A 71,687-nucleotide genomic window follows, 5' to 3' on the forward strand; every position below is an offset into this window, starting at 1 on the left:
TGCCTTTGCCTCAGGAAAGGTTAAGTCATTGGGCTTCAGACACTTAAATCCAATATAATTCAGATAGAGATTAAGCTGCTATAACACAGGCCCCAAAATGCAGTCATGCAAAAAGGATAGAAGCTTATTTCTATCTCACGAACCAATCTGGAGGTGGGCAACAGTGGTTTGAGATAAGTAAGCTGCTTGGCTCCACGTGGTTATTCAGGAACCCAGGTTTCTTTCTTGTCTGTTGTTCCTCCGTCTCCTAGGGTATAGTCTTCATCTGCATGGTTGCAGCTGGAACACCACCCCGTTTGTGTTCCAGCCTATGGAAAAGGTAAAGAATTTAGAAAAGCATGTGCTTCATATTTTATGGCCAAGGCTTGGAAATGACACACATCACTCACACTCACATTCCATTGTCTGGAATTGCATCATATGGATGCATCATATAGATACATCTAATTAGAAATGCGCTCTCTCTCTAGAGTAACGTGTGCTTATTTAAAAGTCAAGTATGTGGCCAGGCGCAGTGGCTCACGCCTGTAATCCCAGCACTTTGGGAGGCTGAGGCGGGTGGATCACAAGGTCAGGAGTTCAACACCAGCCTGACCAACATGGTGAAACCCCGTCTCTACTAAAAATAGAAAAAATACAAAAATTAGCCAGGCATGGTGGCGGGCACCTGTAATCCCAGCTACTCGGGAGGCTAAGGCAGGAGAATCACTTGAATCGCTTGAACCCGGGACGCAGAGGTTGCAGTGAGCTGAGATCGCACCACTGCACTCCAGCCTGGGTGACAAAGTGCGTCTCCGTCTCAAAAACAAACAAACAAACAAAACCTCAATTATTAGGAAGGAGGGGAGAAGATATTTTGAGGCATAACTAGCAGCTTACTACATTTTATTTTTTGGCTTTTGGCTTTAGTTTTCTCAGAGCTGGTGTCATTGAAGAGATTATGCCGCGTGCTTCTGGGGACAGAGAAGTGGGGACAAGCAGTAAGGCCAAGAAGAGAGAATCTAGGGAGAGAAGAGGGCTCCTGTACCAGTGGTCTATTGCTGCATAATAAAACATCTCAAAATTGTTAGTGTTAAATATTGACAACATAGGTGAGCAGGGTTGTGATTTTAAAAAATTAAAAAAGAAAAAATGTTGACCACATTTATTTTGCTCTCAGATCTACTATTCTTGTAACATTTGATGGAGACACCTTATCTCTGCCCTGCTCAGTATCAGCTCAAGCATCTCAAAGCCTGGGTGCTGAGATCATCTGAGGGCTCTCTCAGTGACCTCTTTGGTTATTGCGGGTTGTTGGCTGGGACTTTAGTTGGTCTTGTGGCTAAAACACCTACACACGGCCTTTCTGTATGGACGCGTGGCTTTCCCGTAGCCTGGGGCATGGGTTCTAAAAGCAAACCTCCTATGAGCAATTGATAAGCAGACATTTATTGCCTTTTATTTTTATTATATTTTATTTATTTTTTGAGATGGAGTCTTACTCTGTTGCCCAGGCTGGAGTGCAGTGGCACAATCTCAGCTTATTGCAACCTCCGCCTCCCAGGCTCAAGTGATTCTCTGCGTCAGCCTCCCCAGTTGCTGGGATCACAGGCGCACACCACCACACCCAGCTAATTTCGTATTTTTAGTAGAGGCAGGGTTTCACCATGTTAGCCAGGCTGTTCTCGAACTCCTGACCTCAAGAGATCTGCCTGCCTTAGCTTCCCAAAGTGTTGGAATTACAGCCATGAGCCATGGTGCCCAGCTTATTGCCTTTTATTTATTTTATTCTATTTCATTTTTTTTTTTTTTTTTTGAGACAGAGTCTCGCTCTGTCACCCAGGCTGGAGTGCAATGGCACGATCTCCGGCTCACTCGGGTTCAAGTGATTCTCCTGCTTCAGCCTCCCGAGTAGCTGAGACTACAGGCACCCACCTCGGCCTCCCAAAGTGTTGGGATTACAGGCATGAGCTACTGCACCCACCCAATTTTAAATCTTAAGTATTTATTTTACTTATCACCTATGTAAGAAAAAGTGTAACCACCTCACCAGAGATATCATTGCTTAGGATGAGGCTGAATTTATTTAGGTAAAAAATAGTGAGTCAATTTAAAGAAATACCTTAAGTAAATAAATCTGAGGCCAGGAGTGGTGGCTCATGCCTGTAATCCCAGCACTTTGGGAGGCCGAGGAGAGTGGATCACGAGGTCAGGATATCGAGACCACGGTGAAACCCCGTCTCTACTAAAAATAGAAAAAATTAGCCGGGCGCGGTGGTGGGCGCCTGTAGTCCCAGCTACCCGGGAGGCTGAGGCAGGAGAATGGCATGAACCCGGGAGGCGGATCTTGCAGTGAGCCGAGATCGCGCCACTGCACTCCAGCCTGGGTGACAGAGCGAGACTCCGTCTCAACAACAACAAAAAAAATTAAATTTAATTTAAAAAATAAATAAATAAATCTGAGTGAGGACTAGAGAAGGCTCTGTAGCAAGTTCAGCGTGCAGTGCAAGCTGCTCTTTCTTTTGGCCCTTATGATCCACAGACCCAACAATATCCGAGTGTCTGTGGCAATGGGGATGCTATATGGAGGCCCTGGGAAGCACCAGTAAGAGAATCACAGCACAGGCCTCTAGGGTTTGGGAACAGATGCACAGCCTATTTCACAGATAACTGTTCTTCTGGCTTGCTTCTGGTCCCTGGTAGAAACAGAACACCTAGTTATGGGTCGTGAAGCGGCCGCATGTGCACTGCATGTTGTCTTACTCACCCCGCCACGGGATTGGGCACGTGCAGCAGCAATCTCTAATCACGTGGAGATGGCATATGTACGCTGGGCTCGAGCAGGCTCAGAAGGCACAAGTGAGCTGTGCGAGCAGGTGGCGCAGACTCCTTCGACAGCGATTCTTGCCTTATTGCCTGTTTTCCTTCATTCCTAGGACCTCATAGAAAGTTCCTTGTGTCAGCCGGGCACCGTGGTTCATGCCTGTAATCCCAGCACTTTGGGAGGCCGAGGCGGGCGGATCACCTGAGGAGTTTGAGATCAGCCTGGGCAACATGATGAAACCCCGTCTCTACTAAAAATACAAAAATTAGCCCGTTGTGGCCTGTAATCCCATCTGCTCGGGAGGCTGAGGCATGAGAATCACTTGAACTCAGGAGGCTTAGGTTGCAGTGAGCCCGAGATCACGCCATTGTACTCCAGCCTGGGCGACAGAGCGAGACTCCGTCTCAAAAAAAAAAAAAAAAAGTTCCTGTGTCAGTTGACTGAGGAGGAAAAAAATCCAGACTTGGTTTACAGATGGCTCCTGCACAACAGAGAGTGGACAGCTGGAGCCCTCCAGCCCCGCTCCAGGGTGGCCCTGAAGGACAAGTGGTGAAAGAAAATCTTCCTTGGGGGCAGAACTTCAAGAGGCACATTTGTTTGTCTACTTTGCCTGGATGGAGAGACAGCCAGATGGAGGGATCTACATAGATTCACTGTCAAGAACATGGAAGGAGGATTGGTGACAAGCAGGTCTGGGGAAGAAGTATGTGCACAGATCTTCCAAACAGGCCCAGAATATAAAGATATTTGGGTCCCATGTGAATGCACACCAAAGGGTATCACTGCAAAGGAGGCTCTTGACTATCAGCGGAACAAAGCATGTTCTCTGGAGGTCGGGCTGTCTCTTTTTCCAGCTACCATTGCTTGCCCAATGGACCTATGTAACAAAGAGGCTGTGTGGCAAGATTGGAGGCTATGCGCGAGCTCAGCAACATGGACTTCCCCTCACCAAGGCTGAGTAAGTCATCTACTAACTGCCTAATCTGCCAACAGCAGAGACCAACACTGAGCCCACTGTGGCTCCTTGGGGGACCCAGCCAGCCATCTAATGGCAAATTGATTACACTGGACTTTTTCCATCATGGAAAGGACATTATACACATATTCTGGATTTGCTTTGCCTGTTCATCTTGTTTCTGCCAGCACCACCATGCATGGATTAACAGAATGCCTTCCTCACCATCCTAATACTCCACTCAGTACTGCTTCTGATCAAAAGATGAGCAGCAATGGCCTACTGCCCATGGAACAAACTGATTTTTTTGTTGTTTTTCTTTTTCTTTTCTTTTCTTTTTTTTTTGAGACGGAGTTTTGCTCTGTTGCCCAGGCTGGAGTGCGGTGGCGCAATCTCGGCTCACTGCAAGCTCCGCCTCCCGCATTCAGGCCATTCTCCTGCCTCAGCCTCCGGAGTAGCTGGGACTACAGGTGCCCGCCACCACGCCCGGCTAATTTTTTGTATTTTTAATAGAGACGGGGTTTCACCTTGTTAGCCAGGATGGTCTTGATCTCCTGACCTCGTGATCCGCCCGCCTCGGCCTCCCAAAGTGCTGGGATTACAGGCGTGAGCCACCGCGCCTAGCCTTCTTTTTCTTTTTTCTTTCTTTTCTTTTCTTTTTTTTTCTGAGATAGAGTTTCACTCTTTTTGCCCAGACTGGGGTGCAATGGTGCGATCTCGGCTCACTGCAACCTCTGCCTCCCCAGTTCAAGCAATTCTCCTGCCTCAGCCTGCCAAGTAGCTAAGATTACAGGCACCTGACACCACGCCTGGCTAATTTTTGTATTTTTAGTTGAGACGGGTTTTCACCATGGTGGCCAGGCTGGTCTTGAACTCCTGACCTCAGGTGATCCGCCCACCTTGGCCTCCAAAAGTGCTGGGATCACAGGGGTGAGCCACCGTGCCCAGCCCTTGTTTGTTTTTAAGGCAGGATCTCGCTCTGTCACCCAGGTTGGAGTGCAGTGGTGTGATCTCAGCTCACTGTAGCCTCAAACTCTTGAGCAGGTGATCCTCCCAGCTCAGCCACCCAAGTAGCTAGGACTACAGACACACACCACCACACCTGGCTAATTTTTATTTTATTTTATTATTTTGTTTTGTTTGAGACAGGGTCTCGCTTTGTCGCCCAGGCTGGAGTGCAGTGGTGAGATCTCGGCTCACTGCAACCTCCGCCTCCACGGTTCAAGTGATTCTCTTCCCTCAGCCTCCCAAGTAGCTGGGATTATAGGCGCCTGCCACCAAGCCCGGCTAATTTTTGTATTTTTAGTGAGATGGGTTTTCACCATGTTGGCCAGGCTGGTCTCGAACTCCTGACCTCAAGTGATCCACCTGCCTTGGCCTCCTGAAGTGCTAGGATTACAGGTGTGAACCACTGCGCCCAGCCATGCCCGGCTAATTTTTGAATTTTTAGTAGAGACGGGGTTTCACCATCTTGGCCAGGCTCGTCTTGAACCTCTGACCTCGTGATCCACCTGCCTAGGCCTCCCAAATTGCTGGGATTATAGGCGTGAGCCACTGTGCCCGGCCTCACTTTTTTCTTTTCTTTTTCTTTCTTTCTTTTTTGAGACGGAGTCTTGCTCTGTCACCCACGCTGGAGTGCAGTGGTGTGATCTCGGCTCACTGCAACCTCCGCCTCCCGGGTTCAAGTGATTTTCCTGCCTCAGCCTCCTGAGTAGCTGGGGGTTACAGGTGTGCGCCACCACGTCTGGCTAATTTTTGTATTTTTAGTAGAGATGGGTTTTCGCCCTGTTGGCCAGGCTGGTCTCGAGCTCCTGGCCTCAACTGAGCCGCCCGCCTTGACCTCCCAAAGTGCTGGATTACAGGCGTGAGCCAACACGCCCGGCCCCTGAGGTCACTTTCGCGGGGCAGAGGGGATGAAGCTGCGGAGAACAGGCTCGAGCGCTGCGGAGCCGGGAATTACTGAGTCCCGAGACGCGCGGGCAGGACTGGCACTGTTTTTTCCAGCTCGCGGGCTCTCAGTTCATAGTATGACATCCCCACCCGTCGGCCCGGAGGCTGCTGAGCACTAACCCGATTTGTTTTCCAAAATGCCACGCTTCACCCACTCGGCAGGATGTGCGGCACCTTCAGGGCCGCAGCTGCAGCTCGCGGGCTCCAGGCGTTCGCATGGCTGGACCAGGCGCTGGAGGCGGCCCTCACCCGTGGGACGGTGCCCCCCAGGCCCCGGGACGGAAAGGAGCTGCGGCGACGGCGGGAGAGGGCCCTACCCCCGGCGAGGCTGAGGCCTCAGGAGCGGACCTCACTGCAGGCAGCCCGGGAGGGAACGGCGGGGAAGTCCCGGGTCGTGGGGGTGACCCAGCCAGGGCTGGCGGAGAAGGGCCCGTAAGGTCGGCAAACCTGGGAAAGCGCGGGTGGCGGGAACCCCCTGGGCAGGCGGCCGCGTGGGGGCGGACCCGGTGGGCATGGCGGGCTCCGGGGGCGTGGCCTGGGACCTGGGGCCGCGTCACGTGACAATGACCGAGGCTAGAAGTGCTGTTGGGCGAACGCGAGGCGTCTGAAAGGATCAGTTTCGCGTTTTGGGGAAAGTTCTCTCTGGCACCTGGGGCTGGGGAGGGCGAGCCGGAGGAAGAGAACCCGGGTGAGGCGGCGATTTCAGAAATGCCTGAAAAGGGAGAAGCCCGCCCCGGAGCCACGACAGTGGGGACGCTGGAGAGATGCTGGGGACCGGCCTCCACGACCTGGGGGGGAGGGGGGAGGGGACGAGCGGCGGGCACCCTGAACCCTTAGTCCTCGAGGCCCTGACAGCTACCCTCCCTCATGCTGCCCCCGAGGAGGAGTTGGAAGGAGCAGCTGGCCCCACGCCCCGTTTCCCGAGACTGCGGGCAGCGCTCCTCAGGAGTGTGTCCGGGGCCGGCTACTTCCGCCACTAAGAGACGAGTCGCCCGGGCCGCAGGAAGGGCCTGGTGCGCGGCCATCTGCTGACCAGTCTGGAGCTAGCGTGGTGGCTTCGGCTGCGCTGACAGTGATGCCACCGAGGTCTCTTACACACCAACAAGCTTCACAGGCCCCTCACCCAGCTATGCCCGGGCATGGCATGCCTTGAGGGTATCCGAGGCTGTGACATCTTAGCAGAAATCCAAGCTAGCCCTCCCCACCCCCTCCACTCTACCTCCCCTTCACTTGGAATCAGAACTGTTCTATTTCAGCTCCAAATGTGATGATGATGACCAAATAAAATCCACCGTGAATTGAGCCCTCACTGTGTGTGCCCGGCTCTATGCTAAACATTTGTCATGCGTTCTCTCACATAATCCCCGGACCTCCTACCACTTTCGTTATTTTTGCTTTGCCAGCACTAATTGTAAAACTGAACTCTTATTATTACGATGTTTTAATTGACTCAAATTTAGAGGTGTTATACGAAATCACAGGTTTGATGTGTAATGTTTCTTTTACTAATTCATATACAACATATAGACCTTGCAAATGTTTGAAACTGGCCGGGCGTGGTGGCTCACGCCTGTAATCCCAGCACTTTGGGAGGATGAGGCGGGCGGATCACCTGAGATCAGGCGTTTGGGGCCAGCCTGGCCAGCATGGCGAAACCCTGTCTCTACTAAACATACAAAAATTAGCCAGGCGTGGTGACACGCACCTGTGGTCCCAGCCACTCGGGAGGCTGAGGCACGAGAATCACTTGAACCCGGGAGGCAGAGGTTGCAGTGAGCCAAGATTGTGCCACTGCACTCCAGCCTGGACAACAGAGCAACTCCGTCTCAAAAACTAAAAATACATACATACACATATTTAACAAATTGGATCGGCCTTTTTTTTTTTTTTTTTTTTTTTTTTTTTGAGACTGAGTTTCGCTCTTGTTGCCCAAGCTAGAGTGCAATGGCGCGATCTCGGCTCACCGCAATTTCCGCCTCCCGGGTTCAAGCGATTCTCCTGCCTCAGCCTCCCGAGTAGCTGAGACTACAGGCGCCCGCCACCACGCCCAGCTAATTTTTTGTATTTTTAGTAGACACGGGGTTTCACCGTGTTAGCCAGGATGGTCTCAATCTCTTGACCTTGTGATCCGCCCCCCTCGGCCTCCAAAGTGCTGAGATTACAGTGTGAGCCACTGCGCCCGGCCCTTTTTTTTTTTTTTGAGACAGGGTGTCACTCTGTCACCCAGGCTGGAGTGCAGTGACGCGGTCACAGCTCACTGCAGCCTCAACCTCCCCGGGTTCAGGCGATCCTCTCACCTCAGCCTCTTGAGCAGCTGGGACTACAGGCGCGCAGCAGCACACCTGGCTAATTTTTGTATTTTTTGTAGAGATGGGTTCTGCTATGCTGCCCCAAGTTGTTCTGGAACTCCTGGGCTCAAGCAATCCGCCTGCTTCGCCCTCCACAGTGCTGGGATTACAGGCATGAGCCACCATGCTCAGCCCTGCCTCAGTCTTTTTGATGGTTATGTGGTATTTCTTTTTAAAATTTTTTGTTTGGGTTTTGTTTTAGAGTATGTTGCCCAGGGAGGACTGAAACTCCTGGGCTCAAAAAATCCGTATTTTATTGTTTTCTTTGACTATGAATTATTTAGTTGTTTTATGTTCAGGCAGCTGGTCTGTTTCTAGTTGTATTTTTCTATTAATTTTATCTTAATTCCATTGTGATTGAAGAACATACTCTACGTAACTGCAGTTAAGAATATTTGTTAGGCTTTCTATCAGCTGTGCATGTGAACAACTTTGGTAAAAATTTTCCTTGTGAATTTGAAAAGAATGAATTCAGTTGTTGAGTTCAGAGCTCTATATATGTTAGCTGATGAAGTTTGTTAATTGTGTTGTTCAAATCTTCTATATCTTTACTTCTTGTTTTTTCTCTCAGCTGATATAAAATATATTTTAAAGTCTCCCACAATGATTGTGAATTTGTCTACTTCTCTTTTTAGTTTTCTCTGCTCTGTATATTTTCAACCTGTGCTGTTAGGTGCATACAGATTTAGGATTGTGATGTCTTCCTTTTTGATTGCTTCCTTTAGCATTATGAAATGGCCTCTTTACCTCTTGTTATGTTTCTTCCCTTAAAGTATACTTTTATGTTTGTTTGTTGTTTTTATTTTTGAGATGGGGCCTCACTCTATCGCTCAGGCTGGAGTGCAGTGGCCTGATCAGGGATCACTGCAGCCTCTACCTCCTGGGCTCAGGTGATCTGGAATCCCACCTGAGCCTCCCCAGTAGCTGGAACTACAGGCCCACACCACCACACCCAGCTAATTTTTTTTTTTTTTGAGGCGGAGTCTTGCTCTGTCGCCCAGGCTGGAGTGCAGTGGCACGATCTCGGCTTACTGCAAACTTCACCTCCCGGGTTCACGCCATTCTCCTGTCTCAGCCTCCTCAGTAGCTGGGGACTACAGGTGCCCACCACCATGCCTGGCTAATTTTTGTATTTTTAGTAGAGACGGGGTTTCATCTTGTTAGCCAGGATGGTCTCGATCTCCTGACCTCGTGATCCACCTGCCTCGGCCTCCCAAAGTGCTGGGATTACAGGCGTGAGTCACCACGCCTGGCCTTTTTTTTTTTTTTTTTTTTTTTTTTTTTTTTTTTTTGAGACGGCGTCTTGCTCTGTCACCCAGGCTGGAGTGCAATGGTGTGATCTCAGCTCACTGCAACCTTCACCTCCCAGGTTCAAGTGATTCTCCTGCCTCAGCTTCCCGAGTAGCTGGGATTACAGGCATGTGCCACCATGCCTGGCTAATTTTTTTTTTTTTTTTTGAGATGGAATCTCGCTCTGTCACAGAGGCTGGAGTGCAGTGGCAGGATCTCGGCTCACTGCAACCTCCGCCTCCCGGGTTCAAGTGATTTTTGTGCCTCAGCCTCCGGAATAGCTGGGACTACAGGCGCACACCACCATGCCTGGCTAATTTTTTGTATTTTTAGTAGAGACTGGGTTTCACCACATTGGCCAGGCTGGTCTTGAACTCCTGACCTCAGGTAATCCATCTGCCTCAGTCTCCCAAAGTGCTGGGATTACAGGCGTGAGCCACTGCTCCCAGCCCAGTGTCTTACACTTTGGATTTATCAGGTTGTTTCTTTATCCTTATTATATTCAGTTTAAACATTTTGGCTAAAAGTTTGGGTGATGTTGTGTCCTCAGTACGATGTCAGTTTGTCTCCTTTTTGATGACATGAAGTTTCATCGTTTGATTAAAGCCTAGTTTCTCTTGAATTCCCTCTAATCAGGTTTTGTTCCCTCTATTTCATCAAAACTGTTATTAGGATCACCAATGACCTCTACAAATTCAATGGTCAATTCTCAGACCTCACGCTCCCCTTGACTTAGTAGTATTTGACACCGTAGATCACTTCGTCCTCATTGGAGCACTTTCTTCTTTTGAATTCCAGATGATCACATATGTCTGGCTTTCTTCCTCTCTGCCTATTTCTTCTCAGTCTTCTTTGGAGCTGTCACTCAGTCTCTAAACTCTAAATGTTGAGTTCCTCAGTCCTTGGAGCTCCTCTCTAATTTATTTATTTTTTTCTTTTTTTTGAGACGGAGTCTTGCTGTTGCCCAGGCTGGAGTGCAGTGGCAGGATCTCGGCTCACTGCAAGCTCCGCCTCCCGGGTTCACGCCATTCTCCTGCCTCAGCCTCCCGAGTACCTGAGACTACAGGCGCCCGCCACGACGCCTGGCTAATTTTTTGTATTTTTAGTAGAGACGGGGTTTCATCTTGTTAGCCAGGATGGTCTCGATCTCCTGACCTCGTGATCCACCCGCCTCGGCCTCCCAAAGTGCTGGGATTACAGGCGTGAGCCACCGCGCCCGGCCTTCCTCTCTAATTTCTATCAGCACCTGCTTCCTTGGTGATCTCAGCTAGTTTTAAGACCATGCTGATGACTTCCAAATTTATATCTCCAGCCCAAACCTCTTTTCTAAACCCCAGGTTCATATCCAATAGTCTCCATGAAATCAATAAAAAGTCTAATTAAGCATCTCAATCTTAACACGTCCAAAACTGAGCTCCTTATATTTCCCAAACCTGTTCCCTCACAGTCTTCCCTAAGTGAAGCAATAGCAACTTCATGCGGTTGCTCAGGTCAAAACCCTGGCCCCATTAACCGCCCCCTCTCCCTTTTTTTTTCTCATGCCTACATCCATTAAGTCCTAGCCATCCTCCTATCATTGTAAAATATCCAGAATGCCACTTTGCACACTGCCACTGCCACCACCCAAGTCCAAGCCGCTATATCATGTCACACTTAGGTTACTGCAATAGCCTAATTGGTTTTCCTTTCTGCTCTACCCTTATTGCCTTCGGTCTATTCTCCAGACAGCAGCTGGAGTGATTTTGTTAAAACATTAGTCAGACCATTTTATCCTTCTGCTGAAAACTCTCCAGAGGTTTCCCGTCTCACTCAGTGTCCTTGCAGGACCTATAAAGCGCTACATGCTCTGACTCCCATTACATCTCCGGTTTCCCACCGTGCTTCTCTGCTCGTTTGCTCTGCTGTGGCATGCTCACCTCCCTGTTGTTCCGAGAACATACCAGGCTGGCTCCTCCAATGGGACCCCTAATAGGACCTGAAATACTCTTCTCTCACATCTGTGTGGCTTGCTGTCTCATTTTCTTCAAGACTTGACTCAAAAGATACCTCAGTGATGCCTCCCATGGCTACGCTAACTTCCAACATCTCCCCCACGAGGCCACAACACTTGTTATCCACATTCTTTTTTTCTTTTTAGCACTTACCACTATCTGATAAATTATGTACAGTTGGTCCCAAATTATGATGGTTCGACCTACAATTTTTCAACTTTACGATGATGCAAAAGTGACACACATTCAATAGAAACTGTCCTTGGAGTATCCACACAACCATTGTTTGTCACTTTGTTTAGTATTCATGAGCTCAACATTTTATTTAAAAAATAGGCCGGGCGCAGTGGCCCACACCTATAATCCCAGCACTTTGGGAGGCCGAGGCAGGTGAATCACAAGGTCAGGAGTTCAAGACCAGCCTGGTCAATATGGTGAAACCTCGTCTCTACTAAAAAACAACCCACAAAAATTAGCTGGGCGTGGTGGCATGCGCCTATAGTCCCAGCTACTCAGGAGGCTGAGGCAGGAGAATTGCTTGAACCCAGGAGGTGGTGGTTGCAGTGAGCCAAGATTGCGCCGCTGCACTCCAGCCTAGGTTACAGAGCAAGACTCCATCTCAAAAAAAAAAAAAAAAAAAAAAAACCCAAAAAACAAAAAGGCTGTTAGATGGTTTTGCCCAACTGTAGGCTAATATTAAGTATTCTGAGCACATTTTTTTTTTTTTTTGAGACAGGGTCTCACTCTGCCACCCAGGTTGGAGTGTAGTGGTAAGATCTCAGCTCACTGCAACCTCTGCTTGAACCCGGGTTCAAGCAATCCTCCTGCCTCAGCCTTCCAAGTGACTGGGATTACAGGCACGTGCCACCACGCCCAGCTAATTTTTGTTTTGTTTTGAGATGGAGTCTTGTTCCCGTTGCGCAAGCTGGAGTGCAGTGGTGCGATCTCGGCTCACTGCAACCTCCACCGCCCGGGTTCAAGCGATTCTCCTTCCTTAACCTCCCGAGTAGCTGGGATTACAGGCGTGTGCCATTATGCCCAGCTAATTTTTGTATTTTTAGTAGAGATGGGGTTTTGCTACGTTGGCCAGGCTGGTATCGAACTCCTGACCTCAGGCGATCCACCCACCTTGGCCTCCCAAAGTGCTGGGATTATAGGGGTGAGCCACCACATCCAGAATAATTTTTATATTTTTAATAGAAACAGGGTTTCACCATGTTGGCCGGGCTAGTCTTGAACTCCCGACCTCAAGTGATCTGCCCATCTCAGCCTCTCAATGTGCTGGGATTACAGGCGTGAGCCAACATGACTGGCCATTCTGAGAACATTTAAAGTAGGCTAGGCTAGGCTGTGATGTTGGGTATGTTAGGTGTATTAAATGCATTGTCGATTTAGGGTATTTTCAACTTACAGTCAGTTTACTGGAAAATGGCCCTATCCTAAGTCAAGGAGAGTCTGCATTTACTTCATCTTTATTGTGTTTTTTCCCACTACAATGTAGCTCCATAACAATAGGGAACTTTGTTCACTTCTGTGTCCCCACAACAGTGTCTGGTACATAGAAGGTACTCCATAAATAATGAATGAATGAATGAACGAGGCATAGGGGGACTGGGTGATTTGCCCGAGGTCACTCGGCTAGTACAGAGGCAGTTTAGCTACTGTTGTTTTTTGAAGACAAAGTCTCTCTTGCCCAGGCTGGAGTGCAAGTAGCACAATCATGGTTCACTGCAGTCTCAACCTCCTGGGCCCAACTGATCTTCCCACCTCAGCCTCCTGAATAGTTGGGACCACAGGTGGGTGCTACCATATCTGGTTATTTTAAATTTTTTTTGTAGAGACAGGGTCTCACTATGTTGCCCAGGCTGGTCTCAATCTTCTGGTCTCAAGTGACCCTCCTGCCTCAGCCTCTTACAGGCGTGAGTCACCACGCCCAGCTCAGAGCCTGAACTCTTAACTGTGGAACTACACTGCAAATAATTATTTCCTTAAAAAAATAATTTCCAGGCCAGGCGCCGTGGCTCGGGCCTGTAATCCCAGCACTTTGGGAGACTGAAGCGGGTGGATCACCTGAGGTCAGGAGTTAGAGACCAGCCTGGCCAACATGGTGAAACCCCATTTCTACTAAAAACACAAAATTAGCCAGATGTGGTGGCTCAATTTTTTTGAGACGGAGTTTGACTCTTGTTGCCCAGGCTGGAGTGCAGTGGCGTGATCTCGGCTCACTGCAACGGCGTGATCTCGGCTCACTGCAACCTCCATCTCCCGGGTTCAAGCAATTCTCCTGCCTCAGCCTCCCAAGTAGCTAGTGGTTTAAAAAAAAAAAAAGTATTCATAATGACTTTTGAGAATGCCTCTTAATTAGTTTCACCACTTATGTTGTTACTGATTTGCTATCATGATAAAATTGTAACCCACCTAGTCCTATTTCACTTTTTTCCATAAAATCCAGCTCCTGCAGGATCTATTTCACTTTGAGACTAATATTCACTAGCATAAGAATCATACCTAATTCAGTAGGGATGCTACTTGGAAAGTTAAGTTTGAAACCAGGTTTTGCCCTACAATTCTGCAAGGAACAGTATGTATGTTGGCTTGCCTTATCAGAATTTTAGATTCTAGTTCACTTACTATTGTGTCCTGCTTTTTTTTTTTTTTTTTTTTTTGAGACAGAGTCTCGCTCTGTGGCCCAGGCTGGAGTGCAGTGGTGAGATCTAGGCTCACTGCAACCTCTACTTCCTGGGTTCAAGTGACTCTCCCACCTCAGCCTCCTGAGTAGCTGGGATTACAGGCGCGCACCACCATGCCCAGCTAATTTTTGTATTTTTAGTCGAGACGGGGTTTCACCATGTTGCCTAAGCTGGTCTTGAACTCCTGACCTCGTGATCTTCCCACCTTGGCCTCCCGAAGTGCTGGGATTACAGGCGTGAGCCACCTCACCCAGCCAGGCCTTGTGTTTTTGTATCTACTTTCATTTAATCCTCAAAATAACAAATCAGTTACCATATATTAAGTTTACAGAAGCTTAACGTTGACATGGAGGTGAGCAGGACCACTCATTCATTCTAGCATTAATTCGACAGGTTTTTATTCAGATTTACTATATATCAGCATGGGGGCTATAATGGGAAATAGTGCGAACCCCCGTTCTTGTAGCATTCTAGTGGGAGCAGTCAAGAAAATAGTAGATAAATGGCCGGGCGCAGTGGCTCACGCCTGTAATCCCAGCACTCTGAGAGGCCAAGGTGGATCACCTGAGGTCAGGAGTTCAAGACCAGCCTGACCAATATGGTGAAACCCCGTCTCTACTAAAAATACAAAAATTAGCCGGGCGTGGTGGCATGTGCGTGTAGTCCCAGCTACTTGACAGGCTGAGACAGAATTGCTTGAACCCGGGAGGCAGAGGTTGTGGTCATCCGAGATTGTGCTATTGCACTCCAGCCTGGGCAACAGAGACTCCATCTCAAAAAAAAAAAAAAAAAAAAAAGACAAATCAACAAGATAATTTCAGATTTTGGTAAATACTAAGGAATGTGAAAAAGGGTGTGTGAGCAGAGGGTTTGGCTGGAACTTAAGTGGTGGAAAGATTGGTAAGGTCAGATCACATTAGGTTTCTCCTGAGTCAGTGAGTAGTTTAGATTTCATCCAGTGTGCAATGGGAAGCCGTTAGAGATCTTTAAGTGGGGAAATGACCTGAAACAATTTATGTTTTAAAAGTTTATCTGGAGGCTGTGCGGAGTCCAGAGGAGAGTAACAGTGGATGGATGCAGATAGATTTAATTATTTCAAGAGTCTAGGTGAGAAAATAGCAGCTTGGGCTGGGCGCGGTGGCTCAAGCCTGTGATCCCAGCACTTTGGGAGGCCAAGGTTGGGGGATCACCTAAGGTCAGGAGTTTGAGACCAGCCTGGCCAACATGGTGAAACCCCTTCTCTACTAAAAATACAAAAAAATTAGCTGGGCATGGTGATGGGCGCCTGTTAACCCCAGCTACTTGGGAGGCTTAGACAGAATTGCTTGAACTCGGGAGGCGGAGGTTTCAGTGAGGCGAGATCACATCATTGCACTCCAGCCTGGGCAACAAGAGCTAAACTCCGTCTCAAAAAAAAAAAAAAAAGAAAAGAAAAAAGAAAATAGCAAATAGCAGCTTGGATTAGGGCAGTAGAAGTGGGGAGTGAAAAGTTTTGGATGCCCCTTTGGAGGAAGAGCCTAAAGGAATAGGTAATGAGAGTGGAATTAAAGGGGGTAGGTTATGACTGAGCAGGTGATGAGCAGCATGGTTTTGACTGCATACAGGCTTTTCTTATGATTTCTAAAATATCACCCTCAATCCTAATTTTGTCTTCCCTCCCAACCCCCATTTATTTCTACTACTGCCAAGACTTCAACTTCTACAATCCCTGGCAAAATTAACTGCTCTATTCTATGTATCACTTAAGAGAATGGCCTTCGATTTAGCCTACCTGGGGACAAAGTCTACCTCCTTCATTTGTCATTTCTTTACCTGTAAAATAGAGCATACGATAGTACCCACTTCATAGTTGTTGAGAATTAAATTTTGAATTGGGGCATACTTTTGCATCCTCAGCATTTAGCAGGCCCTTTATTTATTTGCAAATTTGAATGTATTTCCTCTTAAAGATTCTGGACTGTCAAGAAAAGGCAAGAGTTTGGGCATTGTTCAAGCACCCACCTATTCATAATAGCTGAGATTCCCCCCATTTGCTTAAGAGGATGTTTTCAAATTCCTAAAGATTCTTCCATAGTATTCCCGATTTTCCTAAGACGTTTACCTGAATTTTTTTTTTAATCTTAAAATATAATTTTCTGGGGTTTTTCATCTGTTAACTTAGACTTTAGTGAACTTTTCTGGAATCTTAAAAGGTGTTTGTTGGCTATTTACTTTGCTATTGAAAAGCTGAAACAAAGTGGTAATTCTAGCTAGTCTCCATACATTTTGGGCCGAATTCCAATTCACTCTAGGTTTTTTTTCTGGGTGGGACTGCCATATAGCAGCTCTGAAGCATCATAGGAAAGAGGATTATGAGCCTAATAGTTACTGAGCATTAACCCAGGGATTAAAGAGCTGGCAGATCCACTTACACATGAGTCAAAGGATAGCCCTGAGCTCAAAACTACTATGCATATTTGTCAGGTCCTGGTAAACTAGGAATATATAAGAATACATGCCCAATATTAACATAGCATTGTATGAGACAATTCAATAAATTGACCAGACATTTGTGTACATACGTTGAGTGCCAAGTTTATCTTTGTGCTTTTTTCTATCTGGCTCATTTTATAATGTACAACTTACTGTATTATACCTGGACAGTGAGCACATAGTACTAAATATTTGTTTAAACATTGAAATTTTGTTTAAAAAAAGAATTGTTAACAACCACTTCATGGGGCAACAAAAAATGTACTTTTAGAGCATTAAAACTTTTCGAGATTTTAGGATTCCAAGAACTCAAAGGACTGTATCGTCTACTTGTAAATTACTGGTCTTTATCAGATTCCAGCAGGTAACATTAACTTCCTCCCTTACTGGAGACACCTTTTTCTTCTGAAGTGTTTCATGAAAAGGCCATTTGGTCTTTTGCACTGAAAAACTGGATTGAACAGAGAACATTCAACTACAATTGGCTTTTAGTAACTTATATTGAGAAAGTTCCAAGTGTTACCCGTACTTCCCTGTAGAAGTATATGCAAAAGATCATACTGAAAACTAGGATGCGTGCTAACAAAATCAGCCTCTTAAAATAATTAATTCTCCCATTAAAGAATTTTATAGTCACCTATAGTCAAAAGATTAAGTTACGGCTAAATGTTGAAGAGCAGTAAGAATGCAAGCCCAGTGTCGTATCTTATTGACATGCGTCTATTCTTGGCATAGTTATTAACATTTCGTATCACTTCTAGGGCAGTTTCAAACACTCAAACGTTACAACTAATGGGATGTGTTAAAAGTCTTAGAAGGTTTAATTATCCTCATTTCACATTAATTGTACCAACACTAAATAAAACAGGGCTAAGAATTAACTATTAGTGCTTGAATAAATTCAGGGTTAACTAATACAGAGCATCTTAAAATAGCCAGATCTTGAATGCATTAATTTTTGAGCTAAAGACTGTTACACACTCTCATTTGTTATTAAACATTCATGAAAGTTCAATCTACTTACAGATTCCACTATTTCCAGGTGATCCTGTTGATTAGCTTTTCGAATTATTGGTTCAGAAGACAACACATCCAAAGAGTTAAGACCACTGGGTAGTGGCAAGCTTCTAAAAATTAGAAATAAAGCCAAGTTCCTTTTGCCACCAAGTCTATACTTTCCTCATCTCTCAATAAGTCTCATGTCTCAGATATAAAGTGACTATTAAAGGACTTAATACTGAAATTATTTTGAATATAATTGTAGGGCAAGGCTATATAATAAAGACCAAAAGCAGGTATAGTTTAATGTATTTTAATAGCAAACTTACAGGAACAGCACAGAAGACAGACAACATTAAAAACATGTACTTGCATGTAGGACAACTCAGTTAGAAAAGTATAGTGAATGGATGGAATCTACTGTATGATAAAAATGCTACAAACACCATTTAGTTGCCATCAATAAGAAATTTACTTGTTTTAAAAAAATCCAAATGCTGGCATTGTCCAGAAAAATTTAACAGGTTTATTTATAATTATTATAAAGTTGAACCGCTGAAACTTGTTCACTGAAACATTTTAACTTGCATTAATGCTTTACGTCTCCGCATTTATATTAAAAATTCACACACAAATGAAAATGGAAAAACTGCCAATACCTGATTTCTGTCCCCTATTTTTCCACTCGCAATCATATACTTAGGTACCTTTTGACCCCATGGAAAAAAAATATCTAACGTTCAGAACTACCAATAACAGGAAGAAGAGAATTTTTTTTTTTTTTTGAGAATGAAATGTTTCCCATCATAGTGGATTCTTAAGCACGTTCTCCACGTATGCGGCGTGCTAGCTGGATGTCTTTTGGCATAATTGTTACACGTTTGGCATGGATAGCACACAGGTTGGTGTCTTCAAAAAGGCCAACCAGATAGGCCTCACTTGCCTCCTGCAAAAGGAATGAAGAAAAAATTACTGATGATGTTATTTCCAATAGTTAAGACCCAACTATATGAATTAAAACAAAAAGGTTTTTGAACCCTTTAAAAAAATGACTGGGCAAGATGCTGACAATTTTACCAAATGCTTACATTTTACAACCTGTGGGACAAAGCTCAAAAGCAGCTTATGAAAAAAAACAAAAGCTTAAGTCAGTAAATCTTTTATCAAGTTACACAAATCAAATTACTTTGTTACTAGGAAACTTCAATTTTTCTAATGGTAACATGATTTCTAATAAACTGAAATGTCACAAATAAAGCAAGAAATCCAATTTAACACTCTCATTCTTATAAACGCAATCATGTCCAATCCAAATACCCCATCCCAGCCTAGTCTCCTCCTCACTGTGAATCCCATTCACACAGTATGTGAACCTCTGCCTTGTCCAGTAGTATAACATGGTGAACAAGTGGTTTTTATCACATGCTTCTCATCTATGTTCCCTTTCATACCTGTTTTATCATAAGAGTACTTTTGATTCCAGAACATATCACAAGTTAGTTCCGTATTTCTTTCTTTCTTTCTGAGATGGAGTCTTACTCTGTCGCCCAGGCTGGAGTGCAGTAGCGCGATCTCGGCTCACTGCAACCTCCACCTCCCGGATTCAAGCAATTCTCCTGCCTCAGCCTCCCGAGTAGCTGGGACTACAGGTATGCGCCACCATGCCTGGCTACTCTTTTGTATTTTTAGTAGAGAAGAGGTTTCACCATGTTGGTCAGGCTGGTCTCGAACTCCTGACCTCGTGATCCACCCACCTTGGCCTCCCAAAGTGCTGAGATTATAGGCATGAGCCACCGCGCCCGGCAGTTCCTTATTTATTTATTTTGAGACGGAGTCTCTCTTTGTTGCCCAGGCTGGAGTGCAGTGGCAAGATCTCAGCTCACTGCAAGCTCCACCTCCCAGGTTCATGTCATTCTCCTGCCTCAGCCTCCCGAGTAGCTCGGGCTACAGGCGCCCACCACCATGCCTAATTTTCAGTAGAGATGGGGCTTCATTGTGTTAGCTAGGATGGTCTCGATCTCCTGACTTCGTGATCCGCCTGCCTCGGCCTCCCAAAGTGCTGGGATTACAGGAGTGAGCCACCGCAACTGGCCTGGCAGTTCCTTATTTATATACTTTGATCTATGCCCCGGAGACATGCCCCTGTCCTCTACCAAGTACCTTCCTCTACGTACCCCAATTTGTAACAGCATTTGTTGCCCTCTAGTACTAGTATCGATTTCTCTGGTTTTTCCCATTTGACTGTAAGATCCTTTCAAGTTATCTTATTCCTACTACCACTTAAAAATGACAGTGTATGAATCACTCATTGACACTTAACTTGTGAAGAGGAAAAAGGGGCGTTTCCACTTAGAATTAACTCATAACTCAAATTCTTAGTATACTTATAGCTGTCTGAAAAGCTGAAGAATCTTTTAGTCTAAGCCAAAACATCTGCTTACTCTTTGTTTTTGTTTTTTTGAGGTTTGAGTCTTGCTCTGTAGCCCTGGCTGGAGTGCAGTGGTACAACCTCGGCTCACTGCAACCTCCACCTCCCGAGCTCAAGCAATTCTCCTGCCTCAGCCTCCCGAGTAGCTGGGATTACAGGCATGCACCATCACGTCCAGCTAATTTTGTATTTTTAGTAGAGATGGGGTTTCACCATGTTGGCCAGGCTGGTCTTGAACTCCTAACTTCAGGTGATCTGCCCACCTCAGCCTCCCAAAGTGCTGAGATTACAGGTGTGAGCCGCCATGCCCGGCCTGCTTACTCATTTTGAAATGGAGAAATTACCATTTAAAAAATAATCATAAATCCAACAGTTTTGGATCTGGAGCATGAAATGATAGGTTAGTTGGCTCTCTCTCCTTTTCTATAAGGAAAAGTTATTTCTCTGCTGAAGATATATTAAGGGAGAAAACAGTCTTATAGTTGTATTTTTATTCTAATAAAAAAAATTCCAGCCCAGGTGCCGTGGTGGCTCACGCCTGTAATCCCAGCACTTTGGGAGGCCGAGGCAGGCAGATCACCTGAGGTCAGGAGCTTGAGACTAGACTGACCAACACGGAGAAACCTTGTCTCTACTAAAAATACAAAAAGTAGCTGGGCCAGTGGTGGCATGTGCCTGTAGTCCCAGCTACTTGGGAGGCTGAGACAGGAGAATTGCTTGAACCCGGGAGGCGGAGGCTGCAGTAAGCCGAGATTGCGCCACTGCACTCCAGCCTAGGTGACAGAGTGTGACTCGTCTCAAAAAAAAAAAAAAAAAAAAAAGGTACTTTCACATTTCTAGCTTCATCCTTTTTAGCCCTATCACCACTCTTCTACAAGTTTCCTTCATTCAAATTGAACTATTTTCACGTGTGTTTCTCCAGCATTTGTTATTAACAACTAAGTCTTACTTATCTACCCTTTAAGGCCCAGCTCAAGACTATTCCATGAAGGAGAAAATCGCATACTTGTCTCTTGCTCCTGTTGCCAGTGCAGGCAACCCTGAACTCCTAGTTCCTTGGCACTCACAATGACCTTGCATTATCAGCCATTTTTTGGTGCCCTTAAGTTACTTGATAACAGAAATCTCATTTAATACTCCAAATGCCTTGTCCTCAAGTAGATTTTCAATATTTGCTAGTTTTAAAAAATGTTTCTATTCTATGCAAGTAGTCCCTCGCATCTTACCTATTCCACAGGTATTAAAAGCAAAAGTCCTTAATATTCCGAGATTCGTTCTTAAGATATTCTAGAAGTGGGTAGAAATCCTGGAAAAAATGGCATATTGTAGCCTCCTTAGGGGCTCACAACGCATATCAGCTATTATATCAGGAAATAACAGTTTAATTTTGCTTAACCTGGCACCTCGGGATTACAGAAAGCTAGAATGCTTTTGTAAAATGCGGTACAAGCTACTATGCAAGCAAACCATCAGGCACCATGGTTCTGGTGGCCTTTCAGAGTGGTATCACTTAGAACCACTCAGATGTGGCATGTGGTAGCTGGGGCTCTCACTGCTGTCTTAGAACCTGGCTACTAGTTTATAAGGATTGTGTCTGGTCAGCTCTGAGAGGAGATTGAACTCCTACGAGAGGATCTGACCATGACCCATACATTTCCAATTTTATTACAAGTAACCCAAAGTCCCTTAAAACATTAAGGCTGTAATGGGAATTAAAGACTGCCACACTAATTTATGACCTAATGAATTAATTTTGATTTAATGGCAAAGAAAAAAAAGAACTACAAGAAAGTATTAGTTTAGGACATTTTGAGTATATTCAACGTCTGCCTCTTTACCATTTCAAAGCAACACTGTCCACTTAACACAAGAATATTTGAGTTCAAGTTCTCAGACATTAAAAGCAAAGACTATATTTTAAGTAAGTCAATTATTGATTATCTATGGCAAACTGAGACTAATTTCTCCTCTACCATTCTCACTGGACTGCCTGCTATCCTTTAGTTGTAAAGTGTGTAATTCTAAGGCCAAAAACAAAGGACCTTTGGATTTCTACTTCAATTGCGATCTTCTATTATCCTATTCCATTAACAAATTCTCCCTCTGTTATCTTTTTTTTTTGAGACAAGAGTTTTGCTCTTGTTGCCCAGGCTGGAGTGCAATGGCGCCATCTCGGCTCACTGCAACCTCTGCTTTCCGGGTTCAAGCAATTCTCCTGCCTCAGCCTCCCTAGTAGCTGGGATTATAGGCGCCTGCCACCACGCCAAGCTAATTTTTTGTATTTTTAGTAGAGAAGGGGTTTCACACCATGTTGGCCACGCTGGTCTGGAACTCCTGACCTCAGGTGATCTACCCACCTCAGCCTCCCAAAGTGTTGGGATTACAGGTGTGAGTCACGGCGCCCGGCCCACTCTCTGTATTTTTAAGATAACTAAAATATATGCATAAAAAAGCAAACAGAAAACACAAAAGCTTAACAAAGATCACTCTTTCCAATAAAGAGCTATCTGACACTAAGAGAACTGTGGACAGAAGAGGTGAACATTTTGCTTAAAACCAATACAACCACACTTAATGACAAATATGTAATAGTAACAATGGAAGTTTACATGTGAATAATTTTAGAAAGATGAGTCTTTTACCCAGATTGTTTAGTAAATTCAATTTAAAAGGCTACATTATTGACATTTAATCTAAAAATGCTACACTTTTCAAGTACAGTATTGTTCTTTAAGCACAGTTCTAACTAGAAAATATTAGCAGCTTTGTACCAATGCTTACGAATCTTAGTAACATTTCTGTATTTAGTAATAAATAAGAACTGAAGATAATCTGCTATTAAAACAGAAAATAAAGTTTTAAGTAAAAACATGGAAGATTTTAGTAGTTGAAATTTCAGCAACTCACTGAGAATTTAATGGATGCCTACTCCTGGAATTCACCAATCAAATGAAGTTTAGATTAACCATAGAAACAGCTCGACCAATTACACTTCAGGGTGGAATCCACCTATCCTATCTTTCTCACACATAAAGCAAAAGCCCGGCACAGCAACAGCAGCCTTGAAAATCCTCCAATGGAGTGTACTTAGATTCTGGATGCCCCCTCCCCACCCCCAGAATGATTCAGGTCTGCAATGGTGCCTAGCAATCAGCATTTTTAACGACCCCCAACTGCATGCTTCTGATGGAGGTGGTAGCTTTACTGTATTCTGGGATACTTGCAACTAAAGAATCCAACCACACAATATAAAATAGGTTACTTAAGTGACTGATGTTAATGACGTCTACATACCTTTATCAAGTATCTTGTAGGAATTTCAAGTTTTGGTCTTAACTTAAACCACAAATATCTCAAATACATAAATATCTCTAGAACAGTATTTCTCTAAGTCCTGACATGCTAGAGATTAAGATTAAATTCAATATGCTCCACATTTAAGTGGCAATCCCTAATCCCCTTTAGGAAACCACAAGGCAAATCCTGGCCCCTTTACACGTCCAGTATCACCTTTAAGCACCGTTCCCCCGATCTTGCCAATCCAATCCTATCCTCCACTCACTGCTCCTTTTACATCTTAATGCATAATTTTTTAATACTGCCTATTCCCATCCTAGGTATTAAGCTCTCTCTACCTATATGTTTCTTCAGGACCTGAAGAGACATTTCTTTTATTCTAGGCACTGTTGTTTGAAACTGTTACTACAAATATAGACCTCTAGTCTCAAGTTCTTCTTAATGTCCTGCAGCATCCATAAACCAAACCAGAGGATTTTCTTTAAATATTGTTTTTAGTGCAATGTTTCAAAATTTTAAATGGTATAATGGAATGTGCACTAAGCCTTGGAGTCAAATAGGTTCAAATTATGGTTTTGCCATTTTCTACGTGTATGACCTTGAGCAATTTAACCTTTCTGAAGTCTCAACAGTGAAGTAACAATATCAACTACCTGACAGGCTTGTGATTAAATGATATAAGCATATGCAACAATTTGGAACTGTTCTTGGTACACAACAGGAATACAAACTCTGAGTCTTCCCACCCACCATTTTACCTGCAAAGCACCGATAGCTGCGCTCTGGAAGCGCAGATCTGTTTTAAAGTCCTGAGCAATTTCTCGCACCAGACGCTGGAAGGGAAGTTTGCGAATCAGAAGTTCAGTGGACTTCTGATAACGTCTAATTTCACGGAGCGCCACAGTACCAGGCCTTTAAAAAATTAATAAAGAAACTGTTACCAAAAACATAAATAGCACAAAAAGGTAAGTGGGCAGCTTCAAAGAAATGCAGTAATTTTTCAAAAAATAAGCCACCCAACAATTCTTCAGCTTCAGTATCAAATTTCACTGATCAACTTAAGATGTGAACATTCAAATCTAGTAACAATACCTTTAAAGCAAAAAGCATGAAATTAAAATGCATTCTTAGCAAGAAATTCATCAAAGCCCTATTTTCATTTTAAAAAGTTATTCATGTATATAAACCTTGGGAAGGTATTAGCTGTCAGGCTAATGAAGTTGGCTCCTCTCAATTTAGCACCACTCTCCTTCCCTACACCCTCTATTATCTTAAGAGCCCTTAAAGATGACCAACACAACCCAATGAACTTCATTTAAAAATCTGCTTGTGGCATTCAAGTTCTATTTCCCAGAATACCTCTACCCTGACTACAGTTCACCCCTCATCAACTATTAAATTTCAATACACCCGATTGTGCAGTGTTCCTTCCACGTGGAAAAGTTTTTTTTTACTAAGTAATTGTCAGCAAGAAATTTACCTCTCATTCTGACTTATTTCTTCCACTGTATGAGCTTTTATTTTAGGTTAATCGTAATATTTGCGGAGGCTAAGTCTAGGCAACTTCTGCCCTCTAATGGCAGATGCCCTTAACAACACTGCGGCTCAGGTAGTTCACAATCAAAAGAGCTAATACAGAAGGAAATAAGCTAATCAAGTAAATGAGGGGGTAGGAACTTTATAAAACACCCAATCTCGATTAAATTATTATTTTGCCAAAAACTAGGAAAGATAACCTCAAAAGTGTATTCAAGAAAGCAACACTTAACTATTTTTAAAGAATTACTAATAGTTAACTAAAATGTCAATATATTCCATTAACATTATCAGTGATATACGAGGTCTCCTTAGACCTCCAGGTAAGATTATGGCTTCAAAGTTAAACATTTTCAATAAAACCTAATACTTAACTTTATATATAAATGATCATACAGTACATATATTTAAGCAGTAGTTAAGTGTTCAAATGAAAAAAAAAAGTTTCTCTAAAGCAGAAAGTTTTCCTGTTATCCATCTTTTTGTTAAATTATATGGATACATACAAGAGAGACTTTGTCCCATTTTTTTCCTGTTTTTTAATACCTGTAACGATGAGGTTTCTTCACCCCTCCAGTAGAGGGCGCACTCTTGCGAGCGGCTTTTGTAGCCAGTTGCTTCCTGGGTGCTTTACCACCGGTCGATTTGCGGGCAGTCTGCTTTGTACGAGCCATGGTACAGAGACCTCCTTACTTACCTACCAGCATTGAAAAATCAAAAATCACCATATGCAACTACCAAACATACAACTTTTCCTGCCACGATCACCCCCTCCCCAAATCTGGAAATTATGATCAGTATAAAAAATAATGTTCGTATTGTTATATAATTTGAAAGGGTGAAGATTACGTCTACCCAAAATCTCTTCTTGAAACAAACTAGAGTACTAGAAAATTGTTAGCAGTATCAATCACCTCTCAAAATGCCAATTCTGAGCGACAAACGGCAAAACAAAAATACCTCGAACGGCCTTTGATCCAATTTATTTAATTAAAGCAGTAATTAGAAATGTCTGTAAACATTCCATCCACAAACAAGTCAAAAGAAAAAAGCCACAAACCACTGGAAGGTCGAGTCAAATTACAGCAAAAAAAGGTCTTACTCCCCCCCCACTTTGGCTGCCCCCCCCTTCGTCTGACTGTTGATGGATTGCTATAAATATCTGAAAATATTCTTGGTTTTGCATCTTTACAGTTATGTTGACAAAAAGGCGTCTCGAAAAAACAAGAGAGGAACAACAGCTACCACCAGCGAGCATTCTACAAAGCCCCGTCCTCGCGTCCAGTCCTCACAGGCTTCGCAGCGAAATAAAAAGTGCCCCGCACCCAGGCTTTAATTAACGCACGACATCCGCCGACCGGTCCACCCCAAGCACCACATAAACTTTTGGTTTTGCCTCCTTCGGGTCCCTCGGCACTGGGTCCCCCAACCTGCCCGCCTCGCTCCCAGCGCCTCGAGCAGGAACCAACTCGGCTCCCCGACCAGAACAAAATGGAAACAATCGCAAAACGTATCCGATTCCGTTCCAAAGAGACAAAACACCAAATCGCTCGAAAATACCCCTATCCCCTGCCACGTGCCGCCCTCCAAAATGCAAAAGTTTTTTTTGCATTTCAAATGCATCAAGTTTCCGCCTCTCCAAAAAAGGGAAAAAAATGTCCCTCTTTTAAAAATTCTTGCTTCTTTGAAATGGGGAAGAGAGAAACGGGGGAAAAAATATGGTCGGTGACCAGAGAAGAGAGACAAGATGGTGAAGCTTAGCAACAACTATGGGGAGGCAGCAAAAAGCGAGTTACCCCAGGGTGCGAAGCGGCGGCGATTTCCACCCCTTTCCCGCTCGAAAACTGGGGGCTGGGGCCCGGGGGCGGTAGTTAAGAGGCCCGCGCGGGTCGTGGTGAAGGTTTGGGGTCCGGGGAAGGGGCGGCGGGCGGGATTTCACCGAAGAAAGAGGAGCCAGGGGCGCGGGGAGGAGGAGGGAGAGCAGGCTCGGCGCCGCGGCGGTTGCTGCTGTTGGGCTGAGGCGGCGAGAGACGGGGGAGCCGCCGCCGCCAGAGGGAACAGGGAAACTCGCTCCTCACCTCCATTTCTGGGCCAAAAAGTTTGTGGGCTAAGCCGGAGGGGCTATGGGTCCCCTCCCGGCACCGCCAGGGCCCGGCTCGGGGCTGACGGCAAGCGGGGCTCGGTTCCGGGGAAGCGGGCAGACGGGGAAACTTACCCCCCTTCTCCTTCGGCTGGAGCTCGGCGAGCGAGAGGCGGCGCTGGCGTTGGAGAGCGACGGCGGCGCGGCGGCGGCTGCGAACACAATTGAAAGATGGCTGACACCGAGGCTATCCCCCAACACACGCCGCCCCGCCCCCGCGCCGCGCGCCAGCCAATCACACACAATGGAGGGAAGGCTCGGCCCCGCCCCCATAGCGCCTCTCGCGCCCCGCCCCCGCCCTTCCCCCCGCGCGCCCGTTCGCTGGCGCGCGCTCGCCCCTCCCCCGCGCGCCGCCCGCTCCCTCCTCCAGGCCGCCTCGCGCCGTGTGTGTACAAACACAAAAGACACGCTGAGGGGCCGCCGGCTCCCGCCGAGACAGCCGCCCGCACCCGGCCAGCCCCCGCCCCCGGCCCTGCACTCCCATCCCGCTCCGTGTGCGCACGGCGTCGAACCCCCGAAGCCCGGGTTTGGGGCGCCCGGAGGGAAGTGGGGGGAGGGGAAGGCGGGCGGAGGCGCGGCGGGTGAACGCCCGGCCTGCGGGCGTCTCGGGCCGCGGCGGGGAGGGGAGGGAGGGGCTGCCCCCGCGCGGGCCCCGGCGCGCGCCCCCGAGGAGACCCGGGCGGCAGTGGGGGAGGAGGACGCGGTCGGCCGGGTCGCCGCGCCCCATTGGAAAACGCTCCCCAGCAGGAAGCTGGCAAATAGGAATCCAGCGTCCCGCGCCCGCTGTCGGACCTGGCCGCTGCGGCAGCGGGAGGGGCGGACCGACGGCCTCCTTCCCGCCTGCGCGCTCGGCCAAGTGCGGCCGGGTCCTGCGGGACCGGCCCGAGTCCGCCGTAGACAACTTGATCCGCTAAGACTCCTGGGCCGGCCGCCTGCGTGCAGGGCAGCCCCTCGCCGGTGTTGGCCTCCGGGATCAGGGGACGGGGCTCGCTCTCCTCCCGGGCCCGGGCCCCCGACGCAAGATGGCTGTGTCGCGTCGGCCTCTAAACAATGTGTGGAGCGCGCAGCTCCTGCACCAGGGCCTGGTGGCTTGTCCTGCCCGCCCGTGGGGGCCGTGTGATCTGTTTTCGGTAGGATTGCTTTGGAAAGGAATTGCCGAATATAGATAGTCAAATGTCCGCAGCTTCTGCATAGTTTAGAAGAGGCTGAAAACGGCAGAAAGAAGGCAAACATGGTTTGGGAATTAGTACATATACCTGTGTTCCAATTCTCAGTAGCATAGGAAACGGACTTTTCATGGCCCAAGTTATCCTCACGACTTGTCAGTTGATTGGCTTTGGAACCTCTGAACCGTCCCTAGATGGTATTGACGCTTCACAACTGTGTGTAAAGGTTTTCAATGGAAGGGTCATGCAAATATCCCGTAGGGTAGTGAAGGAGGAAAATTTCATAAATGAAGGGCAGTAATTATTTGTAATCTGAAGATCTCACAAAGCGTCTTAGTGATAAACATTATCCCGAAACAGATACATGGAAATCAGATACGAGGGAAGAAATGGATTTGTCCAAGGTCACTTAAGTGAGGAAGAGACCTAGGAGAAACAAACACAAAAATCCAGGCCTCCCGTTTCATTATTATTTCATGAATGTTAAGTGTCCATGGTTGCTGTGCAGAACACATGCAATCTCTAATCCTATCCTAAAAGCACATATGCAATCAGCTTGGACTGAGCTGCCAGCAAAGAATTTCCTATAATTCAAGCCAAGATGAGTTATTTTGCTTGTTTTTTGTTTTGTTTTCAGGAAACCGAAATATTTATTGTTGGATTTATCCAGGAAGGCTGTTGTGCATTAGTTAAATGCATCATATCTTCAAGAAATGTTAAATGACATGGGTAATGTTTTCTTTGTATGCTGGATTTTTCAATAGCTTCTACTTCTTGGCTTTAAAAAATATTTCTAACCAAGGGTCAGACCATTTTAGGTAGAGTAGTTATGATCTTAGATGATTTGAACTAACTCAGCTGTCTGTCCATTTGTGAAATGGGAATAATAATATTTATCTCTATGAAGTTAGGCCACAAATTCTTTCTAGTAGGTTCAAGTATTTAAGCACCTGGAGAGGTGACTGGTTACCCTCCTAGTGGCTTCAGGAAGTTTTCTCACTGAATGAATATTTATTGAGTGCCAACTCTGCTCAGCACAATTCAGGGGTGCTGGGAATGCAGCAGTGAATAACACAAGCAGTGTTCCTGCCCTCATGGGGCTTATGATCTCTGGAAGCACTGCTTTGCACAGGGAAGTAGCACCAGGAGGGGGTAAAGAAAGAGGGACTTTGGAGCCCCAAGATTGGCAAAAACTATAGCTAATGAGAGAGGTGAACTGTAGAGTCTAGATAATGGGGAAGGAGAGGTGCCAGAGCAAGAAGGGATTCTCACAGGGCCCTACGGGTCAGTCCTGAATTGGCTTTACTAGAACTCAGGCCCAGCACAATGGCTCACATCTGTAATCCCAGCGCTTTGGGAGGCCGAGGTGGGTGGATCACTTGAGATCAGGAGTTTGAGACCAACCTGGCCAACCTGGAGAAACCCTGTTTCTACTAACAATAAAAATTAGCCGTCATGGTGGCACACGTCTGTAATCCTAGCTACTTGGGAGGCTGAAGTGGGAGGATTGCTTGAATTCGGGAGGTGGAGGTTGCAGTGAGCTGAAATTTTGCCACTGCACTTCAGCCTGGGCAACAGTAAGACTCCATCTCAGAAAAAAAAAAAAATAGAATTCTTGGGCTAATAATGGCCTCAACATTTGCAGTTAAAAAAGAAATGGGGAGGATGGGAGCAAAAGCTTTTAAGTTAAAATATTTTCCCTAGAATAGAGTACTTATGGCCATGAATTTAGATTTGTTTATAAGTAGAAAAGTAGAATGGAAAGGATTTTAAAAGCAATGCTATTCATATCTGCTTGGCTCCTGTCAATCAACTGCAAAGATTACTGCCTCATGGAGATGCTTCTGGTCACTCTAATGCTATCTCCATGCACACTTTATCACATTGATTTCACATCACCTTTTTATCACATTGATTTACATCTATCATTTGTTCACTTGCTTATTGTCCATTTCCTCCCCAAAGAATATAACCTCTGAGGTAATGGTGGTCTTGTCTGTTTTTACTCCTGTCCCTGATCATTTGCTGTACCTTTTTATTAGGTGATCTCATCCAGTTACATGGAAATTATCATGTAGAAAAATAGAATAAAACAATGAACCCCTTGTACCCATCTTCAGAAATTACTGACTCATGACCAATATTGGGTTCCCTCTATACTCTACTCACTTCTACCTCACCGATTTGAATTATTTTGAAGCAAATCCCAGCCTGCATTATTTCATCTGTAGATAATTTAGTATGTATCATAGGAGTCAAATAGATGATTGATGTGCCCCTTAAATCTCTTATAATCTACAGATTCTTTCTCTGTATTTGTACTTTGTTGAAAAATATGGATTGGCCAGGCGTGGTGGCTCACACTTGTAATCCCAGCACTTTGGGAGGCTGAGGTGGGCTGATCACTTGAGGTCAGGAGTTGGAGACCACCTTGGCCAACATGGCGAAACCCTATCTCTACTAAAAATACAAAAATTAGCCAGGTGTGGTGGCTCACGCCTGTAGTCCCAGCTACTTGGGAGGTTGAGGTAGGAGAATTGCTTGAACCCCAGGAGGCGGAGGTTGCAGTGAGCAGAGACTGCGCCACTGCACTCCAGTCTGGGCGACAGAGCAAGACTCCGTCTCAAACAAAAGAAAAATATGGATCATTTATCCTGAGGCTTTGGATCCACACTGTCTGTCTAAAACTGTCCTTTCCCTCAGTCTTGTCCGGTAAACAGCACTACCATTTACTCAACTCAAACCAAAAAGTACAGACAGCCTCCTTGAGCCTCTTTTTCTTTCACCCCGATAGCCAGTCTATTGGTCTTGCTCTGAAATGCTTATCAGAATGACCTACTCCTCTTCTCATCTCTTACCTGCCCTTCAACAGTAACTTTCTGTATGACCTTTCTCTTTCCACTCCTGCACCTCTGTATTTTATTTGCTACCAAGCAGACACAGATTAGATTATAGAATATAAATCAGATTAGGTCGCATTCTTGCTTAATCCATTCAGTGGCCTCCCACTGCTCTTGATTAAGTTCCACATGTGTGGGCCCTGGCATTACCCCTCTTTCCCCTCCGCACTGTGCTGCAGACCAGCCACCCCTGGTCCATCAAATCCTCCTCTGCCTTAGGATCATTGCATCTGTTCTTTCTGAAGCTTGAATTCTTTTCCACCAGCTTTTGATAGGACTGTCTCACCATCTTCTAAGGCAAACTTTCTAACCTTTCCCATGTCATTTTCTTCTTAGAAAATGATCATATTTGGCCAGGTGCAGTGGCTCACACCTCTAATCCCTGCACTTTGGGAGGCCGAGGTTGGTGAATCACCTGAGGTCAGGAGTTCGAGACCAACCTGGCCAATATAATGAAACCCCGTCTCTACTAAAAATATAAAAAATTAGCCAGGCATGGTCGTGGGCGCTTGTAATCCCAGCTACTTGGGAGGCCTGAGGCAGGAGAATCACTTGAACCCGGGAGGTGGAGGTTGCACTGAGCTGAGATCACACCACTGCACTCCAGCCTGGGCAACAAGAGCGAAACTCCATGTCAAAAAAAAAAAAAAAAAAAGAAAATGATCATATTTGTAAGTTGCACCGAGGATTAGTGGAGGGTATTTGGAGCCACTCATATGGAACTTGATTTTTAAATTTGGGCTTGGCACGGTAGCTCAAGCCTGTAATGCCAGCACTTTTTTATTTGTTTGTTTGTTTATTTTTTTTTTTGAGACAGAGTTTTGCTCTTGTTGCCCAGGCTGGAGTGCAGTGGCTTGATCTCGGCTCACTGCAACCTCTACCTCCCGAGTTCAAGCGATTCTCCTGCCTCAGCCTCCTGAGCAGCTGGGATTACAGACATGCGCCACCAGTTCTGGCTAATTTTGTGTTATTAGTAGAGACCAGGTTTCTCCATGTTGGTCAGGCTGGCCTGGAACTCAACCTCAGATGATCCGCCTGCCTCAGCCTCCCAAAGTGCTGGGATTACAGGTGTGGGCCACTGCGCCTGTAATCCCAGCACTTTTGGGACGCCAAAACAGACAGATCACCTGAGGTCAGGAGAAGACCAGCCTGGCCAACATGGAGAAACCCCGTCTCTACAAAAATAAGCTGGGCATGATGGCGGGTGCCTGTAATCCCAGCTACTCAGGAGGCTGAGGCAGGAGAATCCCTTGAACCCAGGAGGTGGAGGTTGCAGTGAGCTGAGATCACGCCATTGCACTCCAGCCTGGGCGACAGAGTGAGACTCCATCTCAAAAATATAAATAAATAAATAAGCAAACAAACAAGAAACTTAAAAAATAAATATAAAATTAATTACAGGCATACCTCATTTTATTGTGCTTCACAGATGTGTTATTTACTATTTGAAGGTTTGTGGCAACCCTGCTTTGAGCAAGTCATTTTTCTAATAGCATTTTGGTAATTCTCACAGTATTTCAAACTTTTCCATTACTGTTTTTTCTTTTTTTGAGACAGAGTCTCACTCTGTCGCTGAGGCTGGAGTGCAGTGGCACTGTGTCAGCTCACTGCAACCTCCGTCTCCTGGGTTCAAGCAATTCTCCTGCCTCAGCCTCCCGAGTAGCTGGGTTTACAGGCGTCCACCACCACACCTGGCTAGTTTTTATATTTTTAGTAGAGACGGGGTTTCACCATGTTGGCCAGGCTGGTTTTGAACTCCTGACCTCAGGTGATCTGCCTACCTCGGCCTCCCAAGGTGCTGGGATTACAGGCATGAGCCACCGCGCCTGGCCTTTTCCATTGCTATTATTATTATTTGAGACAGAGTCTCACTCTGTGTCCAGGCTGGAATGCAGTGGTGTGATCGCCGCTCACTGCAACCTCCGCCTCCCAGGTTCAAGCAATTCTCCTGCCTCAGCCTCCCAAGTAGCTGGAATTACAGGCATGTGCCACCATGCCCAGCTAATTTTTTTGTATTTTCAATAGAGACAGGGTTTTGCCATGTTGGCCAGGCTGGTCTCAAACTCCTGACCTCAAGTGATCTGCCCGCCTTGGCCAACCAAAGTGCTGGGATTATGGGCATGAGCCACCACACCTGCCCTCCATTATTATTATTTCAGTTACGGTGATCTGTAATCAGTGATCTTTGATGTTACTATTGTAATTGTCTTGGGCAGCCACAAGCTGCACCTGTATAAGATGGCAAACTTAACTCCATAAATGTCCTGTGTGTTCTGATGTCCACGGATCAGCTGTTCCCTCATTTCTCTTTCTCTCCTTGCGCCTCCAATTCCCTAAGACACAATATTGAAATCCAGGCCAATTAATAGCCCCACAGTGACCTCTAAGTGTTCAAGTTAAAGGAAGAGTTGCACGTTTCTCACTTTAAATCGAAAGCTAGAAATGATTTTGCTTAGTGAGGAAGGCATGTCGAAAGCCAAGATAGGCCAAAAGTTAGGGCTCTTACACCGAACAGTTAACCAAGTTGTGAAGGCAAAGGGAAAGTTCTTGAAGGAAATTAAAAGTGCTACTCCAGTGAGTACCTGAATGTTAAGAAACAGAACAGCCCTCTTGCTGATATGGAAAACATTTTAGTGGTCTGGACAAATCAAACCAGCTACAACATTCCCTTAAGCTAAAGCCTAATCCAGATCACAGTCCTAGCTCTCTTCAATTCTCTGAATCCTGAGAGAGGTGAGGAAACTACAGAAGGAAAGTTTGAAGTGAGCAGAGGTTGGTTAATGAGGTTTAAGTAATGAAGTCATCTCTAACAAAAAAGTGCAAGATGAAGCATAGGTGATCCAAAAGATCTAAGATAATTGATGAAGGTGGCTACACTAAACAACAGATTTTTGTTGAAGATGAAACAGTTTCTATTTGAAGGAGATGCCATCTAAGACTTTCATAGCTAGAGAAGAGAAATCAGTGCCTGCCTTCCAGTTTCCAAGGACAGGATGATTCTCTTGGTAGGGGCTAACACAGCTGTGACTTTCAGTGGAAGTCAGTGCTTATTTAGCGTTCTCAAAATTCTAGGGCCTTTAAGAATTATGCTAAATCTGCTCTGCCTGTGCTCTATATAAATGGAACAACAAAGCCTGGATGACAGTACATCTGTTTATAGCATGGTTTACTTTTTTTTTTTTTTTTTGAGACGTAGTTTCGCTCTTGTTGCCCAGGCTGGAGTGCAATGGCACCATCTCGGCTCACCACAACCTCTGCCTCCCAGGTTCAAGCGATCCTCCTACCTCAGCCTCCCGAGTAGCTGGGATTACAGGCATGCACCACCACACCCAGCTCATTTTGTATTTTTAGTAGAGATGGGGGTTTCTCCATGTTGGTCAGGCTGGTCTCGAACTTCCGACCTCAGGTGATCCACCTGCCTCAGCCTCTCAAAGTGCTGGGATTACAGGCATGAGCCACCACACCCGGCCTGAAAAAGAAAGTGAATTCTCATACAGCCTGCCTCATTCCTAACATTTATGAGAATATCTGAAATACCAGACAAGTTATCCTATTAAGAATTTTTTTCATAGACTGCTTCCAATTATATTATTAATAAGAAGTTTAATTGAAGAACAAATCAAACCTTAAGTGTGAAGCCTTTATCTCAATGATGAAAATTTCTAAGTCACCTCAGCCTAAAAATTCATTTACCTCTCTTGCAGTCTCAGATGGTTTGTCCCTCCCTAGGTTGCAATGTGAGGACTTAGGGGCTACATGGCTCCCTATTAAGACAATAAGCTTTCCCAAGTTCACTTTCTACACTGACATACACCCACAGTATGACCCATCCTGTATACATTGTCCCAAGGCCTCATGGAGGGAGTGCTCCCTACTGTTAGTCTCCAAATGCAGCCCAGGAAGTCACCCCCTGCTGAGGTTGCCAGATAAAATGGTGCTGGGCATACTTACACTAGAAAATAATTCGTTGTTTATCTGAAATTCAAATTTAGCTGGGCATCGTATGTTTTGATTTGCTAAATCTGGCAGACTTAACCGCCTGCTATAGTGCTGTTTCTTTCAACTCTCCATGGCCCCAGCTCCTGGTTGTTGACATTGTTCTGAGCTGTTCGTTAGCAGCTGAACCTGGCTTCCTTCCGTGGGCCTGAAGGGCTGCTGTCCACTTGCATTCTTGCCACATCCATCCTTCCCTTTCTAGCAAGAGAATTTTTCCATGTATAGGTCTCCATATTGAAGGTAAAGAGTTTCCAGACCCTCTCAGGTCCCTTAACCGTTGTCTTTCATGGACATTTAAAACTCTCCACAGACAGGGCAGAGCTTCATAATAGCTGAGATTACTCTGGTCTCCCTCCTAGATACTCTGCCAAGAAACCTACCCCATGGAGCTGTCAGGTTCTTGTCACAGTTTACTGTACAAAGCTCGCTGTGAAAGTTGACAGTGCCATCCAAGTTCAATTCCTAATTAGTTCTTCACAAAGCAGAACCTACCCAGTGACAATCCCTAGGCATAACCAGGATAAAAGAGGACCAAATGGGAATGGCAGGGACTTTGAAGTCAAACGGGGCTGAGTTTGAATCCCAGCACTGCCACTTATTACTAGGGGAGTATTAACCCCTCTGGATCCTAGATTCCTTGTCTGTAAAATGAGTAAATTTACCTTAAAGTACGATAATAGTCCTACCTTGTTAGGTTGCTGTAAGGATTAGAGAGAATGAAGATGGAGTACCTGACACAGAGTCCAGACTCCACTAATGATGATCCGTTGTGTCATACCCATCTTTACTGCTTTCAAGAGAGTGATACGGTCTTTATTATTACAATTTAAAATAGCTGTATTAATGCTTCCCAAACATGTCTGTGAAATGTGACCTTTTTGAACCATGAAGTTCAGGTTACCTTTAGGGGGAAGGTGCTTAATTAAGCAATAGCTGGCTGGATGTGGTGGCTCACACCTGTAATCCCAGCACTTTGAGAGACCAAAGTGGGCAGATCACTTGAGGTCAGGAGTTCAAGACCAGCCTCGCCAACATGGTGAAACCCTGTCTCTACTAAAAATACAAAAATTAGCCAGAAATCACTTGAACCTGGGAGGTGGAGGTTGCAGTGAGCTGAGATCGTGCCACTGCACTCCAGCCTGGAGTGGACCCAGTCTAAAAAAAAAAAAAAAGCAATAGTCACATTACTAGAAGCCTCTCAATGTCCCCAGTCTGTGAGGTAGAAAAGTAATTGCAGCATCAGGAGGGTAGAAGATTTCTCCAGACTGGTTCCATAGGAGAGAGAGAAACAGACTCTGCCAAGGCAGTCTTCTGGCCTGTGAGTGGTATCCTTCCCTCTCAGTCATCAAGGATGCCCCACTGCTACTCAAAAGCCACAGGAAAAGTTACCAGTTATGTTGGGATTATAGTTTTGTGTTTCCTTGAGGGTGATCAGCTCTTTCTTGCTTATAGGTTTCTTTTTTTTGTTTGGACAGAGTCTCACTCTGTCACCCAGGCTGGAGTGCAGTGGCACGATCTTCTTGGCTCACTGAAACCTCCACCTCCCAGGTTCAAGCGATTCTTCTGCCTCAGCCTCCTGGGTAGCTGGGATTACAGGTGTGTGCCACCCACGCTTGGCTAATTTTTGTGTTTTTAGTAGAGATGAGGTTTCACCATGTTGGCCAGGCTGGTCTCGAACTCCTGACCTCAGATCATCTGCCCACCTCGGCCTCCCAAAGTGCTGGGATTACAGGCGTGAGCCACTGTGCCCAGCCATGTTTCCTGAACACCCAAAGTAGCTTAAGTCACACATATTTACCAGGAGTCAGTGTTGAAAGAAAGGTCCATTGTCATTCCAAAATGTGCCCTTTACACTTATTAGGAAATAAGGTAACATTATTTCCACAAACATTAAATGCGGGTGATACAGATATTAGTAAAAGTCTTTTTTTTTTTTTGAGATGGAGTCTCGCTCTGTCACCCAGGCTGGAGTGCAGTGGCACCATCTCGGTTCGCTGCAATCTCTGCTTCCTGCGTTCAAGCGATTCTTCTGCCTCAGCCTTCCGAGTAGTTGAGACTACAGGTGTGAGCCACCACGCCCAGCTAATTGTTATACTTTTAGTAGAGACGGAGTGTCACTGTATTGGCCAGGCTGGTCTCGAACTCCTAGACCTCATGATCTGCCTGCCTCGGCCTCCCAAAGTGCCAGGATTATAGGCATGAGCCACTGCGCCCGGCTAGTGAAAGTCTTTCTATAACCACTATTGCCCCCATAAATTTTCTTCCTTTTCTTTTTTCTTTCTTTCTTTTTTTTTTTTTAATAGTGATAGGATCTTGCTCTGTTGCTTAGGCTGGAGTGCAGTGGCTCATAGCTCATTGTAACATCCAACTCCTGGGCTCAAGCCATCCTCCCACCTCACCCTCCTGAGTAACTAGGATTACAGGCATATGTCACCATGGTTGGATAATTTAAAAAATTTTTTCCCATAGAGATGTCACATAGAGATGGGATCTTGCTCTGTTGGCCAGGCTGGTCTCAAACTCCTGGCCTCAAGTGATCCTCCTGCCTCAGCTTCCCAAAGCATTGGGATTATAGGTATGAGCCACTGTGCCCAGCACTCCTACAAATTTTCATGTGTGGGTATGAAATCCCCTGACTCCCTAATAAGCCCAATGGTTGAAAATTTAAAGGTCAACATATTTATCAGAAATGAGAAAATAGGCCAGACGCAGTGGTTCATGCCTATAATCCCAGCACTTTGGGAGGCCAAGGCAGGCAGATCACCTGAGGTCAGGAATTTGAGACCAGCCTGGCCAACATGGCGAAACCCTGTCTCTACTAAAAGTACAAAAAATTAGCCAGATATGGTGACGTGTGCCTGTAGTCTCAGCTACTTGGGAGGTTGAGACAGGAGAATTGCTTGAACCTGGGAGGTGGAGGTTGCAGTGAGCCACTGCACTCCATCCTGGGCAACAGAGCGAGACTCCATCTCAAAAAAAATTTATATTATGTATAATAATATATGTATAATTTGTGTTATTACATTATATATTTTGTTATATATTATGTATAAATAATATTATTATTAGAGAGTCCATCAAATAGTTGAGAAAAACATAGCTAATATTTATTGAGCATTTATGGTGTGCCAGGCTCTGTGTTGAATGTTACATGTGCTTTCTCAATAATAATAATGTGTCTATTATTCTGCCCCAGTTACAGATGAGGAAATAGGCTAAGGAAGGTTGGGTAACTGACCAGGCTGGCAAGTGGCAGGGCTGGGACTCCACCCCGAATCTGCTCAGTAGCCCAGGCTCTGCTGTCCATATGATTCACAAGCATTTATTCAACTAAAATTAGTCACAGACAGTTATCAGAAATTTACCTTTAAAATCTTAAAAATGGCCATATTTGATTTTTTTTTTTTTTTTTTTTTTTTATGAAACAGTCTCGCTCTGTCTCCCAGGCTAGATTGCAGTGGTGCGATTTTGGCTCACTGCAACCTCCACCTCCCAGGTTCAAGTAATTCTCCTGCCTCAGCCTCCTGAGTAGCTGGGATTACAGGTGCCCACCACTGTGCCTGGCTAATTTTTGTATTTTTAGTAGAGGTGGGGTTTCACCATGTTGGCCAGACTGGTCTCAAATTCCTGACCTCATGATCCACCTGCCTCAGCCTCCCAAAGTGCTGGGATTACAGGCGTGAGCCACCACTTCCAGCCTGATCATATTTTTACCTATGAAGAATTGGTCCAGTTTTCTAGAGTGTCATATAAATATACTAATAACCTCACAACAAGTTGCTGAAATTAATAAATATATATATATCAAAGATTATAATGCATAATGTTAAAAGCTGCAGTAATTTTCAAAGAAAGTAGTACCTAGATACAAGAGTCCTCCAGTAAGGAAGGTGAGTAACTACCCATTTGCCATGAATCAGCAGTTAGCCTATTAGTGGTGCTTCACAAATACTTTTTTGTCATCTTTGAGGGGTAGAAGCACTGCTATTCCATAGCTCCTAGAGAGATGTAGCGGCCAGGATGAAACTCAGAAGCCCAGGGAGCTCCAGCCATAGGATCCCAGAGCTCAGTCTCTCTGCTCCCCTGGAATGTGTTTTTCCAAACTGCGGTGTGAGGCTGAAGGGCCAGCACACTGGACCCAGGCTTATGAAATGGACAAGACCAATGTGAAAGGGACTGGTTCTTTGCGGGTGCTCATTAAATGTGGTTTTCCCCTTCTCTTATTCAATAAATAGCTATTTGGTTTGTGTCATCTCCTATTTATTGCTATATTAGAAAATAATAGCATCATTCCTACATACAGCATCTGTGACTAGAGCTGACAACACCAACATAGGGCAACAGTGCTTTCTGTGGCATTTGCATAGAAAGTGCGCCCTTCGAATAGGCAGTATGCCTGGAGCTGTTTGGAGTTTAGCCTGAGACTCAAATCTGCAAAAGCCTTTTCTGAGAAAGCTACCCTGTTTGTGATTGCTACATTCCAGTTTATGTGACAGCCATTGCTTTGTTTCCTAGCAGTCCATAGATACATCATTGGAAATTGTGGTTTGGAGCATCATTTAAGGGTTTTTTTATTTTTTAATACGTTGTTTAAATGACACCGCTCTTCAGTTTATCATCTTCAGTATAGCATCTGTTTTTTATTCATCTTGTATCTGTACTTTACCTACTAAAGTAGGGGGCCATTGTTCAATGAAATTATCATGAAAATCATTTCAAAACTTTACCACTTTAGTTTGTTGGTGGTGATTATATGGAACAGACCCCCTCAGATATTGTTGATGACTGTATAAATTGATAAAACCTCTTTTGAAAGCAATTTGCACATGCATCAAGGATCATGAGCATATTCATACTCTGAGCCTATAATTCAGCATCTAGAATCTAAACCAAGGAAAAATAAAAATACAGAAAATATATGTCTAATGGTATTTATTGCAGATTTATTAATAGTGCAAAAGTATAAACAAACAGACATATGATTAATATATTTTAGTAACCCCCAAGTGAAATATCCTGCCATTAAAATGCTATCCTTAATAAGTTTTACTAGAAATGTTTTTAAAAATGTTTTTAAAATTGTAATGTTGGCCAGGTGTGGTGGCTCACAGCTGTAATCTCAGCACTTTGGGAGGCCAAGGTGGGAGGATCACATGAGGCCAGGAGTTCAAACCAGCCTGTGCAACATGGCAAGACCCCATCTCTACAAAGAAAAAAAGACATTGTAATGTGGGTTGGAGAAAGTGAGATATAAAATTGTATATTTATTTTATGCTGGGAAAATTATACACAAGTATATACCCATATACCAGGATGGTGGTATTATGGGTGATATGTTTTTCTTTCTACTTTTCCAACATTTTTAATAATGTGATTACATTATTTTTATAGTGGAAAGATTTTTTAATAATTAAAAAACTCGTAAGTGCAAGTAGAACCGTATGCCATTATGAGGAGAATTTTTAGAACTAAGGATACCAGGACACCTGGCCTGACTTAAAGCCTAGCAATAGGACACAGGGTTTGGAATTGAAACTATTCCCCCAAATCCAAGACATACACATATCCATAGATAAATTGGCAATGATGGCTGTAAACCAAAAGTGATTTGGGTAACTCAAGTTTATTTGAGGGAACCCCTCCAGACATTATGTTGGCAGGAACTATGGCCACCCATGGTGCCATACATAACCCCGGTACAAGCTGTCAGGGAACCAAATAAAATTGATATGCCCTCATGTGGCTCAGACAGTGAGTCTTGTCAGCAGTTGTTCTGCCCAGGAAACTTCTCTGTTGCTAGTGTCATCATTCTATACAAAGGCAAGTCTGGCCAGTCCTAACTAACAAATACCAGTACAAAGGCATTACAATGTCTTATCCATGATTTGGAAGCTTTTTGTTAGTGTTCAGATGACCACATTCTTCTACTTTTCCCCTCTCCCAGGACATTCACTCAGCCTGTCCTGGGAGAAGAGCCTTCCTCCTAGTCCCTGCATTCAGCAGTGCATCTGGAGTGATGGTGCAGTGGAGAATGTCTTGTTATTAGTTTCTGGACACTGTCTCTCTCTTTCTCTCTCCAAATTAAGTTTTAATAAAAATATATTGGTGAATGTCTTGAAGATTCATTCATTCATTTGGTCATTTCTTCATTTATTAAAGGATTCATTAAAACAAACATAATAGGCCAGGCACAGTGGCTCATGCCTGTAATCCCAGCAGTTTGGGAGGCCAAGGTGGGTGGATCACCAGAGATCAGGAGTTCGAGACCAGCCTGACCAATATGGTGAAACCACGTCTCTACTAAAAATACAAAAATTAGCTGGGCGCCGTGGTGTGTGCCTGCAATCCCAGCTACTCAGGAGGCTGAGATGGGAAAATTGCTTGAACCCAGGAGGCAGAGGTTGCAGTGATTCAAGATGGCACCACTGCACTCCAGCCTGGGCGACTGAGTGAAACTGTCTCAAAACAACAACAACAACAACAAAAACAGGCATAATTTATTACATACTGGAATTAAAGAACACAGAAAACCACCACCCTTCTTTCAGTTTATAGGCTAAATCAGGCTCACAGATAAAAATCTAAGGATCCTCAGCATGGTATTCCAGAAATTGCTGGGGAAGCTGGCGGGGTTGGGGGGTGGTGGGGGAAGTGGGGGCCGTGATGGGTGTGCTTAGGACCTGGTAATGAGAGTGAGATGGGACCACATGTTCCTTAGGGAGTAGAGCTCAGACTGGGGAAGGGGGAGAGGCTCTGGGAATTGCTGAAGGGAGTGGGACTCGGGTGTGGCCCAGGAAGGTCTTGGGAGGGCTGGTAACTACTGGTGAGCTGAGTGTAGCTTGAAACTTAAAGGGAGATTCAGGAAAGAGATGAAAGAAGACAAATGTCACATACTAGACAATTTTGCTTAAGTCTATCTCTTGAGTGAGGGAACAGTAGGACTGTTGCTTTTTCTTCCTGAATCCACCTCTGCAGTTTGGTCCCCTTTGGGTAGATCTGCAAATAGGGAAGTGTTCATGGCCACCTGCCCAGGAGGCTTCCTAAGAATTTGTTGAGCAAATTTCTTTGATACCCGGGATTTGATATTTGCCAAGAGTCAGCCTGAGCAAATTCCTAACTGTTGAACATGAAAGCAGAATTCTCAGAGTCGGCCAGCTCTGCAAATTGTGTCTTTCCCTAGCAGAGAACTTGCAGTAGTACAGGCTATTTCCTCATCCACTAAGCACATGCTTGTTGGCCTATGTGGTGGTCTAGCCTTTGCATTCTTGCCTTTGAGAAGATTTCTGGAGAATACCAGGCAAGATTCTTCTCCAGCCTAGGAGGTGGGACGGCAAGAGGATGGGCTCTCCAGTTCTTTTTTGTCTATTAATTCTACTCCTCCCCTTCTAGGATCTTCCTTTATCTCTTCATCTCCATTTTCCCCGCTTTTTTCTCTACCCTCTTATTCCCTATTCTGGCCAAATGGATTAGGGAGTGGGGAGGGAATGGTCAGGGCTGGAAAGTCCATTCTTATTTATTTTTCTCTTTATAGCAAATCCCAAGCTTCCTTCATGGAAGCACATGGGAAATTACACCCCTGGGTTGCTGAGGCCACTTAATTTAAAAAGTAAGCCCAGTCTGGAATGTATCAGTTGGGTGAAGCGTCCATCCCTGGGGCATGGTCTTCAAATGCCTGCCATGTCTTGGAGAAAAGCTGGGGCTCACAGAGTGCTGCTGCCCCTGCCTTGCACACACATGTGCAAGGGTTGATGGTGCTGGGGACCAGGCTTAGGTAGAAGGGAGGTCAGCCCTTCCAGAGGTGAATATTCTGAACTCAGCCTCTCTAACTCCAAATAACTTAAAATGAAAGATTTTGTCTGGGAGCAGTGTCTGATGCCTGTAATCCCAAAACTTTGGGATGCTGAGATGGGAGGATCGTTTGAGGGCAGGAATTCAAGACCAGCCTGGGTAATATAGTGTGATGGTTAATATTTGGTGTCAACTTGATTGAAAGATGCCTAGATAGCTGATCAAGTATTGCTTCTGGGTGTGTCTGTGAGGGTGTTGCCAGAGGAAATTAACATTTGAGTCAGTGGACTGGGAGAGAAAGATCCACTCTCAATGTGGGTGGGCACCATCCAATCAGCCACCAGCATGGCTGGAACAAAGCAGACAGAGGAAGGTGGGATAAGACGGCTTGCTGAATCTTCTGGCTTTCATCTTTCCTCTGTGCTAGATGCTTCCAGCCCTGAAGCATCAGACTCCAGGTTCTTTGGCTTTTGGACTCTTGGAGTTACACCAGTGGTTTCCCAGGAACTCTCCAGCCTTGGGCCACAGACTGAAGTTTGCACTGTCGGCTTCCCTGCTTTTGAGGTTTTGTGACTCAGACTGAGCCAACTGGCTTCCTTGCTCTTCAGCTTGCGGACGGCCTATCGTGGGACTTTGCCTTGTGATTGTGTGAGTCAATTGTCCTTAATAAACTGCCTTTCATATATACATCTATCCTATTAGTTCTGTCCCTCTGGAGAACTCTGACTGCTGATACACATAGCAAGACCCCATCTCTAAAAAAAAGAGAGAAAGGCACATTGGAAAATAGAGAATAGATCAAGAAAACAATCCACTCATAATTCCATTACCCTATCACTACCACTAGTAGCATTCCAAAAAGGTTTTCATTATTAATTCAGGTTGGTGCTATAGTGGGTACACAGGGTCAAGGGGAAGGTACCTGCAAAGTCTAAGTGAAGCAAAGACTATCCTTTGAGAATGAAATTAGGAAAAATTGTTGAGATCAGCCCTCTATAGCAATGGCCCAATCTATGAAACTGAAATAACTTTGCTGAGACATTTCAGCTTTCTCATCTGTAAAATGGCAATAATACTTGAATTCCCTCCTTTTCAGACTTGTTGTGAGATTAAAATAAAATAATAAAAAGCAACAAATTATAAAGTCATTAGTAAATGGATGTATCCTACTGTGTCATGATTATCCAATTTATTTAAATGACATAGGCAATCAAATTTCATAATTCAGGATTTAAAAAATTGTACTTGGGGCCTCTCAATTCCTTTCCTGTCTGATTTGGTGAAATATAATAGGTAGGTAGTTGGTAAATAAGTCTTGTTTCTCACAGGTTGTATATATCTATCTGGTTGGAAATAAAATAAAGATATGGCAGACTAATGCCTATTTGCACGTGCTTTTAGAACATCTCTACTGTACTGTAGCACCATTAGATGATTAGTGTTAGTAACTAATGCTCTGGAAGTATGAGAATAATAAAATAATGATGAAAACAAAAAGAATAAAGAAAAATAGAATACTCATACTTTATTATAGTTTTGTATTCTTTTTTCTAATTAAAAAAAATTTATTATAGCCACACCGAGAAACAGTCTATAAAAAAATGAAAACAATTCTTATTTTTTAGAGACAGGGTCTCACTCTGTTGCTCAGACTGGAGTGCTATGGCATGATCATAGCTCACTGCAGCTTTGAACTCCTGAACTCAAGCAATCCTCCCACTGCAGCCTCCTGATTAGCTAGGACTACAGATGCACACTACCATGCCCAGCTAACTTAAAATTTTTTTTTTGTAGAGAGAGGGTTTGTTTTGTTGTCCATGCTGGTCTCAAACTCCTGGCCTCAAGCAATCCTTTTGCCTCAGCCTGCCAAAGTCCTAGAATTATAGGTGTGAGCCACCACCTCCAACTTAGATTTGTATTATAAAATTAACCTCAGAAGCAAATCACTGCTCCAGACTCTGTGAAACCATGTGATCTTGGTCTATTTTGTGTTGCCATAACAGAACACTTGAGACTGGGTAATTTATAAACAAAAGAGGTTTATTTGGCCCACAATTCTGCAGGCTGGGAAGTTCAAGGGCATGGCCCTGGCTTCTGGTGAGAGCTTCCATGCTGCAACATAACATGATAGGGAAGGTCAAAAGGGAAGTGAACACATGTGAAGAGGGAGAACCTGAGGGATGTCTCAGCTTCATAAACAACCCACTCTCACTGGAACTAATCCTTTCCGACAGGAACTAATCCAGGCTTACACCAAGCCATTCATGAGGGATCCTCCCCCATGATCCAGACACCTCCCACTAGGCCCACCTCTCAGCACCACCACATGGGGGATCAAATTTCAACACGAGTTTTGGTGGGGACAAACAAACCATGTCCCAGCCACGCCACATGTGGCACACCAAAGCAGAAACATAAACATATGAACAGCTGTTTTAGAGAAAGTCTGTTTTCTATGCTGCCAGAAATACAAAGCAACGGTACTTATTCTGATGGGTTCTTGAGTTATTTCAATCTTTTCCACATATTTCCTAAGCATCATTCCTTCATGTACAATTAGATGGCCCTCAGGCTTCATCCCATCAGAGATCAGAGTCAAATCCCTATGAAATGAGTTGAATTTCATCCTCCCAAAATTCACATGTTAAAGTTCTAACCCATAGCACTTCAGAATGTGACGTGATTTAGAAATAGGGTCATTACAGGACAAGTGCAGTGGTTCATGCCTATAATTCCAGCACTTTGGGAGGCCAAGGCAGGAGGATTGCTAGAGCTCAGGAGTTTGAGACTGGCCTGAGCAACATGGCAAAACCCCATCTTTGCAAAATACACAAAAATTAGCCAGACATGGTGGTGCGTGCCTGTAATCCCAGCTACTTGGGAGGCTGAGGCATGAGAATCGCCTGAACCTAGTAGGTGGAGGTTGTAGTGAGCCAAGATTGTGCCACAGCACTCCAGCCTGGGTGACAGAGTGAGACTCTGTCAAAAAAAAAGAAAGAGGAAGGAAGGAAGGAAGGAGAAATAGGTCATTACAGATGTAATTAGTTATTTTAAAAAAATAAGAAATAGGGTCATTACAAATGTAATTAGTTAAAATGAGGTCATACTGGAATAGGGTGGGCCCCTAATCCAATATGACTGGTGTTCTTTTTTTTTTTTTTTCTAAACAATATTGTATAAAGACTGGTGTTCTTATCCAAGGGAGAAATTTGACAGACATGCATAGAGGAAAGATGGTGCAAAGAGACACAGGGAGAAGACGGCTACCTACCAGCCAAAGAGAGAGGCCACAGACAGATTCCCTTACAGCTCTCTGAGGACCAAGCAGCCCTTCCGACACCTTGATTTCAGACTTCCAGCCTCCAGAATGCGAGACAATACATTTCTGTTGTTTAAGCTATCCAGGCTGTTGCCCTTTGTTATGGCAGCAAAAGAATACACCTTTCTTGTAGGAGATACTTATTTGTGATTAGTTCCAGAGGAAGAACTTCCTGGAGAAGGTGGGCAGGTCAGTGGGAGCTCAGCCCCTCACATGGGGCTGTGGGCCTTCAGGCTGCCAAGGCCCACCCAACACTTGAGACGGTTAATGGCACCCATGTAAGGCCAGGGATTTGGGGAAGATGATTTCCCTCCATCTCTGGCACAGACTGATCCTGGCCTAAAGTAACTCACATTATGCTTCCTCTCTTGACCTACACTTGACTGCCATTACTGAGACAAGACTGGCACATGGCCAGGCACAGTGGATGGCTCATGCCTGTAATCCCAGCACTTTGGGAGGCCAAGGCGGGTGGATCACTTGAGGTCAGGAGTTTGAGACCAGCCTGGCCAACATGGTGAAACCCATCTCTACTAAAAATACAAAAAATAGCCAGGCATGGTGGTATGTGCCTGTAATCCCAGCTACTCGGGAGGCTGAGGCAGGAGAATCACTTGAACCCAGGAGGTAGAGGTTGCAGTGAACCAATTTTGCACCATTGCATTCCAGCCTGGGTGACAGAGTGAGACTCCATCTCAAAAAAAAAAAAAAAAAAAAAAAAGACGGGCACAACACTACATTGAGATTTTGTTCCATCAGAACTTCCTCTGGCCACAGAGTCAAGTCATTTGTAAACCATCATCACTTGTGCAAATCTGAAAACTGGGGACTCTGCAGAGGATGACAAAGGACACCGGATGTGGACAGAGGAAGTTGTGATGAAGTAAAAAAAAATCCCTCAGTGAAATCAACCAAAGTGTCCATTTCTACTTTGATAATGTTACATGAGAGTGGAAATGCAACTTATTTTATAGGAATACTAATTTTGCAATGAGTTTGCTAAGGTGTATGCCCTGCCCACTGCTGATGGACCAGGGTTGGGGATCTGGTCCTGAGACCAGCCAATCCACTGTATAAACTGTGCCCTAGATGCCCTCCCTTGAACACTTTCACTCAGGTCTGCCATCATTCTGTGGATAAGAGGGACAGAGAGATGCCTTTTTTTTTTTTTGACAGAGTCTTACTCTGTCGCCCAGGCTGGAGTGCAGTGGCACGATCTCGGCTCACTGCAACCTCCACCTACCGGGTTCAAGCAATTCTCCTGCTTCAGCCTCCCAAGTAGCTGGGATTACAGGCACGCACCACCATGCCAGGCTAATTTTTGTATTTTTAGTAAAGACAGGGTTTCACCATGTTGGTCAGGCTGGTCTCGAGCTCCTGATCTCATGATCCACCCACCTTGGCCTCCCAAAGTGCTGGGATTACAGGTGTGAGCCACCACGCCCGGCTGAGAGATGCCTTTTAAGAGAAAGCTAGGCAGAAGACACTGCTCAGGAGAGATGAGTGGAGAGAGGTGGAGCTGAAGGACCCCGAAGTACAGAAAGCAGAGGGGAGCCTCCTTTTCTGTCCCACCGTGGTCCCCTAAGGCTCATCCTTTCGCCCTGTTTCCTGCTCTTTGAATCCAGCAATCCAAGATTGCCTGCTGTGTCCTAGTAATGCCCACTGCTGGCCCCACCCTCTCTGACCTGAGCTAGCTCAAGTGGATACCTGTTCATTGTAACCCCTCACCTTGCCCGGAGCAGCATCTTGTCCTTACCCGGGGAGCAGTCCAGCCACCCCGTCCCTGGGCTGCCGAGCACCTGGAGAAACAGCAGCCAGAAGACTGGACCCCACTACTGTTCATATCCCCGTCTGCATGGATTGAAACTCTGTTTTATTCACTGCTGTGGTTCTAGCCCCTAGTGCAATTCCTGCCACATAGTGAGCACTCAAGACAGTGTTTGAATGAATGAAATGCATTGCTTCAACCTCTGCTGGGCTATCTGAGCTCTCTGTCTTCTCTCAGCACTTTTCACCTGTCTTTGCTTAAGTCCTGTTTGTTTCCTGCCCTGGCTCTTCCACTTGCTCAAGTTACCCTCCTGCTGCCTCTCTCTTCAGCAGTAATAGCTAACGTTTACTGAGTGCATATTGTGGACTGGGCACTGTTCTAAGTGTTTTTACATGTGTGAAATCCTTTAATCCTCTTGAAACCTATGAAGCAAATCCTATTATCACTCCTATCTTACAGATGAGAAAGCTGAGGCATGGAGACTAAGTGACTTGTCCAAGGTCACAAAATAGCAATAATGAGGACTCAAACTAGACAGTCTGGCTCTAGTCAACATCCTTAACCCCTCATTAGCTTCGTGATAATAAAACCCAGCAGTGCTCAGCAGCCTAACTAAAAGAGCAGAGAAAACTCTTCATTAGAAGAGAACAAGACTATTCTTTATAAAATGTTTGTGAAAAGGAGTGATTGGTCTCTAGTTTGGGTGCCTAGCACAAGTCACCACCCCCTGGTTCACCAAGAAAACTGAGGGAATTGGGTATGAATTCTGCAGACCCTCCTGCCTGCAGACATCTTTGTCAGACCATTCTGCTGCCTTCCTCCTGTCTCAGAGAACTGGGTCTGCCCTTGCTTTAGCTCTTGATCTAGGTCCCTCCTGACTGTTTTGGGGGTTGCCTCGTTAGATGCACCCATCAGGGTCCTGGCAGAAGAGAGGTGGTGCACTCAAAACTTGGGCTGCTGAGCACCGTCAGAGTTTAAGCAGGGTTCGATGAAGAGCCCACCCACAGGGTGTGAGCAGAACAGGACAGGGTGCGTGGGCACAGGCAATAGCAAGGACCCACAAGGGGGGTAAACGGTGACCCTGGGGCCTGGCACAAGTGGGCTCTGTGGAGAGTGGGGGCCTGGGAGTGAGGTGGAGTAGAGTTGTATTTGACAGCAACAAGCCTTGCCGCTCTCTCTCCTGCCCATCCGTGGTGCAGAGGCTCCTGGAAGCTGGAGGGCAGTGGAGGCTGCCTGATGGAGTCTCCTGGAACACGGAAAAGTTGTGGAGAAGTGAGGATCTTGGGTACACGGAGCATAGCCAGCACATGGCTTCCCCGTCCTGTGTGCTCAGCCTCCCCTTCTCTGTTAGAATGCTGTCTTCTCTCCTCTGCTGACCCACATCTCCCCTTCCTTCCAGGGACAATTCATCTATAGAATAATTTCTAATAATCGTCTCCACTTCCTTACTACCTATTAACTTTATTTATTTATTTATTTATTTATTTATTTCTTTATTTATTGAGACAGAGTCTTGCTCTGTCGCTCAGGCTGGAGTGCCATGGCACGATCTCAGCTCACTGCAACCTCCGCCTCCCAGGATCAAGCAATTCTGCTTCAAACTCCCAAGTAGCTGGGATTACAGGAGTGCACCACCACGCCTGGCTAATTTTTGTACTTTTAGTAGAGACGGGGTTTCACCATGTTGACCAGACTGGTCTCAAACTCCTGACGTCAGGTGATCCGCCTGCCTCAGCCTCCCAAAGTGCTGGGATTACAGGCGTGAGCCACTGTGCCTGGCCAACTTTTTAAAATCCTTATTGCGTTTTAGATTACAAGTACAACATTAAGTTATGTAAAATTTGAACACTACAGGCCGGTTGTGGTGGCTCATGCCCCCAGCACTTTGGGAGGCCTAGGCAGGCGGATCACCAGAGGTCAGGAGTTCGAGACCAGCCTGGCCAACAGGGTGAAACCCCGTCTCTACTAAAAATATTAGCCAGGCATGGTGGCAGATGCCTGTAATCCCAGCTACTCGGGAGCTGAGGCAGGAGAATCGCTTGAATCCGGGAGGCGGAGGTTGCAGTGAGCCGAATTGTGCCACTGCACTCCACTCTGGGTGACAGAGCAAGACTCTGTCGCAAAAAAAAAAAAAAAAAGGCGCAGTGGTTCACACCTGTAATCCCAGCACTTTGGGAGGCCAAGGTGGGCGGATCACAAGGTCAGGAGATTGAGACCATCCTGGCTAACACGGTGAAACCCCATCTCTACTAAAAATACAAAAAATTAGCTGGGCGTGGTGGTGGGTGCCTGTAGTCCCAGCTACTCGGGAGGCTGAGGCAGGAGAATGGCGTCAACCCGGGAGGTGGAGCTTGCAATGAGCCGAGATCGTGCCACTGCACTCCAGCCTGGGCGACAGAGTAAGACTCTGTCAAAAAAAACAAAAACAAAAACAAAAAACTACAAAAGTATATAATATATAAAGGAGAGTCTTCCATTGAATTAACCCATACATACACTAGAAACCACCGCTGTCAAGAGTATGGTGCATGTTTGTCTAACTTGTAAAAAGTATATGTATGATCCGAATGACTGAAATAAAAAATAATGACACCATTAAATGCTGGTGAGGATAGAGAGAACTTTGATCACTCACATATTGCCAGTAGGAAAATAAAATGGCATGGCCACTCTAGAAAAGAGTATGACTGCTTCTTACAATATTAAATATGCACCTGCCATATGATGCAGCAATTACACACCTGGGCATCTACCCAGAGAAATGAAAGTTTTTATGTTCCTGGTCATAACTGTTCACAATAGCTTTATTCCTAATTGCCCCAAACTGGAAACAACTGAAATGTCCTTTAATGGTGGAAGGTTCAATAAACTATGGTACATTCATACCATGGAATACTACTCAGCAATAAAAGGGAAGGAATTATTGATACACATGACGATCTGGATGGATCTCCAGAGAATTTTGCTGAGTGAAAAAAGCCAATCTCAAGTTACATACTGTGTGATTCGTTTTAGATAATATTCTTGAAACAATAAATGCATAGAGATAGAAAACAGATCAGGGGTCAGGTAGAAGGGAAGAGTGACTGTGGCCATAAAAAGGTAGCATAAGGGGTCTGTGTGGTGGAACTGTTCTTCATCTTGAGTTTGGTGGTGGTCACATGAATCCACACATGTAAAATTGCTTAGAACTAAATACACACACATGAGTGGCTGGGTATGGTGGCTCATGCCTGTAATCCCAGCACTTTGGGAGGCTGAGGCAGGCATATCACTTGAGGTCAGAAGTTCAAGACCAGCCTGGCCAACATGGTGAAACCCCATCTCTACTAAAAATACTAAAATTAGCTGAGTGTGGTGGCACATGCCTGTAATCCCAGCTACGCAGGAGACTGAGGCTGGAGAATCGCTTGAACCCGGGAGGTGGAGGTTGCAGTGAGCCGAGATTGCGCCACTGCACTCCAGCATGGGCAGCAGAGTGAGACTCCATCTCAAAAAAAAAAAAGAACTAAATACTAAAAAACTAAAAATTGATGACATCTGAGTAATGGCGAAGGGTTCTATCAATGTCAGTTTCCTGGCTGTGATATTGTACAATAGTTATATAAGATGTTACCATTGGGGGGAAATGGGTGAAGGGTACGCAGGATCTCTCTGCATATTTCTTTTTTCAATAAGTTTTATTGAGATAAAATTCACGTAATATTTACCTTTTTAATGTGTAAAATTTAGTGGTTTTTAACATATTTACAAAGTTGTGCGACTTCAGCACTATCTAATTTTAGAACCTCTTCATCACCCCCAAAAGAAACCCTGTATCCATTATTAGTTACTCCCTGTTCCCCTCTCCCCCAGCTCCTGGCAGCCACTACTCTACTTTCTGTCTCTGGATTTGCCTACTCTAGATATTTCATATTAATGGAATCATACAATATGTGGCCTTGTGTCTGGCTTCTGTCACTTAGCACAAGGTTTTCAAAATCCATCTATTAATATTTTATAAAATGTGTCTGTACTTCATTTCTTTTTACAGCCAAATAATACTTCATTGTATGGATCTACTTCTGCATTTTATTTATCATATTCATAAGTTGATGGACATTTGGGTTGTTTCTACTTCTTGGCTACTATGAATAATGCTGCTGTGGACATTCATGTACTAGTTTTTGTGTGAACATGTGTTTTTAATTCTCTTAGGTATTCATACCTAGGAGTGGAATTGCGGAGTCATATAGTAACTGTATGTTTAACTTTCTTTTTCTTTTTCTTTTTTTTTTTTTTTTGAGATGGAGTCTCACTCTGTCGCCCAGGCTGGAGTGCAGTGGCGTGATCTCGGCTCACTACAACCTCTGCCTCCCGGGTTCAAGCGATTCTCCTGCCTCAGCCTGAGGCCTGAGTAGCTGGGATTACAGGTGCGCGCCACCAAGCCCAGCTAATTTTTGTATTTTTAGTAGGGACGGGGTTTCACCGTGTTGGTCAGGCTGGTCTCGAACTCCTGACATCGTGATCCACCTGCCTCGGCCTCCCAAAGTGCTGGGATTACAGGCGTGAGCCATCGTGCCCGGCCCTCTGTGTTTAACTTTCTAAGGAATCACCAAGCTGTTTTTCAAACGGGTGGCACTGTTTTGCATTTCCATAAGCAATGTCTGAGGGGTCTGATTTCTCCACATCCTTACCAACATTTGTTGTTGTCTGGTTTTTTTTTTTTTTTAATTACAGCCATCCTAGTAAGTGTGAAATTGTAACACATTGTGATTCTATATTATCTCCCTTTTTTTTTTTTTTGAGATAGGGTCTTGCTCTGTCACCCAAACTGGAGTGCAGTGGTGTGATCACAGCCCACTGAAGCCTCAACCTCCCAGGCTCAAGTGATCTTCCCATCTCAGCCTCCCAAGTAGCTAGGGCTACAGGCATGTACCACCATGCTTGGCTAATTATTTTCTTTTTTGTAGAGACAGGATTGTACTGTCTCTTATAATTGCATGTAAATCGGCCTGGCACAGTGGCTCACACCTATATTCCCAGCACTTTGGGAGGCCAAGGTGGGTGGATCACTTGAGGTCAGGAGTTCGAGACCAGCCTGGCCAACATGGTGAAACCTGTCTCTACTAAAAATACAAAAATTAGCCGGGCTCAGTGGCACATGCCTGTAATCCTAGCTATTTGGGAGGCTGAGGCAGGAGAATCACTTGAACCCGAGAGGCAGAGGTTGCAGTGAGCCGAGATCGTGCCACTGCACTCCAGCCTGGGCAACAACAGTGAAACTCCATCTCAAAAAAATTGAGCCACCACACCCAGATAAATTTTGTATTTTTTTTTTTTTTTTTTTGAGACGGAGTCTCGCTCTGTCGCCCAGGCTGGAGTGCAGTGGCGCGATCTCGGCTCACTGCAAGCTCCGCCTCCCGGGTTCACGCCATTCTCCTGCCTCAGCCTCCCGAGTAGCTGGGACTACAGGCGCCCGCTACCACGCCCGGCTAATTTTTTGTATTTTTAGTAGAGACGGGGTTTCACCATGTTAGCCAGGATGGTCTCGATCTCCTAAATTTTGTATTTTTAGTAGACACGGGGTTTCACCATGTTGGCCAGACTAGTCTTGAACTCCTGACTTTGTGATCCACCCGCCTCCGTCTCCCAAAGTGCTGGGATTACAGGCATGAGCCACTGCACCCGGCCTACCTGGTGTTTGTTAAATGAACACTTGGGTGAACTGAAAACACCCAGTGATGCTCCAGAAAGGAGCACAAGTGCAGTAGGAAGGGGAGGAGTTTTTCCTATTGGCAAGAGGCCTCATGGAGACTACATCATGGTAGAATTGGTAGAATTGGAACTGCTCTGTGAGCAGCAGAAAGAAGGAAAGTGAGAAAGGAAGAGGGAAAAACCTTGGGGCTATTCCCTGGGAGTCTTAGAGCCAGCAGGAGATTCTTCTTTCACTGCTGCCCACAGGCAAAGAGGGAAGTAAAAAGGTGAAGGAAGATACAGAGAGCTCCTCTGTCTCTGCTGTGCCTCCTTTGCTGAATTCAGCACCTACATGCTAAATGCAAAAGCGCTTTATTTACTCAAAAGAAGTTTGGACTCAATGGTCCCAAACGCTTGGCACCTCTTTCCTCCTCAGGTAGGATGAGAATCCCTCTGAACAAAGCTGGATAATGGCTTTACTATGTCCATGGAAATTTTCCCCCTGGGAATAATGCCTTTCTCAATTATATGGGCATTTTCAGTGTACACCTCTTTGGAAAAGGTCAAGAACAAGCCATATAAATACAATCTTTTCTAATTATACATTTATATTTGGGTAAAAGTTCTTTCATAGTAGAGATCAAAGAGAATATAGAACTTAAAGACAGAGAGAACTCTCCAGAAGAAAGTCTGAACTTACCTGACAAAAAGTTAGATGAACAGCATTGGTTGTTTTTTTTCCTTTTTTTGCTTATATATATTATATGCCTTACAATGAATATGTCTTACTTTCTTAATAAGAGAAAAAAGCAATACGTTTATTTAAACCATAAGAATTGCTGCCGGGCGTGGTGGTTCACACCTGTAATCCCAACACTTCGGGAGGCCGAGGTGGATCGTTTGAGGCCAGGAGTTCATAACCAGCCTGGGGAACATAGTGAGACCCCGCCTCTACAAAAAAAAAAAACAAAGAAAGAAAAGAAAAAAACCTATAAAAATCCGGGTGTGGTGGCACACACCTGTGGTTCCAGCTACTCGGGAAGCTGTGGTTGGATGATCACTTGAGCCAGGGTCGAGGCTGCAGTGAGCTATGATCATGCCAGTGCACTCCAGCCTGGGCAACAGACAGAGACCCTGTCTTAAAAAAATAAAATAAATAAAATAAAATAAGATAAAAAAGAATTGCTCATTAGCGGACATGGAGTAAAGGTTATCAGAAGAAAAAGCAGAAGGGCTGAGGCCATCTTGCTCAGATTGGAGGCTTATAGGATAAGGGAGAATATTTGTTTCCTATGCTGCATAACGTATTACGACAAATGCGCTAGTTTAAAACAACTTCCCTTTATTATCCCACACCCTGTGAGTCAGGGGCCTGGGCATAGTGCAGGCCGCAAGGCTGTCATCATGGTGTCGGCCGTGGCTCAGCTCCATCTGGAGGCCTGACTAGTGACAGATCTGCTGCCAAACTCATTCGGGTTGTTGGCAGAATTTGGTTCCTTGCTGCTGTAAGACCAAGGGTCTGGATTTTTGCTGACTGTTGGCTGCCCTTAGCTCTATGAGGCTGCTCACAGTTCCTGGCCATGTGGACCTCTTGATAGGTCCTCTTACAAAATAGCAGCTTGCTTCCTCAAAGCCACTAAGGGAGGAACAGAGCTAGTGGGGTAGAATTGTATATAATGTAATCTAATCACAGACTAACAGCCCATCACCTTTGCCATATTCTGTTGGTTAGAAGTAGTCTTAGATTGGGAGGCTGAGGCGAAAGGATTGCTTGAGCCCAGGAGTTAGAGGCTGTAGTGGGCTATAATTGCATCTGTGAACAGCAACTGCACTCTAGCCAAGGCAACACAGTGAGACCCCATCTCTTTAAAAAAAAAAAAAGAAAGAAAAAAAAAAGAAACAAACAAACAAGAAAAAAAAAAAGAAGCAGTCACTGGACCCACCCACACTCAAAGGGAGGGAATTATATGATTATACAAAGGTGTGAGTTACTAGGAGGTGGAGATCATGGGGACCACTTTAGAGTCTGTTCCTTAAAGGGAGCTCAGAAATTCTTTCGGGATCCATATCCCCTTGTCATTCAGCATTCCAGTACATTCCAGTGGCTGTCCTACTGCAAGCACCTGGGATTCTTCACCTGACAGTTTTCCTTCCACCTGAGACACAGACATGCTGAAGGGTTACTGACCCTACGAGCAGGCCTCAGCCAATGATGGATGGAAACCGGAGGCTCCCCATCTTCCTCACCTCTTGGGTAGGAAAGCTCAGAGGCATGTTCTGCACTGTCTCCCAGGGTCCCCAGTAGGACTGAACCCCAGCTGCAGTTACACAGAAGCAACTTGCTTAATAATGTTCCTTTTCTTGGCTTCCTTCCCTTTCCTGCCTTACTTCCCCACTCTAGTCTTCCCGCAATCGCCTCTTAAACAAACTAGTTGAATCTAGAAACAGAAAGTAGAGTGATTGCTAAGGGGTAGGGGAAGGAGGGAATGGGGAGTTATTTGGTTTAAGGTATACGGTTCAGTTTTACAGGATGAAAAGTGTTATAGAGATGGATGATGGTGATGACTGCACAACATTGTGAATGTGTTTAATACCACTGAATTGGACACTAACACTTATTAAGATGGGGCCGGGCACGACGGCTCACACCTGTAATCCCAGCACTTTGAGAGGCCTAGGCGGGCAGATCATCAAGTCAGGAGTTCGAGACCAGCCTGACCAACATGGTGAAACCCCGTCTGTACTAAAAATACAAAAATTAGCGGGGTGTGGTGGCACATGCCTGTAATCTCAGCTACTCAGGAGGCTGAGGCAGGAGAATCGCTTGAACACGGGAGGCAGAGGTTTCAGTGAGCCGAGATCATGCTACTGTACTCCAGCCTGGGTAACAGAGCGAAACTGCATCTCAAAAAAAAAAAAAAAAAAAAAAAAACCAAACAAAAAAAACAACTTATTAAGATGGTAAATTGTATGTTACATGTATTTTACCACAATTTAAAAAAATGAAACAAAACAAAATATACAGAACAAAACTAGTCGCACTCAAATCCTGCCTTAAGGTGTGATTCTGGGACAACCTAACCTAAGGTAATAGGAATCTATATTAATTTTGGGTAGCACAGAATAAAAGCACTTACAAGCTGAGTTTAGGGTTATTTATACATGGCATCCAACTGAAAGAACCCTGAAATCAGCAAAGACTAGAAATGAGAAAAAGAGTCTAGCAGGTCTGGGGAGGAAAATGAAGAATCAGACACCATCTTCAACAAGTTAGTCAAATGTGACTAAGCTGGGAATGGTTAAATTTCCCAGCTATAGATAGGTAATATCCTAAGATTCCTCACAGTGTAATAAAGCAGATTTTTTGCATCCTAAACCTGAACGTAGCAATTTGGACATGTCACAGAGGCAGGGCGCAGAAGAGGCAGCCAGACTTCAGCCCTCCAGCGATTAGTAAGTAGAAGTGACCAGCAGTTTTGGGCTGCCCAGCACCTATTGCCACTATCTTGTTAATTGTACCCTGTTTTTCCTTGAATGTCTCCAAGATACCTCAAAATCAGTAAGTCCAAAACCAAACTCATGATTCTCCCTGCCAGACCTAGGCTTCTTTGAGCATTCCATAGGTCAAGATGGTGCCATCATCCATCTATGTAAGCAAGCCAAATATGATGGCTCCAGACTGGTTCCCTTCTCTTCTTCCCTGTATACAATCCGTCACCAAGTCCTGCAATTTTACTTCCTCAATTTCTTATGGGTTTTTGTTTTGTTTTGTTTTGTTTTTGTTGTTGTTTTTTTTTTTTTAGATGGAGTTTTGCTCTGTCACCCAGGCTGGAGTGCAGTGGCATGATCTCGGCTCCCTGCAACTTCCTCCTCCTGGGTTTAAGCCATTCTCATGCCTCAGCCTCCCAGGTAGCTGGGATTATAGGCATGCACCACCACGCCCAGCCAAGTTTTTGTTTCTTTCTTTTTTTTTTTTTTTTGCATTTTTAATGGAGATGTGGTTTCTTCATGTTGGCCAGGCTGGTCTCAAACTCCTGATCTCAGGTGAACCACCCGTCTCGGCTTCCCAAAGTGCTGGGATTACAGGTGTGAGCCATGGCGCCAGGCCTACTTCCTCAATTTCTGTTAAACTCATCAATTTCTCTCTGTATCCACCACTATGACTACTCCAGTCCAAGTCCCTGCCATCTCAGCTTCCAAAATAGTTTCCCAGCTGTGTCACTCAGTAACAGGGCAATCCCTGTGTGATGGTTAATTTTAGGCATCAACTTGACTGGATTAAGGGATACTCAGCTGGTGAAGCATTATTTCTGGGTATGTTGGTGAGGGTATTTCCATAAGAGATGGGCATTTGAATCAGTGGACTGAGTAAAGAAAATCCACTCTCACCCAATGTGGCTGGGCACCATCCAATCCTTTGACGGCCTGAATAGAACCAAAAGGTATAAGACAGGCAAATTCTCACTTTCTCACTCCTGAAACTGGGACACCCTCTTCTCCTGCCCTTGGATGTCAGAACTCCAGGTTCTCTGGTTCTTTGGACCCTGGAACTTGCACCAGCAGCCAGTCTGTTTCTCAGGCCTCTTGCTTTGGACTCAGAATTACACTGTCAGATTCCCTGGTTCTCTAGCTTGCAGACAGCATATAGTGAGACTTCTCAGCCTCCATAATCATGTGAGCCAATTCCTATAATAAATCTTCTCTCGGCTGGGCGCGGTGGCTCACACCTGTAATCCCAGCACTTTAGGAGGCCAAGGCGGGCGGATCACCTGTGGTCAGGAGTTTGAGAGCAACCTGGCCAACATGGTGAAACCCCGTCTTTACTAACTACAAAAATTAGCCTGCGTGACGGCAGGCACCTGTAATCCCAGCTACTCGGGAGGCTGAGGCAGGAGAATCGCTTGAACCTGGGAGGCAGAATTTACAGCGAGCTGAGATCGTGCCACTGCACTCCAGCCTGGGTGACAGAGTGAGACTGTCTCAAAAAAATAAAATAAAATGAAAAATAAATCTTATCTTCTATCTATCTATCTATCTATCTAATCTATCTATAATAAATCATCTCTCATCTCTGTCATCTATCTATCCATCCATCCATCTCTCTCTTTCTCCTATTGATTCTCTGTCTCTCTGGAGAATCCTAATACACTCTGGGCATACAAAGCCCTCCTGACACCCCCTCAGTTTCTTCTTAGGGAAGTGCCCCTGGCCACACTTCCCAACCTCAGGACTCCTACACATTCTCACAGTCCATGTACCTCATTGTTTTTAGCGTTCAGTCATAGTTGTAACATAAAACATTTGTAAATATATTTTTATTGTGAGAACGTTCAGTATAACGAAATACAGAGAACAACATATCAAGCACCTATGTAGTCATAACCCAGAATTAACAATATTAACACATGTTAACTTTCTGCCATATTTATTTCAAATTTCGTTTTACGTTTAAAAGAAATCAAACATAAAACAGATGTGGTTAAAATCCACTTGAACAGTATTTCCCTTCTCCACTTCTGTTCTCTCTCCCTCTTCAGAGGAACTAGCAACAAGAATTTCAATGTATTTCTTTCTCATTCATGTTTTTATGCTTTTAATAGATAAGGTGTATTTTCAAAACCATTGGTTGTGTTCCTATTGTTTTTTGGTTGTTGTTGAGACAGAGTCTCGCTCTGTTGCCCAGGCTGGAGTGCAGTGGCGCTATCTCAGTTCACTGCAACCTCTGCCTCTTGGGTTTGAGCGATTTTCCTGACTCAGCCTCCTGAGTAGCTGGGACTATGGGCATGCGCCACCACGCCTGGCTAATTTTTGTATTTTTAGTAGAGACGGGGTTTCACCATGTTGCCCAGACTGGTCTTGAACTCTTGAGCTCAGGTGATCTGCCTGTCTTGGCCTCCCAAAGTGCTGGGATTACAGGCGTGAGCTACCGCACCTGGCCTATTCCTACAGTTTCTAAAAGCAGATATAATTAGTTTTAATTTAAACCACTTTGATTTCATTCAAGCCAAGAATATCTTGGTCCTCAGATGGTGGATTCAGAAGGGAACCAAAGAGGGTTTTCATTCTGTCTCATCGTGGAGAAACAGCAGCAAGAACAACGAGCTCATCTTTCATCTTCTTCCACTTCCCCCCAAGTACCAGAGGGGAGCTGGGGCCAGCAATACCCATCAGAGAATATCAAAGCAGAAGCACATAATGTTTTGGCACCTGTGGGCTTACCTGGTGGCATCATAAACATCTAACACCAGCCCTGAGAGTTGAACATTTTAAAAATAGGTAAAAATACAGTGGATGAACAGGTGGCCTCAAGTTTCTGTGACGCCTGGTCCTGGAGACATGGTGCTGTGCTCAGGTTGGCTTCCAGCCTACTTCCGGTCTGCTTCCTGTCTGCTTGAGCCTTGTGGCCCTGCTGCTGGAGGCTTGGCATCTGAAGATGTGAAGCTTTTGGTTAAGAGGCTCAAAGTGCCTCTCAGTTGTTACATGGAATTAATAAGGGTGAGTAAATGCCCGCGGCCTTCTCTGGGACACTTTCCCCTCTTTGGTTTGTTACAGAAGATAAGGCTAAATAAATTTTATATTGATTGCTTCCAGACACAAAGGAGGACATCAAAGAGGAGTAAACTCCTTACTTTCCAAGTGATAGCGCCAGCCAATCTGTCTAGTCTAGATTGAGAATTATACCTTGCCATGACAAAGGGTCCAAAGAACATAGTCAACTCATCATCCTTGGCCAGGAATAAAGTTATTGCTTCTTAAGGGGCGGAGAACTCTCTGGCCTCATATCGTTAACATACTTGCCACCTCTAACTAGACCCAGTCAGGCCCAATGAGCTCCATTAGAGTGAAACTCAGAACCTGCTAATACCGAAGTGTCAATGGACAACAGTATTTGTTTATGTGTAAAACTGGTACTTTTTTTTTTTTTTTTTTTGGTGGAAAATGAGGAAGCGAAAAGAACGTGACCTTTGGAGTCACACAGACCTGGGTTTCTCTCCTGGCACCGCCTCTGACCTGCTGTGTCACATGAGCTTTCTGAGCTTTAGTTTCCACTTCTATGACACAAGGATAAAATTCCCATCTCATAGGGAGAATTTAGTGAAAGGACTGAGCATTTTTTCTGGGAGATGATTGGATCCCTTCATCTGATTTTTTTTTTTTTTTTTTTGAGACAGAGTCTTGCTCTGTTGCCCAGGCTGGGGTGCAGTGGCCCGATCTCAGCTCACCACAACCTCCACCTCCCAGGTTCAAGTGATTCTTGTGCCTCAGCCTCCCAAGTAGCTGGGATTACAGGCATGCACCACCATGCCCGGCTAATTTTTGTATTTTTAGCATGGATGGGGTTTTGCCATGTTGGCCAGGCTGGTCTCGAACTCCTGACCTCAAGTGATCCGCCTGCGTTGGCCTTCCAAAGTGCTAGGATTATGGGTGTGAGCCACTGCACCCGATCCCTTCATCTGAATTTGGAGAGGGCAAAAGTTTGAACTCTGGGTTGTGCCTGGGAAAGGTGGATATGAGGTGAAGATCAGATTCGGGCAACCACAGGAGTTGACAGAGTCTGCTGGCCCTGCCATCATTTAGTGACTGGTAGAAGGCTGCTGCGGTGAGAGCTGGCTTTGCTTCGATCCTGTTAAGTAAACCACGAGGATGCTTCAGTGTTTGGAGCGGCCTTCTTTGGTCACCCACTGTGACCTGGGGCAGAAAGCTTCCAATCTCGTTCCCACGGGAGTGTTAGAGTGTTATCCATGTTAGGAAAGAGAGTGGTTTTCATTTTCAGAAGAACATGAACACATTGGCCTCCAGATGAATATGCAGCTTCAAAGCTTCTAAAATAGCTGGCTATCCCTTGTCCTGAGTTTTTGCTCAAGGTTTATGACACTGCTGTCGGATGTCTGTTGCCCCATATTGGCTAGACCGGAAAAGTGGAATCTCTTCTCCCTCTCCACATCTGAAAGAGCAACACTGTCTGCTGTCCTACAGAGCCTGTCATTGATCTATGATTTGGCCTCTCACCTTAGACTGTTCTCAATAGGTAGAACAGCACTCCACCTTCGCCCATGTGTAACATTAGGCTGTATAAACACTACCAAAGGAAACATACATTATTCAGGGAATGTGAGTGTGTAGGTCCCACGCCCACAGTGTGTCATGGACTCACCAAAGAGATGTGTTGCAAATAATGAGTGGCATCTTGTTTCAAACAATGCAAAGCCAACAATAATAGGAAAAATGACACTTCTCTGGATTCTCCAGCTAAGAAAACACAAAGCAGTTTTGGTGGATGGAGTTCAAGCCAATGACTTTTCTACCTAAATTATTCTTTTAGTTCTTTCAAGCTGGTTTTGCAAGGTTTTAAGGAAGCCACCCAGTTGTGGGTGGAGCATTTTCTTCTGGGAGCTACTCCCAGGTACATGAAATACCATTCAGAAATGAGCAAGACATGTTCACAAGGCCAAGGGCTTCTTTGGGGCCATAGTTACACTTCACTATGTGCTGTTCACACATGGATTTTTGGTTTGACTTGTAAACCCTAGGCTGTTGTTGGCAGGCATTAAAAAATATGTGTCAGCCAGGCGTGGGGTCTCACGCCTGTAATCCCAGCACTTTGGGATGCTGAGTTGGGAGGATCACTTGAACTCAGGAGTTTGAGACCAGCCTAGACAACAGGGCAAAACCCCATCTCTACACAAAATACAAAAAATTAGCCGGGTGTAGTGTCATGTGCCTGTAGTCTCAGCTACTGGGGGGCTGAGGCAGGAGAATCTCTTCAGTCTGAGAGGCCAAGGCTGCAGTGAGCTGTGATCGTCCCATTGTACTCCAGCCTGGGTGACTAAGTGAGACCCTGTCTCAAAGAAAAAAGAAAGAAGGAAAGAAAATATGTGTTAATGATGGGGAATCTGATCATTAAAAATATACATATATGTGGAATAATAAAGTATATGATATTTATCCTTCCCTTGTTTGTTATGACAGTATTTCCCCAGAGCTTACGTGGCAGGTGTCAGAGTGTTTTACGTGTAGTCCACATCTTGTATTACATGCTCATTCTCGGAGCTGGGCTTTGGCAGAGATGCTGAACACACAGATGCCAATTAGGAAACTAAAATCCAGTCATTACCCAGAGATTAAATATTTCAACACAGTGTCTCAAACTATAATTAAAGTCAGTGAGCTTTGTTACTGGGAGAACAAAAACAGAGAGAGGCAGACAACTATTTTTGGAATTGTCCTTATCTTCAACACGATCTACTCTATACATTTATCAAATTGTTTACTGTACTTGCAACTTTACAAATCAGTCTAAATAAAACATCATAAAATGACATCTTTGCTGGCCGAGTGCAGTGGCTCATGCCTGTAATCCCAGCACTTTGGGAGGCTGAGGCAGGAGGATCACTTTTTTCTTTTTCTTATTTTTTTTGAGACAGAGTCTCTCTCTGTCACCCAGGCTGGAGTGCAGTGGCATGATCTCAGCTCACTGCAATCTTTGCCTCCCGGGTTCAAGCAATTCTCCTGTCTCAGCCTCCCGAGTAGCTGGGACTACAGGCGGCCACCACCATGCCTGGCTAATTTTTGTATTTTTAGTAGAGACAGGGTTTTACCATGTTAACCAGGCTGGTCTTGAACTTCTGACCTCAGGTGATAGGAGGATCACTTAAAGCCAGAATTTCAAGACCCGCCTGGGCAACAAAGTGAAACCCCATCCCTACGAAATATTTGGTGACACACATCTGTAGTCCCAGCTACTCGGAGAGGCTGAGGTGGGAGGATCACTTGAGCCCAGGAGGTTGAGGCTGCAGTGAGCTAAGATTACGCCACCGCACTCCAGCCTGGGTGACAGAGTGAGACTCTATCTCTAAAAATAAATAAGCAGGGCCAGGCGCAGTGGCTCACGCCTGTAATCCTAGCACTCTGGGAGGCAGAGGTGGGCAGATCACTTGAGGTCAGGAGTTGGAGACCAGCATGGCCAACATCATGAAACCCCCGCCTGGGCGCGGTAGCTCACGCCTGTAATCCCAGCACTTTGGGAGGCCAAGGCGGGCGGATCACGAGGTCAGGCGATCGAGACCATCCTGACTAACGCGGTGAAACCCTGTCTCTACTAAAAATACAAAAAAATTAGCCGGGCGTGGTGGCAGGTGCCTGTAGTCCCAGCTACTCGGGAGGCTGAGGCAGGAGAATGGCGTGAACCCGGGAGGTGGAGCTTGCAGTGAGCCGAGATCACGCCACTGCACTCCAGTCTAGGCGACAGAGCGAGACTCCGTCTAAAAAAAAAAGAAGAAAAAAGAAATACAAAAATCTGCTAAAAATACAAAAATTAGCTGCGCGTGGTGGTGGGCACTAGTAACCGCAGCTACTCCAAAGGCTGAGGAGGCAGGAGACCGGAAGGCGGAGGTTGCAGTGAGCCGAGATTGCGCCACTACAGCCCGGGAGAAAGAGTGAGACTCCGTCACGAAAAATAAATAAATAAACAAACAAACAAATAAGTGATGCAGCTGTGAAGTGGCCTAGGGAGAAGTAGGGAGGAAACAGGCAAAAGAAGAGATGGTAGGAATAAGAGACAGAGAGACAGACCTCCTCCCTGCCACCCCCAGAAAGGTTAAGAAAGAAAATTAAAAAAAAAAAAAAAAAAAAAGCCAGGCACAGTGGCTCACACCTGTAATCCCAGCACTTTGAGAGGCCGAGGTAGGCGGATCACTTGAAGTCAGGAGTTCGAAACCAGCCTGGCCAACATAGTGAAACCCTGTCTCTACTAAAAATACAAAAAGTTGGCTGTGTGTGGTGGCACGCACCTGTAATCCCAGCTACTTGGGAGGCTGAGGCAGGAGAATTGCTTGAACCTGGGAGGCGGAGGTTGCAGTGAGTGGAGATAGCACCACTGCACTCCAGCCTGGGCGACAGAGTGACACTCCTTCTCAAAAAAATAAAAAATAAAATAAAATCAATCAATTAAAATCCGTAGTCTTTGCACCACATTTTAAGTGGTAGTACAGTTCAATTTTGCCCTAAATTTACTATTTGTATTTTGTTATATCTTCTAAATCAAAGTATAATTGCAAGAGTATAAAGTACACATACACTATGTGCATGTCTTGAGCATATACTAATAAAATTATTTACTTTTTTTTTTTTTTGAGACGGAGTGTTGCTCAGTCGCCCAGCCTGGAGTGCAATGGCGGGATCTCGGCTCACTGCAAGCTCCGCCTCCCGGGTTCACACCATTCTCCTGCCTTAGTCTCCTGAGTAGCTGGGACTACCGGCGTCCGCCACCACGCCTGGCTAATTTTTTTGCATTTTTAGTAGAGACGGGGTTTCACCGTGTTAGCAAGGATGGTCTCGATCTCCTGACTCGTGATCCGCCCGTCTCGGCCTCCCAAAGTGCTGGGATTACAGGCGTGAGCCACTGAGCCCGGCCAAAATTATTTACTTTATAAATATCAAAGTTTATCATTGTAGAAATGACAGGTCATATAAACAGTATTTATCTATCTATCCAAGTCAGAAAAAATTACTTGCTGAAAGAATTAAGTTTAAAAAACCATTTCCTACTACCTAAACATTTGGTCAGCTAGCTTATGATTTCATTTGTCTGTTTTTATCCTGTTGTTTTTGCATCATGTAAGTACATTCTTAATGGCTTTTTAAACAAACTAAATGAGTAAATGTGGATAAAAGGCTTAAGAGTGCTATATAAATGTGTACATTATTATTATTTCTGACTCTGGAAATTAACAGAGCTAAGAATATTTTAAAGGTGCTGCGAACATTTTACTATATTTTTACTTATTTTTTTTTTTTGAGATGGAGTCTTGCTCTGTCACCCAGGCTGGAGTGCAGTGGCACGATCTCTGCTTTCTGGGTTCAAGCAATTCTCCTGCCTCAGTGTCCCGAGTAGCTGGGATTACAGGCGCCCGTCACCACACCCAGCTAATTTTTTTGTATGTTTAGTAGAGACGGGGTTTCGTCATGTTGGACAGGCTGGTCTTGAGCTCCTGACCTCAAGGCCTGCCTTGGCCTCCCAAAGTGGTAGGATTACAGGCGTGAGCCACCGTGCCCAGCCCCATTTTACCACATTTTCTATACCCATTTTGGGATAATAACAGAACAGGTATTTCCAAGGCAATGTCAGGAAACACCACACATTTCCCTAACACTTTTTGCTGACTACACAGAGAATGGGGCAGATAACTATTGACATGTGGCAGGGAGATGTACTTACAACTAGGATTTATCTGATTAATTACATTTTCTGACAACTAGCATGATGTCACAGTATCCAAAATGGAAACTCATGTTACAGATAATATCCAATCCATAGATAATAAAGAAAGACACCCCCTCCCCCATCCAAATACTTCTAAACTTGTTTATGTCTAAAAGGATTTTTTTTTTTTTTTTTTTTTTTTTTTAGACAGAGTCTCACTCTGTCGCCCAGCCTGGAGTGCAATGGTGCGATCTCCACTCACTGCAACCTCCACCTCCTGGGCTCTATTGATTCTCCTGTCTCAGCCTCCCAGATAACTGAGATTACAGGCACCGGCCACCATGCCTGGCTAATTTTTGTATTTTTAGTAGAGACGGGGTTTCAGCATGTTGGCCAGGCTGGTCTCGAACTCCTGACCTCAAGTGATCCACCCGCCTTGGCCTCCCAAAGTGCGGGATTACAGGCATCAGCCACCATGTCCAGCCAGGAATATTCTTTTTAAAAGACATTTTACAAAGAAAAAAAATCTCTAAAGTTTTTTCCATCTTAGTATTCTCTAATTTTATTGTTTTAAGTGTGTATCACAGAAAATAGCCAAGTACAATAGAATTAAATAGGCTGCACTTTAATGATCAGAGATATTTGATTATAGTTTGGGTATTAGGTGAAAATAGGAAGTATTGTTCATCCTGTTAGGTGTGAAATTGACATTATGGTCAAACAAGAACATATGCACATTTTTAAGAGACACATACTGAAATATATATGGGTGAATTGAAATTTTAAAAAATTTTATTTATTTATTTATTAACCATGGGGTCTCGCTATGTTGACTAGCCTCCCAAAGTGCTAGGGTTACAGGCATGAGCCATCATGCCTGGGCAAATGAAATAATTTCTAGGATTAAAACAAAAAAATCACAGAGAGAGAAAGTGATAACGTGGCAACATCTTGATAATTGTTAAATCTGATGATGGGTATATGAAGGTTTATTGTTCTGTCCACTTTTGTGTAGGTTTAAAACGTTTATATAAAAAGGGTTTGTTTATTTTATTTTAAAATTTAATCTATGTGTTTATTTATTTTGAGACCAGGTTATGAGACTGGCTAATTTTTGCATTTTGGGTAGAGGTGTGGTTTTGCTGTGTTACCTAAGCTGGTCTTGAACTCCTTGGCTCAAGTGATCCAACCACCTCAGCCTCCCAAAGTGGTGGGATTACAGGCGTGAACCACCACCCCCGGCCAACAAAAAAAGTTTTAAAAATGATTCAAATAATTGGTTTAACAGTTTTGTTTTTTCATATGTAGAACATAAATTGGATAGAGAGAATTCTGCTACACTGTTTATCTGCTAAAAGGATTATTTATCTAGTTCACTAGTTCTCAAACTTGAGTGTGCTGTTTAAAACTCAGATCGCTGAGTCCAGCCCCAGAGTTTCTGATAATAAGTCTTGCAGGGGCCCAGCAATTTGCATTTCCAACAAGTTCCTAGTTGATGCTGATGCTCCAGTCCAGGGACCACGCCGTGAGAATTACTTCTCTAGGTAAACCATCTCTTCTAAGCTATCCTTCTTCATTCTTTCTGCAGCCAATTCCATTCCTTTACTATTTCACGTCAAGCATGAGCTTTACCTGTCCTTATGGGCCAGTTTCTTATCTTAATTTATTCTGGAATATACTGAGAGTCAAAATCTTGAGAATTTGATAATTAAGGCTCCTCATTGTTTGGTTCTGACTTACCCAACTTTTCAATCTTTTCTTCCTTTATTCCCCTGACTCCAGCAATATCAGGATATTTGTACTCTAAGTGAGTCATACATATTCCTACCTCAGTACCTTTACCCATTGCCACCATCCCCTCCTGAAATGCATACATTGCGTTCACACACACACACACACACAAAATGAGTAACCAAAAGGTCCAGTCCAAATCTCCCCTTCTCTGTGAAGCTATCAGCATCCATGATGATCCTTCCCACTGAAAACTTCTCACTTTACACTAGTCATACCATCATGTAATAATTTATATTTTTTTATATTCATGCTTTTTTTTTTTTTTTTTGGGCTTTTTGAGATGGGGTTTTGCTCTGTCACCCAGGCTGGAGTGCAGCGGCACAGTCTCAGCTCACTGTAGGCTCGACCTTCTGACTTCAAGCAATCCTCCAACCTTAGTCTGCCTGGGACACAGGCATGCACCACCACGCCTGGCTAATTTTTGTATTTTTTGTAGAGACAGCGTTTTGCCATGTTGCGCAGGCTGGGTATTCATGCTCCTTATCTCCTCAATAGACTTGTCAATTCCTTGAGAGCAGAGACCTTGCCTTATACAGAACTTCTTTGTGCAGCCCACAGACTTTGGCCCAGAGCTGTGTTCTTAATAGGCACTTTCATTTTCCCTGCAAACTGGGGGAAATATGTTTTTTCTAATAATGGATGGAACCTGAAGTCTACAGATACAGAATAAGCACCAGGGAAAGGCTCATAGAATCCTATCATCTATGCACATCCAAGCAGTGCTATGAGAATAATTAATGATTATGCAGGTCTTTGAGATGTTCAGATGAAAGGGGCTTTAAAAGAGTCCAGAATTATGATGATGATCCATGTCACTCTTTTTTTTTTTTTTCTGAGACAGAGTTTCGCTCTTATTGCCCAGGCTGGAGTGCAATGGTGCGATCTCGGCTCACCACAACCTCCCCCTCCCAGGTTCAAGCGATTCTCCTGCCTCAGCCTCCTGAGTAGCTGGGATTACAGGCATGAGCCACCATGTCCAGCTAATTTTTGTATTTTTAGTAGAGATGGGGTTTCTCCATGTTGGTCAGGCTGGTCTTGAACCCCCAACCTCAGGTGATCCACCTGCCTCAGCCTCCCAAGGTGTTGGGATTACAGGCATGAGCCACCACACCCGGCCCATGTCACCCTTTCAAAGCCTGAAACCAAATTTCACAGCATCCCTCAGGTTTCCTCAGACTGGGAAGAGTTCAGGGCTACTCCTCCAAGGGTGGCTAAAAAGTGACTTCTCAACACCCACCACTCAGGATTTTCAGGAAAGACAAACTTTAAAATAAGGCTAGAGATAGCAAAAGTCCCAACAAAACAAACTCTTGGCTTCCTGAGAAAAAGTGAAACCGAGATACTACGTGTCCTCCAGCAGGGACAGTTGGACTCTAGACCAGTCATCTGCACCTGTCTTCCTATCTTGTCCTCTTGGCTAGTGGCACTCACAGGCTTTCGGGTGTTGGGATCTGCCTGCAGTCACCTGGATCAGAACCTGCATGTTCAGGCCAGGCATGGTGGCTCACACCTGTAATCCCAGTACTTTGGGAGGCCGAAGCAGATGGATCACTTGAGGCCAGGTGTTCGAGGCCAGCCTGGCCAACATGGCAAAACCCTGTCTCCACTAAAAATACAAAAAGTAGTTGGGTGTGGTGGTGGGCACCTGTAATCCCAGCTACTCAAGAAGCTGAGGCAGGAGAATTGCTTGAACTCAAGAGGCGGAGGTTGCAGTGAGCCAAGATCATGACGCCATTACACTCCAGCCTGGGCAACAGAGCCAGACTTGGTCTCAAAAAAAAAAAAAAAAAAAAAAAAAAAGGACCTGCACGTTCAAGTTGTTATTTTTGTTCTGAGTATATAAATTTTGGCCTGAGTTCAGCTTTCATGAAGCACTACGAATCAATCTCTCTCTCTCTCTTTCCCTCCCTCTCACTCATGGCATGGGTCAAGCCATCTCTTGATTACCACTTGAAAATCTGTTATGACCCAACCTTGGGAATATTGCTTCAACATCGAAGCTTAGATTTTCTTCAACTTCCATTTTCCTTGATAGCAAGTTTCCTCTCTCTGTTCTCTTTGCTTTATTCCTGCATCCTTGTTTTAGTTGACTTGGGTTGGTACCACTTTACCAATAATTCACTAAACATAAAAAATGTCTTCTCTGAGTCTGTAGCTATGACTGCCTATGTTAGATGGAACTAAAAGAGCTTCAATACTTTTGCAGGCCCAGGCAAACATGGATACAGTTATAATTAAGCAGTAAATCACAACAAGATGCTGTTAGAGCATGTCTCAGATGTGTTGGCGAAAGTTGAATGTCCTCACCTGCCAGCAGGAAAGAAAAACAAAGAATGAAAAGCCCAGCCAAGCTTAACCAGACAGGGCTTATACCCAGTATGATCATAAAGCCACTCCTGGCTTATATTTCCAGGAATGAAAAATCCATTGTACAAAGAGCCAGGGTTATATTACATACCAAATGCTAATTCCCTCTTTAGCAGATCAGGTTAAATCATTTCCTGGTTTGCAAGGGGCAACTTTGATTAGACTAATTGTGAGATTAGAAGAACCCAGACCTCTGTGACTGGCATGCCAAAAAAGTACAATTTATTTAAAACAATGACCAGAAAATTACATATAAAGACTTAATTCCAGACCCTAAATTAGAAGGTGTAGGGTTTTGTTTTTTTTTGTATTTTTTTTTTGTTTTTTGTTTTTTTTTGAGACAGAGTTTCGCTCTTATTGCCTAGGCTGGAGTACAATGGTGCAATCCCCACTCACTGCAACCTCCGCCTCCTAGGTTCTAGTGATTCTCCTGCCTCAGCCTCCCGAGTAGCTGGGATTACAGGCATGCACCACCATGCCCTGCTAATTTTTTGTATTTTTAGTAGAGACAGGGTTTCTCCATGTTGGTCAGGCTGGTCTCAAACTCCCAACCTCAGGTGATCCGCCCGCCTTGGCCTCCCAAAGTGCTGGGATTACAGGCATGAGCCACCACGCCCAGCTAGAAGGTGTAGGGTTTTAACCTGGATCTGCCATCAACTAATGGAGTAATTTGGCCTCATTGTACCTTGCTCTGGCCTCGGAGGCTCATTGTTGGTTTTGGTCCCTACACAGCTAATGTCAGTGTGGACAGTCCTTGATTTCCAACTCAGACTTGGAAAACAAGCAAACAGGTACTGGAGGAGGCACCGACTCTCAGTCTCTAACTACTCTTTGAGCCCAATTCAGGATATGCTTTCGTGGAAGAAGGAGGTCTCTCTTCTGGGCAAATATATATATATATATAGATGTGTGTGTGAATATATATATATATACATATATATACACACATATATATATTCTATAATATATATAATATGTAGTTTTTTAGAATGAGTCTCACTCTGTTGCCCAGACTGGAGTGCAGTGGCGTGATCTTGGCTCACTGCAACCTCCACCTCCGGGGTTCAAGCGATTCTCCTGCCTCAGCCTCTTGAGTAGCTGGGATTACAGGCCCCCGCCACCATGCCCGGCTAATTTTTGTATTTTTTAGTAGAGATAGGGTTTCACCATGTTGGTCAGGCTGGTCTCGAACTCCTGACCTCAGGTGATCCACCTGCCTCGGCCTCCCAAAGTGCTGGGATTACAGGTGTGAGCCACCACGCCTGGCCCTAATATTTGTATTTTTAGTAGAGATGGAGTTTCTCCACGTTGGCCAGGCTGGTCTCGAACTCCTGACCTCAAGTGATCTACCTGCCTCGGCCTCCTGAAACGCTGGGATTACAGGCATGAGCCACCATGCCCAGCAAATATATCTGAATGATGTATCTTGGGCAAATATATCTGAATAACTTGATGATGCCTCCTCCCCAGGCCCCTCCCTAGAACATACAGTGGCTTCTACTGAGGCTCAGCTGTTAGCAGCCCCTTAAGCTGGAAGAAGAGATGCAACGAACCAGAAGGAAAAGAGAATCTTTAGTAAGTTATAGTTGAAACAATACTATAAATTCATGTAAACCATGGGCTAAATGGCTTTTTGTGATTTGGACTGGGACCTTCAACCACTACCTAAACCATGTTTTTGCAGGAAAATGTTTCCGGAGGTGTACACAACTGGCTTATTGACTTCGGGATACAAATTCCTCAGTAAATTGCTGACTGTGCCCTCACAATAGAGTCTGATTCTGGAAGAGACCTTAGAGACCATACAGTTGA

At 44.8% G+C, this 71,687-nt stretch overlaps 1 protein-coding gene and 2 long non-coding RNA genes across 12 annotated transcripts in view; 1 reads left to right on the forward strand and 2 right to left on the reverse strand.

Moving 5' to 3' along the window:
- The window catches only part of LOC107970389 (uncharacterized), a 3,520-nt gene extending 496 nt beyond the window's left edge, over positions 1-3,024 (reverse strand). Inside the window, exons 1-2 of the long non-coding RNA XR_001712971.3 lie at positions 2,747-3,024; positions 144-308 (exon numbers count right to left, since the gene is read on the reverse strand). This is a non-coding gene — a long non-coding RNA (uncharacterized LOC107970389). The remainder of the gene's footprint in view (positions 1-143; positions 309-2,746) is intronic.
- Positions 3,025-17,795: 14,771 nt separating this feature from the next.
- HIST1H3A (histone cluster 1, H3a) lies at positions 17,796-27,953 on the reverse strand. Of its 10 annotated transcripts, none has more exons than XM_063801188.1 (5): positions 27,692-27,953; positions 26,975-27,051; positions 25,306-25,456; positions 23,982-24,135; positions 17,947-18,444 (listed from the first exon to the last, which is right to left on the reverse strand). In XM_063801188.1, exons 3-5 carry the CDS (start codon positions 25,431-25,433, stop codon positions 18,316-18,318), a joined length of 411 nt encoding a protein of 136 aa, XP_063657258.1. In that variant the 5' UTR covers positions 25,434-25,456; positions 26,975-27,051; positions 27,692-27,953; the 3' UTR covers positions 17,947-18,315.
- LOC134808054 (uncharacterized) lies at positions 27,940-44,236 on the forward strand. Its single transcript, XR_010150158.1, has 3 exons — positions 27,940-28,029; positions 28,703-28,794; positions 43,177-44,236. It is a non-coding gene; the product is annotated as an uncharacterized LOC134808054 (long non-coding RNA).
- The last annotated feature ends 27,451 nt before the right edge of the window (positions 44,237-71,687 follow it).

Source organism: Pan troglodytes, chromosome 1 (genome assembly GCF_028858775.2).
Source record: "Pan troglodytes isolate AG18354 chromosome 1, NHGRI_mPanTro3-v2.0_pri, whole genome shotgun sequence".
Classification (NCBI taxonomy): Eukaryota; Metazoa; Chordata; class Mammalia; order Primates; family Hominidae; genus Pan; species Pan troglodytes.

Excerpts from the sequence above, each read along its gene's own strand:
- HIST1H3A (XM_063801188.1), bottom strand. The coding sequence starts at position 25,433 with ATGGCTCGTACAAAGCAGACTGCCCGCAAATCGACCGGTGGTAAAGCA. Across the intron at positions 24,136-25,305 it reads AAGAAACCTCATCGTTACAG|GCCTGGTACTGTGGCGCTCC; the intron begins GTATTAAAAAAC and ends AATTTTTTAAAG. Across the intron at positions 18,445-23,981 it reads CAGCTATCGGTGCTTTGCAG|GAGGCAAGTGAGGCCTATCT; the intron begins GTAAAATGGTGG and ends TTCCTTTTGCAG.